Genomic DNA, 72,089 nt, shown 5'->3' with positions numbered 1-72,089 from the left:
ATATCTCTGCGGATTCCCACGGGTGTCCTCTTTTCAGAAATGCATGGGGTTCCCCGTTTTCCTTGGTGGCTTGGACACCCGAGGCCCATATCTGTACATTGTGCCGGTCGGCAGAATGTCTGAGATTTCGCTCTGAAAACGGACTTGGGGTTACTTGTGTTTTAGGCTTTCCCCTTGGTGGCCAGGTAGGTGCACCCACACATGTGGGGTACCGTTTTCATCGGGACACCTGTGGGAACGCAGGACGGTAGGCCATGTGTTGTTGGGGGCGTGTTTCGATGGGTGCATCAAGCGAAATGTGCGGAAAAAGTGTTTTTTTCCACAGATTTCGGACTTTGCGGGGCTGTCTGGGTAATAAATTCTGGGGCGATGTGCGCAAATCATACCTCTGCGTATTACCACTGGTGTCCTCTTTTCGGAAATGCATGGGGTTCCCTGTTTTCCTCGGTGGCTTCGACACCCGAGGCCCATATCTGTAGGTTGTGCCGGTCGGCAGAATGGCTGAGATTCCCGTCTGCAAACAGACTGGGGGTTGCTTGCGTTTTCGGCTTGCCCCTTGCCAGCCAGGTAGGTGCACCGACGCATGTGAGGTACCGTTTTCATCGGGACACCTGTGGGAACGCGGGACGGTAGGCCATGTGTTGTTGGGGGCGTGTTTCGAAGGGTGTATCGAGCAAAATGTGCGGAAAAAGTGTTTTTTTCCACACATTTCGGACTTTGCGGGGCTGTCTGGGTAATAAATTCTGGGGCGATGTGCGCAAATCATACCTCTGCGTATTCCACTGGGTGTCCTCTTTTCGGAAATGCATGGGGTTCCCCGTTTTCCTCGGTGGCTTGGACACCCGAGGCCCATATCTGTATGTTGTGCCGGTCGGCAGAATGGCTGAGATTCCCGTCTGCAAACAGACTGGGGGTTGCTTGCGTTTTCGGCTTGCCCCTTGCCAGCCAGGTAGGTGCACCCACGCATGTGAGGTACCATTTTCATCGGGACACCTGTGGGAATGCGTGACGGTAGGCCATGTGTTGTTGGGGGCGTGTTTCGATGGGTGCGTCGAGTGAAATGTGCGGAAAAAGCATTTTTTCACCACATTTTGGACTTTGCGGGGCTGTCTGGGTAATAAAATCTGGGGCGATGTGCGCAAATCATACCTCTGCGGATTCCCACGGGTGTCCTCTTTTCGGAAATGCATGGGGTTCCCTGTTTTCCTGGTGGCTTGGACACCCGAGGCCCATATCTGTATTTTGTGCCGGTCGGCAGAATGGCTGAGATTCCCCTCTGCAAACAGACTGGGGGTTGCTTGTTTTTTCGGCTTGCCCCTTGCCAGCCAGGTAGGTGCACCCACACATGTGAGGTGCTGTTTTCATCGGGACACCTGTGGGAACGCCTGACGGTAGGCCATGTGTTGTTGGGGGCGTGTTTCAATGGGTGCGCCGAGCGAAATGTCTGGAAAATGTGTTTTTTTCCCCACATTTTGGACTTTGCGGGGGTGTCTGGGTAATAAATTCTGGGGCGATGTGCGCAAATCATACCTCTGCGGATTCCCACGTGTGTCCTCTTTACGGAAATGCATGGGGTTCCCTGTTTTCCTCGGTGGCTTGGACACCCGAGGCCCATATCTGTACGTTGTGCCGGTCGGCAGAATGTCTGAGATTTCCCTCTGAAAACAGACTTGGTGTTACTTGTGTTTTAGGCTTTCCCCTTGGCGGCCAGGTAGGTGCACCCACACATGTGAGGTACCGTTTTCATCAGGACACCTGTGGGAACACGTGACGGTAGGCCATGTGTTGTTGGGGGCGTGTTTCGATGGGTGCATCGAGTGAAATGTGCGGAAAATGTGTTTTTTTCCCCACATTTCAGACTTTGCGGGGGTGTCTGGGTAATAAATTCTGGGGCGATGTGCGCAAATCATACCTCTGCGGATTCCCACGGGTGTCCTCTTTTCGGAAATGCATGGGTTCCCTGTTTTCCTCGGTGGCTTGGACACCCGAGGCCCACATCTGTACGTTGTGCCGGTCGGCAGAATGTCTGAGATTTCCCTCTGAAAACAGACTTGGTGTTACTTGTGTTTTAAGCTTTCCCCTTGGCGGCCAGGTAGGTGCACCCACACATGTGAGGTACCGTTTTCATCGGGACACCTGTGGGAATGCGTGACGGTAGGCCATGTGTTGTTGGGGGCGTGTTTCGATGGGTGCGTCGAGCGAAATGTGCGGAAAAGGTTTTTTTTTCCCCACATTTCGGACTTTGCGGGGGTGTCTGGGTAATAAATTCTGGGGCGATGTGCGCAAATCATACCTCTGCGGATTCCCACGGGTGTCCTCTTTTCGGAAATGCATGGGGTTCCCTGTTTTGCTTGGTGGCTTGGACACCCGAGGCCCATATCTGTACGTTGTGCCGGTCGGCAGAACGTCTGAGATTTCGCTCTGAAAACAGACTTGGGGTTACTTGTGTTTTAGGCTTTCCCCTTGGCGGCCAGGTAGGTGCACCCACACATATGGGGTACCGTTTTCATTGGGACACCTGTGGGAACGCGGGACGGTAGGCCATGTGTTGTTGGGGGCGTGTTTCGATGGGTGCGTCGAGCGAAATGTGCGGAAAAAGCATTTTTTCCCCACATTTTGGACTTTGCGGGGCTGTCTGGGTAATAAAATCTGGGGCGATGTGCGCAAATCATACCTCTGCGGATTCCCACGGGTGTCCTCTTTTCGGAAATGCATGGGGTTCCCTGTTTTCCTGGTGGCTTGGACACCCGAGGCCCATATCTGTATTTTGTGCCGGTCGGCAGAATGGCTGAGATTCCCCTCTGCAAACAGACTGGGGGTTGCTTGTGTTTTCGCTTGCCCCTTGCCAGCCAGGTAGGTGCACCCACACATGTGAGGTACCGTTTTCATCGGGACACCTGTGGGAACGCCTGACGGTAGGCCATGTGTTGTTGGGGGCGTGTTTCAATGGGTGCGCCGAGCGAAATGTCTGGAAAATGTGTTTTTTTCCCCACATTTTGGACTTTGCGGGGGTGTCTGGGTAATAAATTCTGGGGCGATGTGCGCAAATCATACCTCTGCGGATTCCCACGTGTGTCCTCTTTTCGGAAATGCATGGGGTTCCCTGTTTTCCTCAGTGGCTTGGACACCCGAGGCCCATATCTGTACGTTGTGCCGGTCGGCAGAATGTCTGAGATTTCCCTCTGAAAACAGACTTGGGGTTACTTGTGTTTTAGGCTTTCCCCTTGGCGGCCAGGTAGGTGCACCCACACATGTGAGGTACCGTTTTCATCGGGACACCTGTGGGAACACGTGACGGTAGGCCATGTGTTGTTGGGGGCGTGTTTCGATGGGTGCATCGAGTGAAATGTGCGGAAAATGTGTTTTTTTCCCCACATTTCGGACTTTGCGGGGGTGTCTGGGTAATAAATTCTGGGGCGATGTGCGCAAATCATACCTCTGCGGATTCCCACGGGTGTCCTCTTTTCGGAAATGCATGGGGTTCCCTGTTTTCCTCGGTGGCTTGGACACCCGAGGCCCATATCTGTACGTTGTGCCGGTCGGCAGAATGTCTGAGATTTCCCTCTGAAAACAGACTTGGGGTTACTTGTGTTTTAGGCTTTCCCCTTGGCGGCCAGGTAGGTGCACCCACACATGTGAGGTACCGTTTTCATTGTGATACCTGTGGGAACGCGTGACGGTAGGCCATGTGTTGTTGGGGCCGTGTTTCGATGGGTGCGTCGAGCGAAATGTGCGGAAAAAGCGTTTTTTTCCCCACATTTCGGACTTTGCGGGGGTGTCTGGGTAATAAATTCTGGGGCGATGTGCGCAAATCATACCTCTGCGGATTCCCACGGGTGTCCTCTTTTCAGAAATGCATGGGGTTCCCTGTTTTCCTCGGTGGCTTGGACACCCGAGGCCCATATCTGTACATTGTGCCGGTCGGCAGAATGTCTGAGATTTCCCTCTGAAAACAGACTTGGGGTTACTTGTGTTTTAGGCTTTCCCCTTGGCGGCCAGGTAGGTGCACCCACACATGTGGGGTACCGTTTTCATCGGGACACCTGTGGGAACGCAGGACGGTAGGCCATGTGTTGTTGGGGGCGTGTTTCGATGGGTGCATCAAGCGAAATGTGCGGAAAAAGCATTTTTTTCCACAGATTTCGGACTTTGCGGGGCTGTCTGGGTAATAAATTCTGGGGCGATGTGCGCAAATCATACCTCTACGTATTCCACTGGGTGTCCTCTTTTCGGAAATGCATGGGGTTCCCCGTTTTCCTCGGTGGCTTGGACACCTGAGGCCCATATCTGTATGTTGTGCCGGTCGGCAGAATGGCTGAGATTCCCGTCTGCAAACAGACTGGGGGTTGCTTGCGTTTTCGGCTTGCCCCTTGCCAGCCAGGTAGGTGCACCCACGCATGTGAGGTACCGTTTTCATCGGGACACCTGTGGGAATGCGTGACGGTAGGCCATGTGTTGTTGGGGGCGTGTTTCGATGGGTGCGTCGAGTGAAATGTGCGGAAAAAGCATTTTTTCCCCACATTTTGGACTTTGCGGGGCTGTCTGGGTAATAAAATCTGGGGCGATGTGCGCAAATCATACCTCTGCGGATTCCCACGGGTGTCCTCTTTTCGGAAATGCATGGGGTTCCCTGTTTTCCTGGTGGCTTGGACACCCGAGGCCCATATCTGTATTTTGTGCCGGTCGGCAGAATGGCTGAGATTCCCCTCTGCAAACAGACTGGGGGTTGCTTGTTTTTTCGGCTTGCCCCTTGCCAGCCAGGTAGGTGCACCCACACATGTGAGGTACTGTTTTCATCGGGACACCTGTGGGAACGCCTGACGGTAGGCCATGTGTTGTTGGGGGCGTGTTTCAATGGGTGCGCCGAGCGAAATGTCTGGAAAATGTGTTTTTTTCCCCACATTTTGGACTTTGCGGGGGTGTCTGGGTAATAAATTCTGGGGCGATGTGCGCAAATCATACCTCTGCGGATTCCCACGTGTGTCCTCTTTTCGGAAATGCATGGGGTTCCCTGTTTTCCTCGGTGGCTTGGACACCCGAGGCCCATATCTGTACGTTGTGCCGGTCGGCAGAATGTCTGAGATTTCCCTCTGAAAACAGACTTGGTGTTACTTGTGTTTTAGGCTTTCCCCTTGGCGGCCAGGTAGGTGCACCCACACATGTGAGGTACCGTTTTCATCAGGACACGTGTGGGAACACGTGACGGTAGGCCATGTGTTGTTGGGGGCGTGTTTCGATGGGTGCATCGAGTGAAATGTGCGGAAAATGTGTTTTTTTCCCCACATTTCAGACTTTGCGGGGGTGTCTGGGTAATAAATTCTGGGGCGATGTGCGCAAATCATACCTCTGCGGATTCCCACGGGTGTCCTCTTTTCGGAAATGCATGGGTTCCCTGTTTTCCTCGGTGGCTTGGACACCCGAGGCCCACATCTGTACGTTGTGCCGGTCGGCAGAATGTCTGAGATTTCCCTCTGAAAACAGACTTGGTGTTACTTGTGTTTTAAGATTTCCCCTTGGCGGCCAGGTAGGTGCACCCACACATGTGAGGTACCGTTTTCATCGGGACACCTGTGGGAATGCGTGACGGTAGGCCATGTGTTGTTGGGGGCGTGTTTCGATGGGTGCGTCGAGCGAAATGTGCGGAAAAGGTGTTTTTTTCCCCACATTTCGGACTTTGCGCGGGTGTCTGGGTAATAAATTCTGGGGCGATGTGCGCAAATCATACCTCTGCGGATTCCCACGGGTGTCCTCTTTTCGGAAATGCATGGGGTTCCCCGTTTTCCTTGGTGGCTTGGACACCCGAGGCCCATATCTGTACGTTGTGCCGGTCGGCAGAATGTCTGAGATTTTGCTCTGAAAACGGACTTGGGGTTACTTGTGTTTTAGGCTTTCCCCTTGGTGGCCAGGTAGGTGCACCCACACATGTGGGGTACCGTTTTCATCGGGACACCTGTGGGAACGCAGGACGGTAGGCCATGTGTTGTTGGGGGTGTGTTTCGATGGGTGCATCAAGCGAAATGTGCGGAAAAAGTGTTTTTTTCCACAGATTTCGGACTTTGCGGGGCTGTCTGGTTAATAAATTCTGGGGCGATGTGCGCAAATCATACCTCTGCGTATTACCACTGGTGTCCTCTTTTCGGAAATGCATGGGGTTCCCTGTTTTCCTCAGTGGCTTGGACACCCGAGGCCCATATCTGTAGGTTGTGCCGGTCGGCAGAATGGCTGAGATTCCCGTCTGCAAACAGACTGGGGGTTGCTTGCGTTTTTGGCTTGCCCCTTGCCAGCCAGGTAGGTGCACCGACGCATGTGAGGTACCATTTTCATCGGGACACCTATGGGAACGCGGGACGGTAGGCCATGTGTTGTTGGGGGCGTGTTTCGATGGGTGTATCGAGCGAAATGTGCGGAAAAAGTGTTTTTTTCCACACATTTCGGACTTTGCGGGGCTGTCTGGGTAATAAATTCTGGGGCGATGTGCGCAAATCATACCTCTGTGTATTCCACTGGGTGTCCTCTTTTCGGAAATGCATGGGGTTCCCTGTTTTCCTCGGTGGCTTGGACACCCGAGGCCCATATATGTATATTGTGCCGGTCGGCAGAATGGCTGAGATTCCCATCTGCAAACAGACTGGGGGTTGCTTGCGTTTTCGGCTTGCCCCTTGCCAGCCAGGTAGGTGCACCCACGCATGTGAGGTACCGTTTTCATCGGGACACCTGTGGGAATGCGTGACGGTAGGCCATGTGTTGTTGGGGGCGTGTTTCGATGGGTGCGTCGAGTGAAATGTGCGGAAAAAGCATTTTTTCCCCACATTTTGGACTTTGCGGGGCTGTCTGGGTAATAAAATCTGGGGCGATGTGCGCAAATCATACCTCTGCGGATTCCCACGGGTGTCCTCTTTTCAGAAATGCATGGGGTTCCCCGTTTTCCTTGGTGGCTTGGACACCCGAGGCCCATATCTGTACGTTGTGCCGGTCGGCAGAATGTCTGAGATTTCGCTCTGAAAACGGACTTGGGGTTACTTGTGTTTTAGGCTTTCCCCTTGGTGGCCAGGTAGGTGCACCCACACATGTGGGGTACCGTTTTCATCCGGACACCTGTGGGAACGCAGGACGGTAGGCCATGTGTTGTTGGGGATGTGTTTCGATGGGTGCATCAAGCGAAATGTGCGGAAAAAGTGTTTTTTTCCACAGATTTCGGACTTTGCGGGGCTGTCTGGGTAATAAATTCTGGGGCGATGTGCGCAAATCATACCTCTGCGTATTACCACTGGTGTCCTCTTTTCGGAAATGCATGGGGTTCCCTGTTTTCCTCAGTGGCTTGGACACCCGAGGCCCATATCTGTAGGTTGTGCCGGTCGGCAGAATGGCTGAGATTCCCGTCTGCAAACAGACTGGGGGTTGCTTGCATTTTCGGCTTGCCCCTTGTCAGCCAGGTAGGTGCACCGACGCATGTGAGGTACCGTTTTCATCGGGACACCTGTGGGAACGCGGGACGGTAGGCCATGTGTTGTTGGGGGCGTGTTTCGATGGGTGTATCGAGCGAAATGTGCGGAAAAAGTGTTTTTTTCCACACATTTCGGACTTTGCGGGGCTGTCTGGGTAATAAATTCTGGGGCGATGTGCGCAAATCATACCTCTGCGTATTCTACTGGGTGTCCTCTTTTCGGAAATGCATGGGGTTCCCTGTTTTCCTCGGTGGCTTGGACACCCGAGGCCCATATATGTATGTTGTGCCGGTCGGCAGAATGGCTGAGATTCCCGTCTGCAAACAGACTGGGGGTTGCTTGCGTTTTCGGCTTGCCCCTTGCCAGCCAGGTAGGTGCACCCACGCATGTGAGGTACCGTTTTCATCGGGACACCTGTGGGAATGCGTGACGGTAGGCCATGTGTTGTTGGGGGCGTGTTTCGATGGGTGCGTCGAGTGAAATGTGCGGAAAAAGCATTTTTTCCCCACATTTTGGACTTTGCGGGGCTGTCTGGGTAATAAAATCTGGGGCGATGTGCGCAAATCATACCTCTGCGGATTCCCACGGGTGTCCTCTTTTCGGAAATGCATGGGGTTCCCTGTTTTCCTGGTGGCTTGGACACCCGAGGCCCATATCTGTATTTTGTGGTGGTCGGCAGAATGGCTGAGATTCCCCTCTGCAAACAGACTGGGGGTTGCTTGTGTTTTCGCTTGCCCCTTGCCAGCCAGGTAGGTGCACCCACACATGTGAGGTACCGTTTTCATCGGGACACCTGTGGGAACGCCTGACGGTAGGCCATGTGTTGTTGGGGGCGTGTTTCAATGGGTGCGCCGAGCGAAATGTCTGGAAAATGTGTTTTTTTCCCCACATTTTGGACTTTGCGGGGGTGTCTGGGTAATAAATTCTGGGGCGATGTGCGCAAATCATACCTCTGCGGATTCCCACTTGTGTCCTCTTTTCGGAAATGCATGGGGTTCCCTGTTTTCCTCGGTGGCTTGGACACCCGAGGCCCATATCTGTACGTTGTGCCGGTCGGCAGAATGTCTGAGATTTCCCTCTGAAAACAGACTTGGGGTTACTTGTGTTTTAGGCTTTCCCCTTGGCGGCCAGGTAGGTGCACCCACACATGTGAGGTACCATTTTCATCGGGACACCTGTGGGAACACGTGACTGTAGGCCATGTGTTGTTGGGGGCGTGTTTCGATGGGTGCATCGAGTGAAATGTGCGGAAAATGTGTTTTTTTCCCCACATTTCGGACTTTGCGGGGGTGTCTGGGTAATAAATTCTGGGGCGATGTGCGCAAATCATACCTCTGCGGATTCCCACGGGTGTCCTCTTTTCGGAAATGCATGGGGTTCCCTGTTTTCCTCGGTGGCTTGGACACCCGAGGCCCATATCTGTATTTTGTGCCGGTCGGCAGAATGGCTGAGATTCCCCTCTGCAAACAGACTGGGGGTTGCTTGTGTTTTCGGCTTGCCCCTTGCCAGCCAGGTAGGTGCACCCACACATGTGAGGTACCGTTTTCATCGGGACACCTGTGGGAACGCCTGACGGTAGGCCATGTGTTGTTGGGGGCGTGTTTCAATGGGTGCGCCGAGCGAAATGTCTGGAAAATGCGTTTTTTTCCCCACATTTTGGACTTTGCGGGGGTGTCTGGGTAATAAATTCTGGGGCGATGTGCGCAAATCATACCTCTGCGGATTCCCACGTGTGTCCTCTTTTCGGAAATGCATGGGGTTCCCTGTTTTCCTCGGTGGCTTGGACACCCGAGGCCCATATCTGTACGTTGTGCCGGTCGGCAGAATGTCTGAGATTTCCCTCTGAAAACAGACTTGGGGTTACTTGTGTTTTAGGCTTTCCCCTTGGCGGCCAGATAGGTGCACCCACACATGTGAGGTACCGTTTTCATCGGGACACCTGTGGGAACACGTGACGGTAGGCCATGTGTTGTTGGGGGCGTGTTTCGATGGGTGCATAGAGTAAAATGTGCGGAAAATGTGTTTTTTTCCCCACATTTCGGAATTTGCGGGGGTGTCTGGGTAATAAATTCTGGGGCGATGTGTGCAAATCATACCTCTGCGGATTCCCACGGGTGTCCTCTTTTCGGAAATGCATGGGTTCCCTGTTTTCCTCGGTGGCTTGGACACCCGAGGCCCATATCTGTACGTTGTGCCGGTCGGCAGAATGTCTGAGATTTCCCTCTGAAAACAGACTTGGGGTTACTTGTGTTTTAAGCTTTCCCCTTGGCGGCCAGGTAGGTGCACCCACACATGTGAGGTACCGTTTTCATCAGGACACCTGTGGGAACGCTGTGAGAGAACGGATCTCAACGACCGGTGGGGGGTGTCTGTACTTCCGCTCCCTATATGGTGGAGGGGAGGCACAGGAGACCCCAGCCAAGATTCTCTATTCGGTAGCAATGGTCGAGCAATCAAGGCCTAGCTTCTCAGGAGGTGATGCAGGCTGGTTCTTAAGTACAGTGTAACCCCAAGCCCCCACAAAGGAATATCCACACTCTGTATTGGTTAGAACACAGTCTTTATATAATCAATAGTTAAGGTTATGTACATTCATCATGATAACTCACTTTGTACTCTGGCAAAATCTACAATGACAAATATTTACAATCCTAAAGTGGTACCACCCTAGATCCCATTGAAGTGCATGAACAATACTGTACAATGTCACACAGACCAATAGAGTGAAACCAGCAATAGAGAGAGGAGAGAAAATAAGATGGTTGAGCAATAGGCAGAATACTGACCCCTACCACTAGGCACAGTTCTGTGTGGAGATCCCCCCACCTGGGCAACCTGTAAAGAAAGATATAGCACAAGCCCAGTCCATATATTTCTCTGCAAGTCTTATTTTCCCCTATAATGTTTTTACCCCCCCAATGTACCTGGTGGAGTCGAGTTCCTCGAAAAGGCGTCGACAAACGTCGAGGGACTCGCTGTTCGGCGACGGGGAATCGACGGCCCTTCTTGAATGCCTTCCCTTTCAAGCGGGAGGCACGGGGCGTCGAACGTCCGTTGACAAACGAGGTAGAACGATGTCGAAGAGGCGCAGCTTCGTCCGAGCGGTGCTCGTCGGCGTCGGGGCGTCGGCGTCCTGCAAGGCGGAGGTGTGCGGGGCACCTCGATGACAATAGTTCTGGACCGCAAAGATTGTAGAGACGGGAGCCCAGCAAGGGCGTCGAGTCGTCCGAGTCTTTGAGGTCGTCGGGTGGCGGGAAACCCACCGGCAGGTTTCTCCTCGGCGCGTTGGTCGTCCTCGACTTTCTCCGGCAGGATAAGAGGTCGACGAAGCGGTCGAGAGAGTCCTTCGATTGAATGTTCTTAGGCAAAGGAGCGGACGGCTCCGGTCGTCGGCGGCACGGCGTCAAGTGGTTCCCACGGCTGGGCAACACAACTTCGACGGGCCTCCAGCGGTTCCACAAACCTGCGAACCCTGGTCGACGGCAATGGACTTCGACGGCGTCGATGTCCGGGTGCTTCACTTCGATCTCCTCGGCGGTCCCGTCTCGGGTCGGCAGCCTTTCGAGGATCTGTCTTCCAGGGCGCTTCGGCGAAGATGGAGCGGTGCTCGATGGTCCCTCGGAGCACGGGAAGAGGGCGCCTTACCAGGTCCTCTCTCGGGTCAGCCCTCGACGATCTCGTCAGCCTTCGGATCGGTCGAAGCAAATGCCACAGCAAATCTTCTTCTTCCAGCTGGACGTCGAGGATCAGCAGTTCCAGTTACTCGTAGAGTGGAGACTCAGCTCCCTGGCTGCTTTAGGAGCACAATGGTCGCTTCTCAACCAAAGGTCCCTTCTGAACACTTTTCCAGTGGTGAGAGGTCCCCAGATATACTATCCTCTCTCTCATCCACGCTGCTGGCACACACTCAGCAGCCAATCATACTGCAGGCCATTCATGCAGTCAGTCAGCCAATCAGGCACACGGTGCATTCAGGCCACACTCCTCCCTTCCAGACACTCACAACAAGGAATGTGGATTGGGACAAGTACCCAGCCATTCAACACTACACACTGCATTCAGGCCAGTTTCGGGCAGGGCTGTCTCAGTCTTTGTCTCACATGCCAGAAACCAGACAACCACAACAAGGAGTGCATATTGGTCACCCACTCCATTCACCCAGGTCCCACCCACAACATACAGTCAATGGGAAGGCTCCAGTCAGTCTAGCTAGGCCTTCACAACAACACCATATATGGAACTTCCACCCAACAGCCAGTCAGGGGGAAGGGACAGAGTCAGGGCTTCCCAGGACTTTGGGAAAAACAAGACAACAGGCAATAGAAAGCAAGAGGCCACAGGGGCCATCTTGTTTCTATCAGGAATCAACTGATCCCAATGGCAGGGCCTGGGTGTCCCAAAATGGAGGACACTCAGAGCACCTGGCAGATTCAGCATGGAGCTGCCACCAGCCCATACCCTGCTCTGTGGGCCACCCACAGGTGCCCAAAAACATACACTAGGGGCACAGGGTTGTACCCCTACCCATGGGTGCCATAAGGGTATCCCATGGGTCTGTTCACCAAACCAAAAGAGGGAGCTGCACTGCCAGGAGTCCCACATGGACTCCTGGGCAGAAAACATGACAGAACACACGGTAGAAACAGAAAAAGGACAAGGATTCAGAGGCCCTGTCCCTCAGATGCATTTCCAGCATCACAGTCGCCCCCCCCAGACTGAGGTGGAGGGTGTCTAATCTCCCACGGGATAGACACCCTCATCCAGACGGTCAACATACCTTCTGGAAAGGCCATCTGCATTATCGTGACTCTTCCCTGGTCTGTGTTCTATGGTGAAGTCTAGCCCTTGCAGGCTAATGGACCACCTGAGCAATTTCGGGTTCTCACCCTTCATCTGCATAAGCCACTTCAGGGGCTTATGATCTGTTTGGACCTTGAAGGTAGACCCCGTAAGGTAGGGCCTAAAACGCCTAAGGCTCCAAACTATACTAAAACACTCCTTTTCAACAGTAGCCCACCTAAGTTCTCTACCCTTGAGTTGTCTACTGATGAATATGATAGGGTGTTCTCTCCCTTTGTCATCTAACTGGGACAAGACAGCTCCAATTCCGGTGTCGCAGGCATCCGCCTGGACGATAAAGGGTCGGCTGTAGTCAGGCGCACTCAACACAGGTGCCCTACACAGACTTTCTTTCAAGCCATCAAAGGCCCTCTGACAGTCTTCGGTCCAATTAACCTTCCTAGGCTGCTTGGGTGACGTTAGAGCGGTCAGAGGTGCAGCTATGGTTCCATAGTCTGCCATGAAATTGCGATAGTACCCAGTGAGGCCCAAAAAGGCTCTCACCTGGGTTTGAGTAGTGGGAGTCTCCCAGTTCTGTACATCCTGTACTTTACTGGCGAGAGGTTGGATTTGACCCCCTCCTACCTCATGACCAAGATAGGTAACTTTCCCCTGAGCTATCTGGCACTTGGTGGCCTTGATAGTGAGGTTAGCCCTTTTCAAGGCCTGCAACACCCTATCCAGATGTGTCAAATGCTCTTCCCAGGGGGAACTGTAGACGGCAATGTTGTCTAAGTAAGCCACACAAAAGGCTTCCAGCCCACTGAGCGCATGATTGACCAATCTCTGGAAGGTGGCAGGGGCATTCTTCAACCCAAAAGGCATGACCCTAAACTGGTAGAGTCCCTCAGGTGTTGAGAAGGCCGTCTTTTCCTTGGCATGGTCCGTCAGAGCTATTTGCCAATAGCCTGAAGTGAGGTCAAAGGTGCTCACAAACTTGGCAGCACCGATGGTGTCCACGAGCTCATCAGCCCTGAGTAATGGGTGCGCGTCAGTTTTGGTGACGGCATTGACTCCTCGGTAGTCCACACAGAACCTCCAATCCTTGGTACCCGCCTGGGAACTTGCCTTGTGGACAAGGACCACTGGGCTGGACCAGGGACTGGTTGAGGGTTCAATAACACCCAGATCCAACATCTTGGCGACCTCAGCCTGGATGTGGTTCTTGACGGTATCTGACATACGGTAGCACCTGCTTTTGACAGGCACACTGTCACCAGTGTCAATTTCGTGCTTACACCACGGTGTAAGGCCTGGCTTCAGTGAAAACAGAGAGGCATACTGTTGAAGCAAAGCCCTACAGGCCCTCTGTTGCTCTGTTGTCAAATCTGGAGAGAGATGTACTCCCTCCACTGAGCCATCCTGAGGGTTGCTATGCAGCAAGTCAGGAAGGGGCTCACTCTCATCCTCTTCTTGCCCAGAAGCTAGCAAGAGACATGAGACTTCCGCTCGCCTGTGGAAAGGCTTGAGCCTGTTGACATGGAATAGCTGAGGAGCTACCCCAGGGGCTCCCATGTCAACCAGATAGTTGACTTCGCCCATCTTGGAGATGATCCTGAAGGCTCCAGTCCACTTGTCTGCCAAAGCCCTAGGCTTGGTAGGCTCCATCACAAGGATTTCCTGTCCCGGAGTCCAATCCACTTGCGAGGCTTTAAGGTCATGCCAGTACTTATTCAATTCCTGGCTGGCCTTGAGATTTGCTGTTGCCTGACCCATCATCTGTGTCATCCTCCGCCTGAGGCCTAACACGTAGTCCCCCACTTGCTTGGCGGGACCTGGAGGGGTGGCTTCCCAGCCTTCTCGGATCAAGGCGAGGGGCCCCCTCAGGGGATGTCCAAAGAGTAACTCAAAGGGGCTGAAACCAACACCCTCTTGAGGTACCTCTCTGTAAGCAAACAGCAGGCATGGCAGGAGGAGATCCCATTTCCTCCTTAGGGGCTCTTCCAAAGGACCTAGCATGCCCTTGCGAGTTTTGTTAAATCTCTCAACCAGACCATTGGTCTGGGGGTGGTAAGAGGTGGAGAACTTGTAGGTTACCCCGCACTCTTTCCACATGGTTTTCATGTAACTCGACAGGAAGTTGGATCCTCTGTCAGAGACAACTTCCTTGGGGAATCCAACTCGGGTGAAAATGCCCAGGAGAGCCCTGGCAACCACCTTGGCCATAACCGTCCGAAGGGGTATCGCCTCAGGGTACCTGGTGGCATGATCTACCAAGACCAGGATGAACCGATGTCCACCTGAAGTGGGAGGGTCAAGGGGACCGACGATGTCGATGCCCACCCTCTCAAATGGGGTGCCAACCACTGGCAATGGCTGCAGTGGGGCAATGACACTGCCTCCAGTCTTGCCAGACAACTGACAAGTTGGGCAGGTCCTGCAGTGGGAGTCCACTTCTACTCCCATCCGTGGCCAGTAGAAATGGGCAGAGAGCCTCTGCTTAGTCTTCTTGGTCCCAAGATGACCAGCCAAGGGCACCTCATGCGCCAACTGCAGTAGGAAGGGCCTGTAAACCTGGGGTACCACCAACCTCTTGCGGGCACCAGGTTCAGGCTTAGTGGGCTCACTAACAAGGAGCTCACCCTCCCAATAAATCCGGAAATTCCTAGGCACCTCTCCTTGTGCCTGGGCCAGGGCCTGTTTCCTCAGTCCCTCGAGAGAGTGGCACTCTCTCTGCCCCTTACAGAAGTCCGCCCGGGAGTGTCCCCCTTCAGCTAACAAGCATTGAAGGTCGGGATGATCCTCCGGGTTAAGAACCTCTCCCACAGGAGAGTCTTCTGCCTCTTCTCCCAAAGGAGTTGAGTTGGGGTTTTCCACTGGACCCAGCCCGTCCTGAGCATGGATCCCAATGGGTGCAGCAGGAAGAGAAGGTGCTCCCTCCACAGAGGTGGCCTTCTTGGTCTTCCGCCTTCTTGCCTTAGGCCTCGTCTTTGGCTTGGGTATCTGACCCACAGCCGGACCCGATGTCACCTGTGATCTAGTGACGGCAGCAGCAGTCATGGGAAGACCATCCGAGATCAACCCCAACTCTACTAGATCATTCCCTAACAAAATGTTAGCAGGGACATTGTCCTGAACCAGGACAGGAAGCTTCGCTGTCTTGTCGCCAATCATGAGTGTGACTAAGGCTACAGGGGATAATTTGGGAGGCCCACCAGCTAACCTGGTGGTTTGCAGAGGAGCACCTTCATAGTCCTCTGGCCTGAGCAGGGTCCTGTCCACCACTGTCATGCTTGCCCCAGTGTCTCTCAAACCAGTAGAAGGCTGGCCATTCAAGAGGACACTTCTCAAAAATCTACGGGTGTTCTGTGGGATAGTCGCCAGTACTTCTGCGTACTGGTCCCAGGCCCCAAGGGACACTAAGGAAATCTCCACCGGAGCACCAAATGTGATACCGGCAGAGGAGGGGAGGACAGTGGCCTCCACCTCAGACACGGGGTAAGGGTAGGTCAGGCTGACAGCCTGTACTCCAAGTGCCTTACCTTTACACTTGGGGTCACCCCTTTTGTGATCCAGAGCCCCACAGTCCCAACAAGCGCCAGGAGTGCGGGGTACGGTACTGGAACCACTGGGAGCCTGCTTTGCAGCAGGTGGACCACTACTCTTATTCCCACCCCCAGATGACTTATCCCCACTAGATTTTTGGGTCTTAGGAGAGGAAGGTTTTGGTTTACCCGACTGTGATTGCTTGGGGGACTCCTCAGCTTTCCCAGAGGCCCCCTTCTCTTTATCCTTGTCCTTCCCACTGGAGTCCTTAGGGGACACCCGGTGGGAGACCCACTTGTCAGCCAACCTAGCCAGCTTAAAGGGGTCCAAAATGTTCTGGTCAGCCACATACTGACGCAGCTCTGGTGAACAGGCTTCAGAGAAATGCTCAAAAAACAAGAGGTGGGACAATTCAACAAAAGTCTTAACCTTGTATCCATCGATCCACCCCATCATGTTCATGTGCGCAGCACTCACCCAGTCAACCCAAGACATATTCTCCTTTTTCTTAAAATCCCTGAACCTTCTAAGGTATTGGGTAGGTGTCTTGCCGAACTTGGCAATCAAAGCAGACTTCATACACTCGTACTGACCCCTTTCTTCCACACTCAGCTTCAGAATACAGTCATACCCGGTTTGAGGCACTCTGCTTAACAAACACTTCGCCCAATCTCTTTTATCCACATCATGAATCTCACAAGCCATTTCAAACGCTTCAATCCATTGGAGGATATCCGAACCCTCCACAAATACACCAACCAAATCTTTCATAAACTTGGTGGCTGGGGACCTGACACTCTCACTGGATCTAGCTGAAGTCTCCACTCTAGCTTTCTCTAGCTGGATCCTCTGACATTCAGTGTCCTGGCTCTTGAGTTCAAGGTCCTTATTTTTGAGTTCAAGATCCCTATTCTTGAGCTCCACTTGTTGAGCCAATTCCTCTTTCTTAAGCTCAGCATCTATTTCCAACTTGCGGTATTCAAAGGCCAATTTCATCCTTAATAACTCAAGTTCTAAGGAATTGCTGGAGTTTGGAACAGAGGCAGCAGGAATGGTGGCATTCCCAGAAACAGATTCAGCTGAAACCCCAGGGGCAGAGTCCTCATTGGTTGCATTCCCCCCCTCATCAAGAGTTTCACTATCAGTCTGGTAGTCCACCAGGGCAGCTATCAGCTCAGCCCTAGACTTATCCACAAAGTCTAACTCCCTAGCTTCACAAGCACTCTGGAGAGCCTCCAAGCTCATCCGAGTTAATTTGCCATTCGCAATAGACTCCATTGTTTGTAATGCAGTTACCTTGTACACAACTAAACCTTAATTCAATAAAGGGCAAATATCCTTTGTAAGTGGCACGGTTATACACTGATTCTTAAAACCATAAGCATCCCACCGCTGCCACCAGTGTGAGAGAACGGATCTCAACGACCGGTGGGGGGTGTCTGTACTTCCGCTCCCTATATGGTGGAGGGGAGGCACAGGAGACCCCAGCCAAGATTCTCTATTCGGTAGCAATGGTCGAGCAATCAAGGCCTAGCTTCTCAGGAGGTGATGCAGGCTGGTTCTTAAGTACAGTGTAACCACAAGCCCCCACAAAGGAATATCCACACTCTGTATTGGTTAGAACACAGTCTTTATATAATCAATAGTTAAGGTTATGTACATTCATCATGATAACTCACTTTGTACTCTGGCAAAATCTACAATGACAAATATTTACAATCCTAAAGTGGTACCACCCTAGATCCCATTGAAGTGCATGAACAATACTGTACAATGTCACACAGACCAATAGAGTGAAACCAGCAATAGAGAGAGGAGAGAAAATAAGATGGTTGAGCAATAGGCAGAATACTGACCCCTACCACTAGGCACAGTTCTGTGTGGAGATCCCCCCACCTGGGCAACCTGTAAAGAAAGATATAGCACAAGCCCAGTCCATATATTGCTCTGCAAGTCTTATTTTCCCCTATAATGTTTTTACCCCCCCAATGTACCTGGTGGAGTCGAGTTCCTCGAAAAGGCGTCGACAAACGTCGAGGGACTCGCTGTTCGGCGACGGGGAATCGACGGCCCTTCTTGAATGCCTTCCCTTTCAAGCGGGAGGCACGGGGCGTCGAACGTCCGTCGACAAACGAGGTAGAACGATGTCGAAGAGGCGGCAGCTTCGTCCGAGCGGTGCTCGTCGGCGTCGGGGCGTCGGCGTCCTGCAAGGCGGAGGTGTGCGGGGCACCTCGATGACAATAGTTCTGGACCGCAAAGATTGTAGAGACGGGAGCCCAGCAAGGGCGTCGAGTCGTCCGAGTCTTTGAGGTCGTCGGGTGGCGGGAAACCCACCGGCAGGTTTCTCCTCGGCGCGTTGGTCGTCCTCGACTTTCTCCGGCAGGATAAGAGGTCGACGAAGCGGTCGAGAGAGTCCTTCGATTGAATGTTCTTAGGCAAAGGAGCGGACGGCTCCGGTCGTCGGCGGCACGGCGTCAAGTGGTTCCCACGGCTGGGCAACACAACTTCGACGGGCCTCCAGCGGTTCCACAAACCTGCGAACCCTGGTCGACGGCAATGGACTTCGACGGCGTCGATGTCCGGGTGCTTCACTTCGATCTCCTCGGCGGTCCCGTCTCGGGTCGGCAGCCTTTCGAGGATCTGTCTTCCAGGGCGCTTCGGCGAAGATGGAGCGGTGCTCGATGGTCCCTCAGAGCACGGGAAGAGGGCGCCTTACCAGGTCCTCTCTCGGGTCAGCCCTCGACGATCTCGTCAGCCTTCGGATCGGTCGAAGCAAATGCCACAGCAAATCTTCTTCTTCCAGCTGGACGTCGAGGATCAGCAGTTCCAGTTACTCGTAGAGTGGAGACTCAGCTCCCTGGCTGCTTTAGGAGCACAATGGTCGCTTCTCAACCAAAGGTCCCTTCTGAACACTTTTCCAGTGGTGAGAGGTCCCCAGATATACTATCCTCTCTCTCATCCACGCTGCTGGCACACACTCAGCAGCCAATCATACTGCAGGCCATTCATGCAGTCAGTCAGCCAATCAGGCACACGGTGCATTCAGGCCACACTCCTCCCTTCCAGACACTCACAACAAGGAATGTGGATTGGGACAAGTACCCAGCCATTCAACACTACACACTGCATTCAGGCCAGTTTCGGGCAGGGCTGTCTCAGTCTTTGTCTCACATGCCAGAAACCAGACAACCACAACAAGGAGTGCATATTGGTCACCCACTCCATTCACCCAGGTCCCACCCACAGGAGGTACCCACAACATACAGTCAATGGGAAGGCTCCAGTCAGTCTAGCTGGGCCTTCACAACAACACCATATATGGAACTTCCACCCAACAGCCAGTCAGGGGGAAGGGACAGAGTCAGGGCTTCCCAGGACTTTGGGAAAAACAAGACAACAGGCAATAGAAAGCAAGAGGCCACAGGGGCCATCTTGTTTCTATCAGGAATCAACTGATCCCAATGGCAGGGCCTGGGTGTCCCAAAATGGAGGACACTCAGAGCACCTGGCAGATTCAGCATGGAGCTGCCACCAGCCCATACCCTGCTCTGTGGGCCACCCACAGGTGCCCAAAAACATACACTAGGGGCACAGGGTTGTACCCCTACCCATGGGTGCCATAAGGGTATCCCATGGGTCTGTTCACCAAACCAAAAGAGGGAGCTGCACTGCCAGGAGTCCCACATGGACTCCTGGGCAGAAAACATGACAGAACACACGGTAGAAACAGAAAAAGGACAAGGATTCAGAGGCCCTGTCCCTCAGATGCATTTCCAGCATCACAAACGCGTGACGGTAGGCCATGTGTTGTTGGGGGCGTGTTTCGATGGGTGCGTCGAGCGAAATGTGCGGAAAAGGTGTTTTTTTCCCCACATTTCGGACTTTGTGGGGGTGTCTGGGTAATAAATTCTGGGGCGATGTGCGCAAATCATACCTCTGCGGATTCCCACGGGTGTCCTCTTTTCGGAAATGCATGGGGTTCCCTGTTTTGCTCGGTGGCTTGGACACCCGAGGCACATATCTGTACGTTGTGCCGGTCGGCAGAATGTCTGAGATTTCGCTCTGAAAACAGACTTGGGGTTACTTGTGTTTTAGGCTTTCCCCTTGGCGGCCAGGTAGGTGCACCCACACATATGGGGTACCGTTTTCATTGGGACACCTGTGGGAACGCGGGACGGTAGGCCATGTGTTGTTGGGGGCGTGTTTCGATGGGTGCGTCGAGCGAAATGTGTGGAAAAAGCGTTTTTTTCCCCACATTTCGGACTTTGCAGGGCTGTCTGGGTAATAAATTCTGGGGCGATGTGCGCAAATCATACCTCTGCGGATTCCCATGGGTGTCCTCTTTTCGGAAATGCATGGGCTTCCCTGTTTTCCTCGTTTGCTTGGACACCCGAGGCCCAGATCTGTACATTGTGCCGGTCGGCAGAATGTCTGAGATTTCCCTCTGAAAACAGACTTGGGGTTACTTGTGTTTTAGGCTTTCCCCTTGGCGGCCAGGTAGGTGCACCCACACATGTGAGGTACCTTTTTCATCGGGACACCTGTGGGAACGCGTGACGGTAGGCCATGTGTTGTTGGGGGCGTGTTTCGATGGGTGCGTCGAGCAAAATGTGCGGAGAAGGTGTTTTTTTCCCCACATTTCGGACTTTGCGGGGGTGTCTGGGTAATAAATTCTGGGGCGATGTGCGCAAATCATACCTCTGCGGATTCCCACGGGTGTCTTCTTTTCGGAAATGCATGGGGTTCCCTGTTTTCCTCGGTGGCTTGGACACCCGAGGCCCAGATCTGTACATTGTGCCGGTCGGCAGAATGTCTGAGATTTCCCTCTGAAAACAGACTTGGGGTTACTTGTGTTTTAGGCTTTCCCCTTGGCGGCCAGGTAGGTGCACCCACACATGTGAGGTACCTTTTTCATCGGGACACCTGTGGGAACGCGTGACGGTAGGCCATGTGTTGTTGGGGGCGTGTTTCGATCGGTGCGTCGAGCGAAATGTGCGGAAAAAGCGTTTTTTTCCCGACATTTCGGACTTTGCGGGGCTGCCTGGGTAATAAATTCTGGGGCGATGTGCACAAATCATACCTCTGCCTATTCCCACGGGTGTCCTCTTTTCATAAATGCATCTGGTTCCCCATTTTCCTCGGTGGCTTGGACACCCGAGGCCCATATCTGTACGTTGTGCCGGTCGGCAGAATGTCTGAGATTTCGCTCTGAAGCGGCCAGGCAGGTGCACCCACACATGTGGGGTACCATTTTCATCGGGACACCTGTGGGAACACGGGACGGTAGGCCATGTGTTGTGTTTGTGTGGTTTTCATAACGTTTTGACCCATTTGCTGGTGCCCTTTGTCTCACAACCCTTTCTTTTCCCAAATGTGACCTACATTTAGTCGCTGCTTTAGCCACCATACACTTTTGTAACCTACACAAGTCACCTACCCTTGAAAAGGTCTGCCTGTGCTCTTTCAAAAAATGTATGGCTGCCATTCCTCACCACATTGGTTTTCACAATTTACACATGCTAAGTGCGTCTGGTCAGGCCGTGAGCGTAAAACTCCTGTGTACCATGGCTCAGTGTTTGGCTTGTGGTATTGCTTGTTTTGCAAAAACACTACAAAAATGGTATGCTCTCCTAACTGCAAGAGTCGGGGGAATGTAGCGGAGCATTGATTTTCTCAAAATTCATAGAAGCCATTGCCGTACCAAGCCAACCATGTCCAACACATACCTTTTTTTTCAGTCATTTTCCCGCATTTCCACCATTCGATGGCAGTTTCCCCTACCTAGTTGTTGACTGACCTATGCAAATCACCCCTTCCTAAACTTGAAATTTTGTCTACTTTTCAGAAATATATGCCTTTCTGGCCTCCAATTTGGCTTTCCTGCCCTTTTCTTCCATTCCGTCCATGCATGTCCAATCGGCAAAAATGGCAAAAATCGCCTACCTCTCACAAAACGGTTGATAACCACATCAAAATATTTTTTTTCCATTTCCACTCAACCTGTTCCTGAAAGCCACGACATTGGGGAACTCAGCACAGCAAACCATTTGTTCCTAGCTCTTACAAGGAAAAAAACACAGGCTTCTTTGTACATCATTTTATTGGCATTTTTTGAAAAAACCCAAAATTTTCGCACTTTTTTCTTATTTTCTCTCACCCCCCTACAGCAACCTGGGATTCCTGGGTGGTGTTACAACCGCCTACATGTGGGAAAAAAAGGAGCCAAATTTGGCCGAGATATCTCATGTAACAAAAAAGTTACAAGCCATTGAATGGCCACATACCAAAATCACCAAAAAAGGCTATGGCACTTAAAGGGTTAAACGGCACCTGCCACATGGTTGAACAAAAATCTGACCAAGTAGAATTTCACTTCCAGAACAACCAAATTCCAGTCATGACAGTAATAGCAGTAGGACAACAGACTGGTGATGGGGGGTCCTCTCTATTTCTGAAAATCAACCTTCCTTCCAGTTTAAGGTGGCATTCCACACTGGAGGGAAACACCCTGAAATTATTTACTAATTCACAATCAGACATTCCCACTCCAATAGTCCAGAAAGATGTGAAATCAGCTCAGAGCCTGGCTGATGTTCAGCAAATTGGGAGAGCAGTTGTTCATCCCTGTTCAGTTAAATGATGGGAAGGACTCTGTTCTCGGCCGAGTGTGTGTGAACAACGGTAAGAGCTTCATCAGCGAAGCCATGTTCCGCCAACTCCCAAAAGATCCAGCCATTCCCACATTAAAACTGATAGACAAATGGGAAATGGATCTGGAAACACCCAATTCGAAACATCTCCTGCCAAGCAGGTGTATGCTCAAAATCTCCATTGGCAACAAGAGCATAGTCCATAATTGTTGGGTCGTGCGAGACGTCACTGCCGCCTTCACTTTGCCATTAGTTTGGACCTAATAAACTTCAAAGCTTGGTCCCGATTAGCGGATAATCCCATGGGCTTTGATGACCCAGAAAAAGCATTTAGGTCAGCTCAATTGCTACCTTATGCAGTTGAAATTCAGATTAAAGAGGAAATCACCATCCCAGAAAGGACCCGACAATTCTCCCTGGAAGTGAAAGTTAAAAGAGGACAATAATTGAAAAACCCTGATGCTTATATTCATCTAAATGCTTTGCTCCAACAGCAAGGGTTAGGGGTAAACCCAACACCATTAGTCAACATAGAACATGATGCCATTCCAATAGAGGTGGATAACAGCGACTTAAAGAGCATTACTGTAGCCGCAGGCACCATTATTGGAATGGCGGTTGATGACCGACATTTCTCCATTGATTTAGGAAATGAACTGTTAGGACCAATCCCCAAGGACTGTTTTGACAGTGACAGTGATGACAATACAACACCAGACAGGATCTTTACCCGGCATGGGGGGAACTTCCTGGTGTACACTTCTTGCCCTTATGGTAAGGAAGACGTGACTTGTGACTTCAGAAGGGATGAGGTGATTTTCCAGGTCCATGAGGGCTGCCTTTCCCACATGAAGCCTCAGGTCCAAATCAGCACTCTGACCAGGGATTTCTCCACCCAGCTGGAGGAGGCCGCTGAGATAGCAAAACCAGAAGTCTTTCCAGGCTTCAGGCAGATGGTGGAAGAGAGAGTCAACCTAGCTGATGCCTGTGTGACTCTGGAACAGAAGCAAAAGTCGAAACAAGTTTTCTTGGATTTCCAAGATCTCTTTGCGGTAGACTCATATGACTGTGGTCGCAACGACATCCACTCAACAACAATTCCCACGGACCCTGGCATGACTCCAGTGTTTGTGAAGCCATATCGCTTGCCTCTCGCATCAATGGAGTCCCTTACTGAAATAATTAAGAACCTTGAGTCCCGGGGAATAATCCGTCCAGTACACAGCACCTTCAATAATCCGGTGCTGGGAATATTGAAGCCAAACGGCCAGTGGAGACTCTGCGCCGACCTTAGGGAGCTCAACAAACGGGTCCAAACTTCCCGATGGCCTCTGCCCTACATTGACCAAGGGCTGGCCCAGATTCAGGGGTCACAGGTATTCACTGCAATAGACCTGACCAATGGATACTGGACCGCGCCTGTCAGTAGGGAGGACCAATACAAACTGGCTTTAACCTTTGGGGGCCAGCAGTACACAGGGACCCGGACTTCCTTCAGATACCTCAACTCCGTCAATGAATTCAACATTTTCCTACACAAGGTCATGCCCGACCTGGGTGCGAGGGGTAACCTGGCTTATGTAGATGATGTCCTCATTAAAAGCTCAACTGTTGAGGAACACATAGCGGAGATCTGTTATGTCCTGACCCAGTTGAGGGCCGCGGAGCAAAACTTTCCTTCCAAAAAGCACAGTGGTGTAGAACACGTGTTAATTTCTTGGGGCATGAGATTACTCCTCAGGATCTCTGTCCCCAGGAAAAGAAAGTGGAAGCACTCCAGAAACTAAAGGATCCCACAACTCTGCAGGAACTAAGGAGCCTCCTTGGACTGACCAATTACAGCAGAAAGTTCATTGAGGGCTACGCAGAGATCACCAGACCCCTGATTCATCTCTTGAAGGGGGGGTCAAGTGGGAAGGGGGTCCAGAACAATCCGAGGCAGTAAGACAACTCAAAAGAAGCTTCTCACAAGCGCCTTGCCTAGCTTACCCTGTCAGAAACAAGGAGTTCTTCCTGGAGACAGGGTTCTCTAATACGTGCTTGACGGCAGTATTATACCAAAAGCATGACAAGGTCAATAAAGTAATCTCCTATGCGAGCAAAACTTTATCCCCGTGGAGGAAAGATTCAACGATTGTGAGAAGGCACTCCTGGCAACGGTGTGGGCATTAAAGAATTACTGCTCGTTCATCCAGGGGGAACACATCATAGTGGAGACTCCACACCAGCTCTGCAATACCTCCAAAGTGACAGAATCCGGGCCGGAAATGTGAGTAATTCCCAAATTACTTCCTGGATTATGTCAATGCAAGGCTTTCCTGTGGAGGTCAGATATGGCCAAAACAAGAAGAGTCCCCTCGCGCAAGGTCTGGCTGACTTGCATGATAGTGCCAGAGAAAACTGTCTCGAGGACGAAAGTCTAAAAATCAAGGACAACATGGAGTCATACATTAATTCCCCACACAAAGTCTTTGAAGAAGACAAGTGTGAGGGAATGCCCACTGTCTATGTGGATGGATGCTCGTAGCATGTTGACAACAACGGGGAAAAAGAACTGGTGGCCGGCGTAGGGAATGCATGGGTGAATGAGTCCCCAGAACCCTCCGCTGGGTACAAAATTGGTACCCGAAGTAGTCAGGTAGCAGAGTTGATGGCTGTGCATCAAGCCATCCTCACTGCTGTCCAACATCAACTCCACGAACTGGTCATAATCACAGATTTGGATTATGTCCGGAACGGGTTCGTGGAGCACCTGGTTAATTGGAAAACCAGAGGCATGTTATGTGCTAATAACAAACCCCTGAAACATGGGAAGTTAATCCAAAATATTGATGATCTGGTCACATCGAATGGGATGACCATCTACTTGAAGAAGATCAAGGGTCATTCCAAAGTAGAGAGACCAGACAAAACTGGAAATGACTTAGCTGATCAGCTGGCCAAAACTGGGGCCATCCAAGGGGATCTAATAGAAATAGAGTCCCTGTTGGGGGAAATCCAGGTCACTGCTATCATTAGGTCCCAGACAAATGCTCACAACGATCTTTCAACTGCACAATGGAGTAAGGAGACCCCTGATGCTGATTTAATTACGGCTCAGAAGGGGGATCCAATAATTGGTAAGTTTTACCAACACATTGAGGACCCTGAGAACTTTCCCCTGACAGATACCGACTATGTTGGGAAAGAGGACCTAAGAGTGTTGATGAAATGTCCAAAGATGTTCCGAATCCAAGACGGTTTGTTGGTAAGGAAATCCCAAGCTGGCCATGATCAGTGGGTGGTTCCTACCTCATTCCGAAGCCTGATGTTAAGTCACGCCCATGATGCGGCCACCGACGGTCATAGGGGGTATCACACAACACTGGAAATCTTAAGAGAGGTTGCATACTGGCCACACATGGGGCAGGACCTCGACCAATACTTGAAGGGGTGTCTTGTGTGTGCACAATTTCAGCCAACATCCTTCACACACCGGGTGCCTCTCCAAAAGAGGGGGATGACACTGCCATGGTTAGATTTGCAAATCGACTTCGTAGGCCCTGTGATTCACTCGTCTAGAGGAAACAAGTACATGTTGACGGTCACATGCTTGTTTATCAAGTGGGTGGAATGTCTCCCGGCCCCAAACTGCAAGGCAGAAACAGCAGCTGCCCTGATGATTAACCACATCTTTTCCCGTTTGGTCTACCTTAAAGGATTGAGTCAGACAGAGGTAGCCATTTCGCCAGCGAGGTAATGACAAAGATGTGGGAGATACTGGGGGTGAAAAGGAAGCTACATATTGCTTACCGGCCAGCCTCTTCTGGTGCAGTGGAGAGATACAACAGAACCATTGTGAGCATATTAAAAAAGTTTGTGGCAGATTATGGGCCAAGTTGGGATATCCGATTACCTCTGGTCCTAATGGCCATCAGATCTACCCCTTCATCTGCAACCACAATGTCACCATTTGAGTTGATGACTGAACGCAAGATGGTGCTTCCCCAGCATTTGCTCTACAGGACCCAAGAGCAGACATTGATAAATGCCTCCACAACTCATGAGTATGTGGAGAATTTAAGGAAACACCTTCAACATGCTTTGCCTATGCTCAAGGAATCTAGAAAGATCAGCTGATAGCATGAAGACCCATTACGACCTGAAGACAACCAGGAAGGAATATAATGTGGGAAACCGGGTCTATCTATACAATTTCCAAAGGAACCAGGCCAAACAGCAAAATTTTTGCCTACATGGAAGGGACCGTTGGAAATTATAGACAAGATCTCCCCAGTAGCTTATAAGATCCGCATCCCCAAAGGTAGTCTGGCGGAAGGGGAAGACAAGTGGGTACATATAAATCAGCTAAAGTGTTGCCATCCCAGGCATACTCTGCAACAACTGGAGGAGTCCTCTGCAATACCAGAGGGGACCGCTCCAGATTAATTCAGTTCCACCCTAAAATATACCACATATAGCCTATAAAATTCTACGATTCTTGAATATGTTCTTGCCTCCTGATTTAAAAAAATGTATATGTTCATGTTTTTGACTATAAAATGTATATGCCGCCCCACTATATCAATAGTGGGGATGAAATGTCTAGGAATGTGTATTGCTGCTTTGCTTTATCATCCTAGGAGAGATGAAACCCGGAGACTGACTACGGAAGACGACCTGGAGACCGGGAGCAAAGATCCGAGGGGCCCGGGGTACCGCCCAATATTCCCATCAGGACAGGCGAGGAGAACCGATCGATCCAACCGGATGGAGGAAAAGATGCTGAACTGTGCCATCTGCGGAATTGGAAGAAGAGGATGCGGACATACCAACGCGTGGATCAAAACATCCTTTGCACCCGACTCCCCCTCAACTCGAAATCAAAGCGAAGTCGGGTGGGGGGGCTTGTTGGGTGTCATGACCCACGTTTGGACTATTATGCTGCAACATTTGGTGCTGTGGGCTTAGGAAATCCAAGAGGGCGGAAAAGCTCACATTTGTGCCAGAATCCTGGAGAACCGCGCAGTCTTTGCGCACAACAAAATGGTCGCCTGACCTGCCACCCACCAGTGTGAGCGTGAGGGGCCAGGAGTGCCATGAGTGAAATGTGTGCCAAAGGAAAAACAGCAGTGCCGGTTGGCTCAAAAAGCGCTTTGAAATCACCTTTGTTTCTTTGAAATGCAAGCTAAAAATGCCTATTTTTAACATTGCAAGATATTCAAAAATCTCACTGAACACCAGCAGACATTTGGCAGAATGTATTCTTGTGTGCATACAAAATCTGGAAAGATGAAGAGCCCAAAACAATGTTTATAACAAAACTGGCTGAGCTGTGGATGTCAGCAGCTCAAGTGAAATTGGACTGAAAGACATTAAAATCTAAATGTTTAAAATAAATGAGTGACCTACTGTTGAGTGTCACATAGTTTGCAAATGTTAAATGTCATAGTTTTGAACTTAGAATCAGCGTTCTAGCTACATGTTTAAAAATGCAAGTTTGGTTTGAATGTATAAAACTGGGAACCAAAGTGACATTTGGCTGAAGCCTGGCTTGAAGAGAGTGAATTCTGCCCGGCAACTACCCCCGACAGGAGTTGAAACTTGATCAGCAGCTGTGTTCCCAGGCCTGGCTGCATTCTGCTGCCCCTGCCAAAAGGAGATGATACCTCTCTGATTGAATTAGGGGAGGGGCACCTGGGGACTGCAGGAAACTAAACAAAGCAGTGTCCTTGGCCCAGGAAAATGTTAAATTAGGGGGGTCGTAAATGGCTTCCTCTTGGAAGGAAACGGGGAGGGGCACTGCATCTGTGAGCAAGCTGAGCTTGGGGGAAGTGGATAAACCAGAAATTCCACCATGTGCTTTGGAAAACCACACTCTCGGGGCCAGAGCATAATTTTACAAAGATGGATAATTCATAGTGCGGACTTGTAAAAATTATATAAATAACATCATCATTCTTTTGATTTTTCTGTGCACATTTTAAGAGGTGTTAGGACTCTGTGGTATGTTCTTGGGGATAGTAGCGGAAAAAAGGTTGGTACTCCAAATGTATGCATGTTAAAAATCTGACACTTTATCATATTAAACCCATATCCCTGGTGCACATTTGTGTAAAATCTGGAATGGTTTAGAGGTCGTTATTTGATGAAAAGGGGAGAATTCTGTCATAAGTGGACACAACATCTTACAAAGACAGGGATCGGATGGTTTGGTGCTACAGAAAATATGTTAACTGGACATATAATATTAGAAAAATGGTACATAGATAAATATGTATTTGGATCAGAAATAGATTTGTGTGCAATTTGACAAGGGGAGGAACCTCTGATCATAAACCTACCTCATCACTCTGACTCACAACCCAGTTCCCCCAATCAAGGGAGAGAGGAGGAACTGGCCAATGATAAGTTGAGAGGGTTGGGCATGCAGAATGAACCGACCCACCCACTTTCTAAACACATAAAAGGAGACTGTGCAGGACAGGTAGGGACATTCAATTTCCATTTCCTTGCGGAGCACGCTGACAGACGGCTTCACATCCAGAGTACACAAACTGGACATAAAAATATATAAATAAGGGCTTCCCTTGGGCATCCCAGACCAGGCACTAACTTAGTGGGATTGCTTGATTGGAGTCATTTAACAGGATAGAGAGAGTGAGGAATGGTGGGAGTAGGGTAGGTTGGTGGGGGTAGAGCAACTGGAGGTAGGATGGTGAATGGGTAGAGATAAAGGGGGTAGGGTGGGTGTAGAGAGAGAGGCAAAAGGGTGGGTGGGGATAGAGAGGGTTTAGGTAGGGTTCCTTGGTGGAGGTTGAGCGAGTGATGGTAAGGTGGATGGGGGTAGAGATTGTGGAGGTTAGGTAGGTGTAGAGAGTGGATGTAGGATGGGGTGAGAGAGCGGGGATACAGTGGGGGTAGAGAGAGTGGAGGTTGGGAGGGTGGGGGTAGCGGGAGTGGGGGTAGGTTGGGTGAAGGTAGGGTTGGTGGGTGGCAGTAGATAGAGTGGGTGTAGAGTGGGTGGGGTAGAGAGTGGGGGTTAGGTGGGTGACAGTAAAGAGAGAGGAGGTATGGTGTGTGGGTGGGGGTAGAAAGAGTGGAGGTAGGGTGAGTGGGGGTAGAGAGAGTAGGGTTAGGATGGGGGTTTAGTGAGAGTGGGGGTAGGTGGGTGGGGTTAGGAAGAGTGGGGGTAGGATGGAGTAGAGAGAGATATAGTAGGGTGTGTGGATGAGGGAAGAGATAGTGGAGGTAGGGTGTGTGGGGGGGTGTAGAGTGAGAGTGGAGGTATGGTGGGTGGGGGCAGAGAGAGTAGGGTTTGGGTGGTTGAGTGCAGTGAACATGGGGGGTAGGTGGGTGGATTTAGAGTGGGTGTAGGGGGGTTAGAGAGAGTGGGAGTAGGGTGGGGGTAGATAGAGTGGGGGAAGAGGGGGTAGGGTAAGAGAGGAGGTAGGGTAGGTGGGCAGAGTCGAGAGTGGGGGTATGATGGGTGGTCATGGGAGAGATAGTTTGGTAGATTAGGGGTGGGTGGAAGGTTATCGACCTGGTGGGGTTAGGGTGGCTGGGGGGTACGGTGGGCGGTATAGAGAGAGTGGATTGGCTGGGTAGGAGTAGAAAGAGTGGAGGTAGGGTGGGTGGGGTTAGAGAGAGTGGAGATAGGGTGGGTGGGGGTAGAGATTGTTGAGGTTGGTGGGTGTAGAGATAGTGGATGTAGGGTGGTGGGAGGTATGCTAGAGGGAGAGTGGAGGTAGGGTGGGTGTGGATAGAGAGTGCAAGTAGAGAGGGTGGGGTAGGGAGAGTGGAGGTAAGGTGGACAGTAGAGGGAGTGGACTTAGGGTGGCTGTGGCTAGAGAGAGTAGCAGAAGGATGGGGGTAGAGAAAGTTGAGGTAGGGTTGCCAGGTGGGGTAGAGAGACTGGTGGTTGGGTGTGTGGGTAGGGGTAGAGAGTGGAGGTAGGGTGAGTGAGTGGGGGTAGAGGGAGTGGAAGTAGGGTGGGTAGGGTGGGGATAGAGAGAGTGGGGATAGAGATAGTGGGGGTAGGGTGGGTATAGAGAGTGTGGGGGTAAGGTGGGTGGTGATAGAGAGAGTGGGGTAGAGAGAGTGGGGGTTGGGTGGGGATAGAAATTGGAGGTAGGGTGGGCAGGGGGCCAAAATGGCAAAAGAGAAGAACATGTTTACATATACACATATTATGCACACAGGTGCATGCATTATAATGGAGACAAAGATATGCAGCAAGGAGTTAATAGCCATAGACCAGTGACTGCCTGCAAGGTGGTAGTTGCTGGAGTCCGCCGTGAGGCTCTGGGCCCCTTCCAACTGAAAAAAGTGTACAGGTCCTGATGCTGACCCTGCAATATGCCATGAATTCTGAACCCCTTGCGCTGTCTGCCCACAGGATGGAGTCAATAATGAGTCTGAGACGCACACCGCCAACAATACCGGCCAAGAAGTGCTTAAAAAATACAATGTTCTGTTTTTGGCCGCCTTTTGAAGATGTCGCTGTGAAATGTGGTTGAGAAATACGCCATTTGCCTCTATTTTTAGATATCATTTGAGGGGCATCGCCCTAGTGCTGCCACATGCATTGCATCAGGAATGGGTATAGTTCATACTTCGAGGTTCAGGGGGAGTCAGTGCAGAGGGAGATGATGATTCTAAAATGTGTATTTGCAGGGATGTCATTTCGGGGTCACCAAGGGTTGCAGCTGAGGTCTCCCTTGCTATCCCTGTGCTCTCCCCTGCTACCTCTTTTTCTTATTATTTTTTAAATGTAAGCTACTGGGCTGTGGCCAGCTCCATGTGGCTCTTTGTTTCTAGAGTGGCTGGCTTTTTTTTTTCAGGCCTTTTAAAAAATAAACAGGGGGTTCCACAAGTGTAGCACTTTGAGCAGTGACCCTAAATAGGAAAGAGTAGAAATAACAAATAATTTGTCTTTCTGGAATTCTATACAATAATTGCTAGACTCATTAAATGTTTATTTCAGGCACACTTCAGGGGGTGAGTCACTGATTTGGTCTGTTCTTAAACACCTCAACTCGGCCTTTCATCCTTCTGAGGTCAATAAATGAGTACCAACAAAGGCTGGGTGTATATTTGTTCTATATAAAGCTCTTAGGCGTAAGTGCTATATAATAGCACATCCTTATCATTTGGCCTTGGATGTCTGCTTGCGTTCACAGTAATTTGGTAATATGGGCCTATACACACTGATATTAACGATGCATATGGTGATCCATTCTAGTGATATCGACCATATGTTCATAGAGTACTTAGGAAAAATGCTATGCCACTTGCTGTTTTGTTAAGGCAGTGAAAGGTTGTGTCCCATCACTTCCTGTGATGTCACTTCGGGGTGGGGTCAAATGCCATCACTTCCCGTGATGTCACACAGATACCCCCGGGTAGGGTGCGCCATGTAAATAATAAACAAACAAACAAACAAACCTCTGCGACCCCTGGCATTTTAGTGAAATTACGTCCCTGTCTATTCATCTTTGCAGAAGCCTGACTGGTCTATGAAAACCTGAAATGAAAATACGAGTTAGCCGGCGTGGATAACATGGAAAGTAGCCTCATAGGGTTCAGCAATAACAAACCTTTACACGTTTCCAAAGTGCGCCCAGATGTTTCTGTCCCGATTCCTTTCACTGACTAATTAAAGTGTAAATAAAAATGTTATTTTGTAATATTTGGGGAAAGGGGCTGCATACCGCTATAACAGCAGCCCAATGATGCGCGCACCCTGTTCCGAGGACACCCAAGGAGCGGAGTGCTGCAAACACACACAACTAAGCGAATGGTGGACTGGTTGTCTGGAGAGCTAAGCTCTGCAAGAACTGCTGACTAGGCCCAGGCTTGAGAGCTTGGCAGAGGCACGTAGACAGGGTAGGGCCTGAGTGGGTAAGGCCCACACAAAATCTGTAAGTGCCCACTCGGCAGCACTGTTTGGGCATTTACAGATGCTAAAGTCACTGGGTAGGCCCCACTTGTTAAACAATCCTGGCTACGCCTCTGTAGCTTGGTTCCTTTTATCCATAAGTGCGTCGATGGCGGGAATGTTTCAACAACGTGCCATAAGGTAATGCACCATGTGTTGTTTCCAGACCTGCCTCCCACCTACAAGCATTCCCCCAGTGGTGAAGTATTCAAAGGAGGAGACGTGGCTCCGAAGCACTTCCCGAATAAGGCCAAGGAGGGGAGCCCCTCGAGGCTCGGTGGAGAAGTATTCAAAGGAGACACTTTCCGAGGAAGGCCAGGGAGGGGAGCCGCCAGGGCCTGCCCCCCAGACCAGAACCAGATGGCGGCCCGGCTGCTCCTGTGTGGGATTCCCTCTTTAGGATCGTGTTGGTTGCTTGTCCACGATTTCTTTGTGAGGCAATGTAAAATTGCAAGCTGTGGGTGAAATAATAAAAAAGAAAACACAGGATGGCCCACGGTACAGATCCTTCTGTGCCCTCACAGATGCCTCCAGTCTCATGAGCCAAGACAGAATGGCATGCCCCGGGTGCTCTTCAGGCTCAGGAACCGTGTCCTCAGTATGTCATGATTCGGTGAAAGAAAATGGCTACCTTGCAGAAAAAAGCACACACTGCAGACATTTTAGATCAACACATAATTATAAAAGTAACCTGGTCATTCTGGTTACAAAATAAACTGTGTCATGCTGGACAAGTGTGAGGTGGGAGACTGGGCTTGCAACAGCTGCAGGAATCAACATTGTTATGATTGGATATGCAGCTCCAGCACAGTTGTCAGGCACTCCTGAACCCTATTGTTGGCCTCCATACAGTGGACCACGTTCTGGTACATGACCCACTAGAAAATGGCAACAGCCAATACAGCACGGGTGATTCCTCAGTTTGAGGAAGCAAGCAATGCATTCTGTCACTGCAACATCTTCATTCCTTTCAGGGACTGCTGCTGGGTGTTGGGCTAAGCGTTCTGGTCATCGAGTACATGTACATCATCAAATGGATTGTGACAGTCTCCCTCCTCTAAAGGCCCTTGAACCACAAGGTCTAATAATGGCTCCCTTTCCTCCTGATTCACGGCCCTTAGCTGTAGGGTGTGTTCTGCATCAGCAGTGGGGCTGTTGGTGTTGGACGGTTGGTGCCACTTCAAGATGCCAATCTCCTCTGCTGTGCGGGCGTCTGAGCATTTACTTGTTCTCCACTCGTGTCACTTGCTGTGCCACCGGTGTGGTATGTGACACTACTGGCATTGTGGTTTCTCATTTGAGCCTGCTGTTTCTTTGTCTTAAATCTCTGCTGTTTTTGATATTTATCTGCAGCATCAGGCCTCACGTATTGTTGCGAAGTGTTATGGAGGAAGGCAGATGCCCTTTTCACATGTGGGCTATTAATGTCTCTGTACGTGCCTACATTTTACACCACATGTACACATCTCAGGGTGTATCCAAAAGCTGTGCAATGTGGTTTATACAACGCAGTCATGATTCCTGCATGTTTTTAATGTATGACATGTCCTGTAAGTGGTTTCAACCCAGCACTCCACCTAAGTTAATGCCTAGCTGGAACCCTTATGTATATATTTTTATGTCAAAAGTTCTTTTATTTCTGGATGATGTACCCTTATATAACGCCCCTCTCTTTGAATCCCACTGCCCCCGGTCTCACTGAACCAAGAAGTAGGTTTGTTTTGCAAAGTTAAGAAATGTATTTGATGAATTAAACAATATACATATCACACTTTTATGAATATGAACAATATCTAGATATCACACTTATTAATATTTATACACTGATCAGCAATGGGGAATATCACAACAATCAACAATCTCTTTAATCAATAGGAGTATGGGTGAGAACAATAATGTAGCAGAGAATAAAACTTTGTGTGAGTTTAATGAAATGCAATGATATGAAATTAATGCAGCACAGAAATGAAACTTGATATGAATTCAATCAAAGACAATGTAATCACTCTTTCCCTCTGTTATTACTCAATCCCCTCTAATATGCAGTATGAAGAGATGGAATGAGGACACACAGGTTTCAGGAATATACAATCAACAATGCAGTTCAATCCCAATTCCCCCAGCAAGCTTAGAGAACAGGAATGATTTTACACAGGTCAAATGCATTTGAATGTGGTTTGAAATTAATGGGAAAATGTTAAAAATGGATTTTAATTCACTAAATGGGATTCAAAACTAGTGGGAGCCGCTTTGGATAGGTTCAGGTAGACACTAGCAATGATGTGGGAATGACTAATAGATAGGAAGCTGAATTCAGAGATTGCATGCAAGAAATATCAATTTTATATGGAGTGAAATTGAGGCAAATGCAGAATCGCGGCAAACTTTCCAGCGCGTGAGAAATGCGATTACAGAAAAACTATAAGGAGTTGGAGTTGGTAGCTTCAATTTGACATTCACATTTCGTTCCTAACATGTACGGTTAAAAAGTTACAGAGGTTTTAGTAAAGGTCGATTTTTCAGAAAAGAGTCAAGATTTGAAATGGGAGATGCGCTTTTTGAAGATTACAAACAAGGATTTCTTAACACTAAGGGAGGGTATGAAGATGCAAGATACCAACGGTACAGCCACCAGTCAGAGGTGCCTCTGTCTGATCTTTGTCCGCTGTGACACTTGCCTTCTTCAGCAAAAATATTAGCGCAAAGATGATTATCACTACAATTATCACAGGATTATATGGATGAGAGAAGGAGTCAGGATAGACAAAAGAGATTCTACAGTGCAGTCTGGATATGTTGGAATGGGTTGGATAGGATTCCTTAAGGTTAAGAGATTTGCTATGGAAAGTTCTATGCTCAATACTCACAACTATGGGTTGGGAATGGGCCCGTCAAAGATCTGGTCAAAGATTTGGCTGGAATTCGCTCGCCACCGGACAGGTCTCAGGCGCTTGGTTCTGCTCTCAGCAAGGCACTCTGGTCTGCGCGGCCTCCTGGACTGGATCTGATGGGTTGGTTCTGGATACAGCTCTGCTCTACTGGGTTGGATCTCTGGGTTCTGGCAAGGCTTCTTGGCAAGAAGCAGCCAAAACAGCACAGCCAGGCTGTTGAATTGGTTAGGCCTCGTGGAAGTTTGGGGTTAAAATCAGGTTGCAAGATTTTAAAGGCCAGCTAAGAAGGGTTCAGCTTTTTGGGTTGGGCCTTCTGCTTCAGGGTTCTGGAGTCTGGATAGTTCTGGAGTCTGGATAGTTCTGGAGTCTGGATTCTCCTTCACAGCGCTTCGCAAGTAGATCAGTGATGGGTGAATGTGTGTGTGTGTCTGTGCCTCCACAGTCCCTATTTATGTATTTCCCAAGGGGGTTGGGAGGCTGATTATACTAAGCCCACCCTCTAGGAAACTGATTGGTCTAAGTATTCCCTCTCTCCTGATTCGAGAAGGGAACAGTGTGTCATGATGTGTCATGATGACACTGTGTTTATGGTCCAGAGAAAAGCCTCCCCTTTGTTTCAGTACAGTATATCTTATTTTTCATAAAAAACATATTCACAATATCACAAACTTGCTAATATTACATATTTACATTACAGATTACTTAAGGCACATGTCTGTCAAAGTGTCATTTTTCTAAGAGTTTCGGTTCACAAATGACAGTTTTTCATGCTTTTGGTTGGTTACTCAGTGTCAGTTCTTTACCAGTTTTTTTTACATACATGCACATACCATCTGGGCATATTCGTGTGAAGTTTCATATTTTTAACATTATCACAACTGCTACAAAGTCCACATTTTGATAGTTCTGTCTCTAAATATCGCACTAATTCCAGAGTAGTTTCTACTTGTGAGCAACCTTTTCATTTTAATAACCTCTAAATTCCATATTTTTACGAATTTGGCACAATTAGCTATAAGTCTTTTTCTCAAACATATTTTCTGTGCTTTCTGAATAAACAAAACGGTTTGTCTCTGCCCCCAAGGTCTTTTCTGGCTAGAGAGCAGTCCCAAGCCTCTCTGCTTTTGGCATCTGGTTTCAGCCTACACCTGAATTAGCATTTCCTTTCAGTTCAAGGGAGTCCTTTGTCTCCACTCAGAGCAACAGGCCAAAGTGCTCCTCCCTTTTCCTTTCACACCTGTCTGCCAGATCCTCAGAAGAGCACAGGGGAAAAGATTCCTTTGTTTGGGAGAAGGTGTAGAATATCTTTAAAGCTTAGTGTGGCTAACTTTACTCACTTTGAAAACAGTGTTTAAAATCGCATGTTCCTAAAATACAAATTACATTTTTACAAATACATCCACCAATCTCTTAATTCCAGCCTTATTAAAATATAGTTCTACATTGTATCCACCTTTAATGCTTCTGATAGCAAGCCTTTCCTTTTCATACTTTGATTCAATGTACCAGTTTCAATTACAGGTTTAAGTAAAATCACCAGCATCTGACACAGGCGAGTAGTGGTACTGCGCCCATTTTGACATATTCTTCCAAGAAAGCATCTTTCAATTTGGATTTTCTTCTGATCAAATATGTTTCTGCTGGCATAGTGCTTAGGTGAATTCTTTATATCCAGTGATGTTTAACACCTAACAGGGATGTTGGGTCTTTTGTGATGTTTGAGAACCATGATTTTTGTACTTTCCACAGTCAAGGAAAAACGGATTTTTAAACAGCTCTGTGTTTCTCTTGTAATGCAGGACTGCTTTTTGAAATAGTTTTATTTTCCTCTGTGGGCAGCCACATGATGGGTTTTGGCAGTGGTCTCCTGTGTTACCACTGACATAGGCAAATGTGGATTGGCGGCCTATTTTTCAGGTTTTTCTTGCGCACTTCTGGTTGATTTTAGCGTGCATAATGCTTTCCAGCGGCCATTCTGAGGTTTCTGATGCAAGCAGTGCACAGTAATGTTGCAGGGCATAGACTAGTGGGTTAAAACATCCCACAGTCCAATGTTGCAATGTGATCATATGTGTACTCATGTGATGGATTTACACAGTGTGGGAGTCTGTTCATTGTGAACTTGCTTGTGGGTGACTCTGCGGTGAATGTGGGGGAGACATTGATTGACAAGTGCCTATGTTTTGGCTGCATAGGTTTGGCTGATGTGTATGTGTGCATTGTTTGTTGGTGTTGGTTCTATTGGGCATGTCAGGTTGATTGAAGGTCTCTCACCCATATGTGTCATGTTCCTCCTATAGGCTGATGACAGATTCCTGCTCTATAAGTGGGAGGACATTTTGCTCCCAGGTGGTCCGTGTTATGGTCTCTGGTCCAACTTGATTGTGCTGTCCTTTTCTCGTGGGCTTCAGAAATGTTCTTCCAGATGGCATGGTGGAAGTTGTTCCACCTCTTCTGAAGGCCCTCTTTTGTGCATGGCACAGTGGACATAGTATTCACAGCATTCGCTAGTATTGCCAATATATCCCTCTTCTCAGTGACAATGGATGTATGCCTCTCAGAACCCGCGAGGAGCACCTCCACTGACATTATGTTGTCAGCTAACATCTGCAGTTTAGTGCCAGTAAAATGTGGGGCCCTGGCACTCGACATGATTATTTGCCTTGGCATTTATTTTGTTATCTGGCCACTGGTACTTTTACTGGCTGTACTCCTGCTGTTTAGAGGGCGTCTGTCAGTGGCCTCAAGTGCAGATGAAAGTGTATATGTGGTGCTTGTGGTGGTTTCTCAAAATGTAATTTCCGCAGTCAGTCCCGGGGCGAAAGATGGCCACGTCACTTCTGACAGTGGTGACAAAGAAACCGTCAGACTGCTCTGTTCTCGTAACACGTGCCACTGTTATGCCGCTGTGGAGCATTGGCTTGATCCGGTCGTTGACTGGCATGCATGGTTAGCGGATGGTGGAACCAATCAATGGCAGTCCTCGGGCATTGGGAACTGGAAACACCAAAGAAGCTGCACAAAACTGAGACACAATCAAAACATTATAAATAACCCATCATATCATATCATGTAAAAAGTACATACATGTGCATCTAGGAAGTCATAAGGCCGTTGGCCTACACATTCTTCCATAACATGGTTAGGAGACTCTGGAAGCAAACATGTATATTTAAGTCTAATCTTGAAATTGGCAAAAGAAGAGCTTTCCTTAAAGTATTAAGGGAGAGCATTCACTCTAAGAGATCTTCCATCTAGTGTGTCATTTTCATATCTGCCCACTTTTAGTTTTGCTCCTGATCTTAAATGCAGTAACATAGCTTTATTTGCTTTAATGTATTTATTCATAACGTGCCATAGCCCACAGGCATCAGGGTGCACAAATACACAAGTACGTTACAGCTCAAGACAGGACAGAGAGAAATAAGGCAAGACAATTTATTCAAAGAGTAGCCTAATAAAGTTTTTTTGAAAGGTAGTGGATTTTTCTTCAGAGCGCATACACATGGGAAGATTATTCCATGCACTGGCCGCTCTAAGAGGGAAGAATCTACCCTTTCCTCTGACCCGTTTAGCACGTGGGATGGTAAGAAGGTGTGCTGAAGGACCTACAAGGGTTATGTCGTGTCAGAATGCGCTTAAGATAGTCAGGGGCATTACCATATACGCACTTATGAGTCAAAGTTAGATATTTACATTGTATTCTCTTTTCCACAGGGAACTAGTGGAGCTCTTTCTGGAATTTAGTAAAGTGTTCTTTCTTATAGATGTTGTATATTTTCTAGACAGCATTATTCTGAATAATCTGTAGAGTCTGAACATTTTCCTTGCTAGCTTCACTAAGTAGGGCGTTGCAGTAATCCAGTAGGGGCATTATTATAGCTCTGACCAAGGTTTTACAGTTCTTTCATTAAATAAGCAAGTAAATTTGATGCAGGATTCTCAGGTGATAGTGAGCATTTGTAGCAACATTATTGACCTGAGCGTCAGAGCTACAGGATGCCTCTAATACCGTGACATGTGTTTTTACTTTTTCAACCACATGGATGGAACAATCATCCAATTTGAAAGTAGCATATGTCTAATTTAACTTACTCCTTGCCCGTTTGGTACCAAAAATCATGAGCTCTGTTTTTGAGCAATTGAGGCGTTCCAGTTACTAACCATCCATTCCTGATGGATGCATGCATGTCATTAAGGTTTGCTGAGTCGGTCATATAGTCTCCACTTAGGTCCATTATAAGTTGGAAGTCATCTGGGTAGTTGGTAAAGTGGATACCCTTGACCTCCGATTTCTCGCATTAAAGATTTTATGTATATGTTAAAAAGGACTGGAGAAATACACGCCCTCCGAGGCACTCCACATTTAATGGGAGCTGAGTCAGAACAGGCAGTACCCCAGCAGATTCTGGGGCTTCTTTCACTTAAGAATGATTGTATCTATTCGATGGTGTGGTTTGAGCAGTTTCCTGTATTAGCTAGTGTTTTTAGCGGCGTGAAGGATCAAGTAGATCGAATGCCTGTGAGAGGTGTAGAAGGATCAGCAGCCCTATCCTGCCTTCATCCAATCTCTCCAACATTTGGGCCTCTCTGTCCCATAGTTACTTCTAAACCCAGATTATTTTGTGTAAAAAGGCTGATGATATCTCGAAGTGCAACTGTAGTTGCAAAGTGGCAGCCTTATCCAGGATTCTTAGCAGAAAAGGAGTATTAATGATGGGCCTTAGGTTTGCTGGGTCATTTGTGCTGAGACCAGGTTTCTTCAAGATTGGGGTAATTGCTGCTTCCTTAATAGCTGTTGTCAGTGCTTTAAGTGGGGTAAGAAATTGAGGGGGGGGCCCTCGTTTGGGGGCGTGGCATACGCTGTGGGCGTGGCCTAAAAGTGCACAAATCATAGTAGGGTGCGCAAACAAATATATAGATGTAGTAGAGCATTTATATATTTGTATGCGCACTACTATGGTTTGTGTATTTTTCAAGCCTTCTTTTATAAACATAGCAATGTTACATATTTCTATGTTTATAAAAGGTGGCTTGAAAGTGTACAAACCATAGTAAGTTACGCACACTTGTGTGCTTCCCTTACTATGGTTTGTGTACTTTTCAAGCCACCTTTTATAAACATAGACATTTGTAACATATTTCTATGTTCATAAAAGATGGCTTGAAACGTACAAGCCATCTTTTATAAAGCGTTGAGGACGGACAAAACCCAAGGTGGTTTTGTCCGTCGACAAAGCTTTATAAAAGATGCCTTGAATTGCGCACGTTTCAAGCCGTCTGTTATAAACGTAGAAATATTTCTACGTTTATAAAAGATGGCTTGAAACTTACACATTTCAAGGCATCTTTTATAAAGATTTGCCAAAGGAGACAGGCACCTCGGGCTCAGTGATCGCTGCTCTGAGCAGATAGATCACAGAGCCCAAGGCGTCTTTCACCCTCTGGGAACCCGCGGGCTCCGTGATGTAATCTACGTATTAGATCATGGAGCCTGCAGGTTCACAGAGGGTCAGTGACCTGGCGAGGGCAAACGAAGGAACTGTAACTTCCCTGATGACCCCTCAGATGGGGGGTCATCGGGGAAGTTACAGTGACTGACAGAAGTGCCAGCCAGCCTCAGCGACGCTGTGGCTGGCTGGCACTTCTGTACACATGCCTAACGTTACACTGGCGCGCGCATCTCCCGTCGCGGCTGCGGCCGTGGCGGGATAATGCGTCCTGCCATGGCGTGGTGGGACCGGGGGGCCCCGGCAGGGCCCCGGCTCAGCCCCACTTTTTGGAGACTGGCGGGGCCCGGCCCCGGCAGGCCCCGGCCCACTTAAAGCACTGGCTGTTATTATGTAAGCTAGAATATAATAGTCAATAAAGATAGAAAGGAAGACATGTGTGTCCCTATGCAGAATTTTTCTAAATGCAAGATAAAACTCACAAATTAATTTGGTCCACTAAAATCAGCCAGTTTAACAATATCTGAGATGGTGAAACATGATCCTGTTTTCCTAAAAGAAAGATAGTACGAATACATCTATTTTGGGCAATTGTAAGGTTATCCAGGGATTTCTTAAAACTGCCAGTCTTCCTCTGTCTTATTTCACATGGTCAGAGACCTGACCCTGTCAGAAAGGGATTGCCCCCACCCTCTCAGGTTATCACTGTTTTTCCACAGAGGTAATTCTGCCCCAGAAGCAAGGTGTAGGAATTGGGAGGGTTCCAGTCTCTGCCGCTTTTTCCTGTACCTCCATGACAGACCTAAGTACCACATTGTCATGCCACATACCTGTTGAGCACTTTGCTGGCTAGTCTTTTTTTTGTTTTCCCCACAGAACTATATCTCTCAAAAGACCTTGTGGTGGCAAAGGGAAGGAGCAGCCCACCGAAAGAGAGCTTGCAAAGTATTGCGAGACCACAGAGTGATCCGCACATTGAAGCGGCAGACCAAAAATCTATGTGGCATGAACTGTAAACATAGCTGTCCCTTCACCAGGACCATTGAGCAGCCCACATTTGAAACCTGCAATCCCAATGCTCTGGATAATCCTGAGACAAACCATGGAATGGACAATATTTGCACAAGCCACCCCTATATATCGCCGGCAGACAAATGAGATCTAAAATATTTTGAGTGGGCAGCCATTTTCAAATGCTTGTGTATCTGCAGCAAAAAAGGGGCAGGGCTTAAATCATGTTATATATGCTTGCATATCTGTAGCCCAACCACTGGGGCTAAAGAAGCCATCAGATCACCTAGGGAACCATTTGAGGGATGGAACCAATATAAGGGCAGGGGGAGGATACAAAAGTGAACAGGAAACATGATGGTGTCGGTTGTTCAGGTGAGGTGAAGGGAGATATGGAGGAACAGACGACCAAGTTGTGGAAGGGCAGTGCAGAAGATCATAGAGAAGGATTACTGAAAGAGTATGCAAGGTGAGGAATTGGTTTCTGGGAGAAAATGAAATGGAACTTGTGTGTGCTACAAGGTGGGTGAGTGAAACTATCTGAGGGAGAGTAGAAGGTGAGTGAATAGGATGGTGACTGGGAGAGAGAAAGAGGGTGACTGTAGGAGATTGTGTGAGTGGAGTGTAGGATAGTAGTAGTAGAGAGGAGAGGGAGAGAAGTAGTGTGGAGAGGGAGATTAGTAGAGTGGAGAGGGGAGAAAATTAGTGGAAGAAGGGAGAGTAGTATGGCAGACACAGGAGAGTAGTAGAGAGTGGTGAAGAGTAGAAGCAAGAGATAACCAACCAGGGACAGAGGGGCAGAGAGGGAAAGAGGAAGCAGTTGGGAGGAAGAGAAGGAAGGAGAGTAGTTTGTTCCAAGAGGAAGAGAGAGAGAGAAAGAGTCTTTGCCTCAGACCACCATGACCAGCCAGTCAGTTGTTAGATTGTAGGGATTACCAATGTCTAGTGACCCTCCTGGTGTTGAGGGATGCCAGGGTTATGGAGGGAACTACCCAGGGTAAACGAGAGGTAGAGGGATTGGTCCTAGTGGCCACCTTTTCCAGTATTTGTAGTATGTTCTTGAGGTGATATGTGACACTTAAATATGCTAAAAAAACAACATACACAGCAATTTAGATTCTCTGAGTCTGGCTACAGGCTATCTAAACATGGGATATGAGTGGCCCACAGCATAATACCTAACATGTTTTTAATTTGCATCCTGCTAACTGTGGTGTGTTCATATTTGCTCAAAGCTCATGCAAAATGTCAGTTGTCAGGGAGGAAGACATTTGGTTTTCTCCTCCCTTCTGGGAAAAGATGGAAGAAAACGTAGCAATTGGCTCTGTAAAAGTGGCAATCTAGATCTAGACACAGGAAGCCAAGGGGGCAGCACCACGGGAGTGATTGAAGAAGAATAGACATACTATAATGAAGTTTAAAGTTGCCACAGGTGGCAGTTTCTTTTTGACTATGGTACAATGTGCGTAAGTATTTACATTCCTGGTTCAAGTCTTTTGAAAGTTTGTCTCCCTGTTTCTGGACTTAGAGACATGCAAAAGGTCTCACCCAAAGCCTTGACTGTTCAGGTTCGATGTCCAGTAGAGCATATTGCGTTGTGAGTACAGGATCACAGGGGGCTTAACTCATATTCTGTGGATTTGTCTGAGAATGACACAGTTGTGGATGGACTTACGTGGAAGACCCGAGTTTATGTTGGGTTTCTACCTCTCCCTTCATTCTGTTCTACTATGCACTTTAAAGGTGAACCGTGCTTCCGGAATGCTGGCATGGGGAGAAGGTCTTTTTGGCTTTGGATGTTAGGTATTGTGAAAGCACTGCCTAAAGCTTGAAACTACTGTTGTGGGAAGTGAAGATAGGAGAGAGAGATGACATTTAAGGAGGAAAACACAGCCTGTCTGGTGGGTTTGTTTATAAGCCTACCCATTGGCGGCCATGGACATGTTAATCCCTTGGGGCCATTCCCTCCCACAACTTGCCCCTCCCTGCCTAAAACACGCCCCCCTAGGATCTTTTTGAGCTTAGTCTATCATGCAATGATATGATATGATGTGATCGTTTATTTATATAGCGCCTATACACAATGTGTTTCAAAGCGCTTCAAGGCAAGGGAGGGAACAAGGGAAAATACAACCACATTCTTACAGGCCATGAACAGTAAGGATGTGAAATTAACTATCGTACTCGGCCTGACGACATTTCAGATAGTGCAAGAGCTAAGACATAGATATGGAAGGGAGGGGGAGAGTGGAAAGGAAATGGAAACAGACAGGCGATTACCATACTAGGCCTGACGACATTTCTGGTAGAGCCAGAGAAAAACAAAAGGTGAGGGAGAGGGGTGCAGAAAGGGAGGAGAGGAACAAAACAAGCGACTATTATACTAGGCCTGTCGACATTTCAGATAGTGCTGGAGGCGTGGTGGGGAGGAAAAAAACAGTAATGGGAGGGTGGAGGAAACAGACAAGGTTGCTATCATATTAGGTTCAGGGACAATTCTGATAGAGTAAGTGCATAGAAGAAAGTAAGGGGAGGAGACAGGAAAAGGGAGAAGGGAAAGGAGGCGAGAAAAGAGAGTAAGCAGTCAAAAAGAGTGGAGAAGCAAGAGTGGAAAGCGAATACAGTTGCAGAAGTCAGTAGTAACACATAATGTTACAAGCCAGGATACAAGATGAAGATGGGAACAGCATGATTCAGGGCCACCATGAGTACAAGAGGCAAAGGAAGTCCAGCATGAGAGTTGAGAAAGAGTGACGCACCGTGAATGATTGAAGTCCATAAAAGTCAAATCCAGCATTGGCCTCAAGACAGTGATGGTGAAGGAAGGCACCAGGTGGGTGGGGCTTGCTAAGTGGTGAAAAAGAGCAGCAGGCAGGAAGGTACCAGGTGGGCGGGGCTTAGGCCAGGTGACCTAGATCCACTTGCACCTGCTCCCCATCTGCAAAGGAAAAGAAGCTGGAGGGCTCCTTGAGTAGGGAAACAGAGCGGCAAGCAGGAAGGCACCAGGTGGGCGTGGCTTCCTAAGTGGTGAAAAAGAGCGGGAAGCAGGAAGGCACCAGGTGGGCGGGGCTTGCTAAGTGGTGAAAAAGAGCGGCAAGCAGGAAGGCACCAATTAGGCAGGGCTTGCTAAGTGGTGAAAAAGAGCAGCAGGCAGGAAGGCACCAGGTGGGCGGGGCTTAGGCTAGGTGACCTAGATCCACTTGCACCTGCTCCCCAATGACATACACCTTTTTCTGTGAAGTGACTGCCAGTGTTATTTCACAGCAGGCTTGTGATCTTAATTGCAGCTTTGAATGTACTACCTGTGTAATAAAAATGCCTTCATCAAGTGTGTCTCTAGCCACTTGATTTTTAAGCATTGTGTGTACTCACATTTGAAGTCGTGTTAAAAACAAGCATTGACAAAGCTTTGACAACCGTTTTTGTTTGTGCTATGTTTAAATAGCTATTTGCCAGGAATTGCTATCATGTGCCCATGTAAATCCGCCATTTTCCAGCTGTTGCCATTTTGTGGCTAAGTAGTTCTTCCTGACACATGCCTATCCCATACCGAAACAAAAGCCACAGCGGTTGGCGTTGCCACTTCGTGTTAATGTTTGTTCTTTCTCCTCTTTCCCTGCGTCTTGTTAACCACTCTGTTTACATCTTTACCGCATTGCCTTGCATATCCCACATGCCACAATGGAGGTTCTCTGTAAACATGTACTCCCCTCCCTGCTCAATTGATGTACACTTCCACCCTATCTCTGTTATGGCATGCATGTTCTTGCAAGCATGGTTTCAAGGCATTAGGACAGACACCTCGACGAGCCCTGAGAAGGAAGCGCACTGCTGGTCTCTGGAGGCTGAGAAAGCAATCAAAATACAATGTGACAACATAAGGAATACTTTTTGACCCCACTTTCTTGCTTACTGCTTTGCAAGAATTGCTACTATAGCCATATTTCTGTGAAGTGACTACTAGTGTTGCTGGTAAGCACTGAGAGTAGAGCGCTCGCTTTGACGTCTGTGCAAATCGAATCCGAGGTCGATAAATGAGCACAACACACCGTGCGTAATAATAAGCAGCGCTCAGATGCCTGAGGGTTCGTAGCACTATATAAATGCCAAATCATTATTAAATCCCTGTGTGACGAGAGCAAATCAGTGATTGGAGATCAGAAAGAAATCAGATTAGCAGCGTGAACTCATACTTTCACCCCCTGAACGTGATGAAATGGGTGACACCTGTTATGTACAGGGCAATTTATGTGCACGTTGTTAGTAAATATGATAAACTAAGCCGCCCTCGTGTATTTGGTACATGCTCTCCCGAAGGAGTGGCTCATTCCTGCCCTTCTTCAAATGAAATCCTGAAATAACCGGTAGTAGCATGAGGTGGCTCAGCGGTTCAATGCGCGCGCTGCAGACCACTAATGAGACAGATGGCACCAGTTCATTTTTTCATCCTCAATATTGACAATGAAAGGCTGTGGTTTTCGCTGGATCATACAGTGCTGTCATGTGGAGCAGCTGTGATAGGGTGTCACTACCTGGTTACATAAGCTTCCACTTTCGTTTGAGGAGCTATAGAAGTAGTAGCTTGTTAGTGGAGCAACATCTCCCTTCTGGCGATCTTCCATCAGTGCTGATATGGGTAAGGTGAGGTATCTCAGTGGACTAATGCATCCACTACAGAGATTTGTCTAGCCAGAATTGTAAAGTTCTAATGTTTACTGCTACGCTTATATCTATTCATTATGAGGGCAATAGGGATCAGTGACTTTGGCAATAATAACAAGCAAGCATCTAGAAGCTAGTCAAATTTTAAAGTGTCCTAAGTGTTGTGATTATTATTATTACAGGGCCTGCAGTAGTGGCCATGTAGTTATGGTTAAGTTGCTGAACTCATAGAAAGAACACTATTAGGGTGGTTTACAACTTTGCACACCCCTGGACAAATCCTCACCAACATTTGCAAGAAAAGTACATGGCCCCATCAGAATGATATTGTGATGTTTGGTACAGTTTCGTCTGGGGGGCAAAGTGGTAAACCGCCCAAAGAATGTTCTTTCTGTGGTCCCCAAATTTGTGGAAATGTTCATAGACACAATGGGAAAAAAATATGCTTGCGCCTACATCCCAAACCGCTGGATGGAATTTTGCCAAATTTGAGCCAGAAGTGGTGGGTTGGTCCTGAAACAAGCTTTTGTAAATTTGGTGTAAATCCATTTAGTGTTTTTGGAAAAGAAAAATGTAATGGCCAAAAATTAGGTCAAAATATTTAGTGATATCTGGGTCTGGTCCGCTGTCTAATTTCCAGGACCAATCAGAAAGCAACATGATGTTCGCAGACATTGTATGCGCCCATCGATGGGTGAATTAAAAAGGTGAGGTGCATCAAAACATTTGAAATGGATGCCATGTTGGATTCACGAACAGCGACAGTTGTCCGCAGACATTGCAGTAAAATTATATTAAAAAACACAACATTGCACTTGTCAAACTAATGAAACTATCTCTGGGGAGGTGAGGAGTATTAAGGATGGTATGGGATATGGCCATAAAGAGCCATAAATATGGTGTTTTTCTTCTACGCTGGGACATCCGTGCATATTTCTGCATTACAGGGTCAGTGAAAAGCAGTTTTTAGATGGCTTATAACTTTGTCGGCACTCAATGAAACTGCACAACATTTTGCAGTATCATTTTAGACCTGACCCTGATTGGTCCTGCAAGGTTTGGTGCTGTTGTGGCAAGAGGGGGCAAAATTAGAGGGAGGTCCCAAAATATTTGAAACGCTTATACATTTGGTGCTGTTTGATGAATCTCCACAAATGTTTGCAAAAAGATTATAGACTCACATTTGAGTGGTTTTGCAAAGTTTGGTGGGACTTTGTCACCAGAAGCTCCAAGAGGCCACAGATAAAGCAGGCAACTACTCCCAGGAAACCATCAAGTGGATCTCCATTTCTTAGAAATAGGAGTCCCAAGATTCAATGGGCCAATCACTTAGCCTCCCAGTCGGTAGACTGTGAAGTGCCACAAGGAGCCAGTTGTTCACCACTTTTATTTAACATCTAAATGTGCTGTCTATGCACCCTCCTTACCAACCTGGAAATATTATTTACTAACTTTGCAGATAACACACAGTTGGTCATAGAATTAACTGGCTGTCATACAAGTGACAACAACAAGCTCAACTCCATCTACAATTCCATTGAGGCATGGATGACGACTAACTGGATGTGCCTCAATTGAGGGAAAACCGAGCTCATGATCTTTCGTTCCCCTCAAACCAGAGCCAAACTTGATCCAGCCTATTCAGCGTTTAAAATCAAAAACACAACGGTGAAGGTCTCAGACAAAGTAAGGACTCTAGGCGTATACTTACAAGCCTCTCTAGGAGCAGATGCGCACGTTGCATACCTCAAACAAACCTGCCAGTACCACCAAAAACTGCTGAAACAAATCAGACCCCACTTAATTCTGCAAAGCAGCTCTACCATTGCTAGAGCCATCATTCTATCTAGGCTAGATTATGGGAACTCTCTTATGATAGGAGCCAGCAACAAAGGCATCAATCAATGTCAAATTGTCCAAAACAATGCTGTAAGGACAATCATGGGCAAATCAAACAGGGATAACATTACCAACGAGAGAAAAGCCCTTCATTGGCTATCGATTGATGATCGAATCACCTTCAAGTCTATGTCCCTGGTTCACCAATGTATACATGGAGCGGCGCCTGAATATCTGAACAAGCAAATCAGCCCATACGTGCCTGGTCATACCTTAAGGTCCGAAAAGTAAGGGCTTGTCAAAGCAGGACGCACAAAAAAAGCAAACAGACTGGGGCGAGCGTTCCCTACTAGAGCTACCGCAAGATGGAATGAACTTCCTCCCCATCTCAGACTTGAACCAAACTACCTCAAGTTTATAAAGAACCTGAAAACGGTTATCTTTAGGTGAGCCAGCAACTACCCTACCTTTACCCACTCCGGACTATTGTACCCGTGCGTCACGTCTTCTATCGCTTGTCCAGATCTCCCTGTTAAGTGCCCTGATGCCTGCGGGCTGCAGTGCTCAATAAACATATAAATAAATAAAAATAAAATAAATAAATAAGAGGGTGCACATTTAGAGAGGGGGTCTCAGCATTGTTAGACGGCCTATATCTTTGTTGCTGTTTAACAAACCTGTACATTTTTCAGAAAAATTATAGACCCAACTTTCAATGTTTGTGCAAAGTCTGAATGGCTTTTGTCAAGTGGGGGCTAAGTTATATGACTATTTTTTCTACACACATTTTGACACTTTTCAAAAAATAAAACATGGATGGACTTGCAGCAATCGCATGCAAGGAGGAGTGCGGAGCAGCAGCAAAGACCTGAAAGCATGGTTTTGCAAATGCGTCAGTGTTTTTATTTTTTGAAAATGTAGGTACATAAATAGTGATATACCTTTGGAGACTGAGGTATAGCCTATGGCCATCTGGCTACTGGCCATGACCATGAGCGACCGACAATGGGCTTAAAGTGGGCATGGCCACCTGGGACCGGCTATCTGGTAAAGTATTTCCAAATCTAGATAGGTTTGAATGGGAAAAAAAAAATCTGCTTGTGGCTACAGCCCTAAGTGCTGGACGGGATTGCAGCAAACATTTGCGAGGAGCATCAGCAAAGACCTCAAAACATGGTTTTGCCAATCTGTCCTTTGTTTTATTTTTTGTAAAGTGTCAAAAATTGTATATAACGTTGGTGTTTGGGCAATGGGCCTCACCCTGAGCAAGGACAAATGTGTATTCTGATTTGCTTATTGGGGCATATGGCATGGCCGAAGCCCTATGGTTGAATGGGAACAAATATTCTGCTTCCGGCTACGGCTTAAAGTGCTGGACTGGATTACAACAAACCTGCGTGAGGAGCATCAGCAAAGACCTGAAAGCATGGTTCTGCAAATCTATCTTGTGTTTTATTTTTCCAAAGTGTCAAAATTTAAGTACAAAAAATAGTGATATAACTTTGGTACATGGACAGTGGACCTGGCCCTCGGCAATGATAAATGCCTACTCTGATTTACTTATTGAGGCATGCAGCATGCAGCATGGCCGTGGCCCTAGGTTTAAATGGGGAAAAAAATTCTGCTTGCGGGTGCAGCCCAAAGCGCTGGACGGGATTGCAACAAACTTGTGTGAGGAGCAGCAGCAAAGACCTGAAAGTATGCTTTTGCAACTCTGTCCTGTGTTTTACTTTTTTCAGTGTCAAAAAGTAAGAACAAAAAATAGTGATATAACTTTGCTGCCTGGTCCACGGCACAGAAAAATATTTACTCCGATTTGCCTATTGGGAATTGCAGCATGCCCAAGCCCATTCCCCATGGATTGTGGAAACCTGCCATGGTTGCAAGCCATGAGCACTGTCCATTGGTCACATTATGAGGGCATAGTGGACACTACAATAGGATGCAGGTTAAGTCCAGTCGGCAACGGGGGTAGTTAAGTGGTGCCGGGACATGGTCGAGCCTCATGCCCTGGACAATTCAACCATGACTTGCATCCCCACCATGTGCTGCTGATAACGACACACAGCAGTATGCGTTGCAAAAAATATGTTTGTTAAAGGAGGTTTACAGTTCTTTCATGAGAGGAATTATTAATAACTTGTATACAGTGAAACATTTTCACTCATAAAAACATATAGAATTCACTGAAAAAACATTGTTAAAGGGATGTTATGGTTACAAGTAAAACTGAAAAACCCTCAGAAATTCACCAGTCATGGTAAGCTAAGCAACCATTGGCTATGTGTATGTATGATTAGGTTCCTGTATTAATAACACTCCTATATAATGTTTTGCTTAGATGAGTACATTCATTAATACATGAAGTAGTTCATAATAGGTCTTCTGATCTCCCCTGACATCTCGTTACGAACATTATAAACACAACCCCTTGTAGGGACTTTTCATGAAAATGTATTTCAAATGTGTCATCATCAATGACATTTGTGATGTCATCTGTGATTTCCTTGGTTTTAGTCTTAGCAGTGCACGGTGGTTGCACGAGCTTTGGTTGCTTAGCTTACCATAACTGGCAAATTTCAGTGTTTTACTTGTTACCATAACCTCCCTTTAACAACGTTTTTTCACTGAATCTCATAGGTTTTTATTAGTGCCACTTAACCATAACGTCCCTTTAACAAAGTTTTTCCTGTGAATGATACATATATGTCTGTGTTGGTACTATTTCCAGAGAAGCCCTGGTCAGTTTGCTCTACTTGACTGAGACACCAAGAGGGCTGCCCTTAACATTAACAGTCATTGGGGTGAGGTGCTTAAAGCCACATTTATCACCAGAAGTTCACTAATTCTACAACTCCCAGAATGCATTAATTTGACAAATGAAAGCCTGGGAGTAAGAACATTGTGAACATTGCGTCTGTTGTCCTGGCATCATCTTGCCGTCCTATACATTAGGGGAAGTTGTTTTGCGAGGTGCTAGTGCTCATCAGGGGTCGACTGGAAACCAAAAGAGTCTCTGGCAACCATTTTAAAAGTAACCCATATTAAAAATGTTCAGCAATCCTATCCCTTTTCCTATGAGAACATTTGGAAATGAAATAGGTAACCACACAAAATAGGCCCAGGGTGCAGAGGCCTACTCGCACATCGCCAGAGTTCTCTATAGGCTGGTTCACCCTGGTGCTCATTATTAAATGTTGAACTGCATGTGGCCTGTAAATGAAAGCCATCCAATGATGTCCTGTCATCATGTAATTTAACAAAACAAAGGAGGTGATGGCTGGATGGTTTAGCGTTAATCTTAACCTCTGGCATTGCTCTGGGCAACCCTCCAGACCATTGTTCTCCAGATGCCAAGCCATTACAAAAGGGGAAAGATCATATGCAAATCAGACTTGGTCCCACCCCAAAAGGGACAGTCCAGCTTGAACTGCTTGGTCACATTCCTTCTGCATGAGACCACAAGGCATGTTTTGGGCTCATTTAACTTCAGAAAGTTGTTAATTGCCTGCATGTCTCAGAGAACTCACGGTATCATTTCCCACACTACCCATCTTTTAAATGGAAGCAATTAATAGAACAACCCGCTCCTCCCCAGCAAGAAAAAGTACAATTTTTAATGACACATGAGTAAATATTTCACACAATAATTATATGCAGATGGGGCACTCTTAGTTATTCAAATGTAGTTTTCCCCCAAGCACTTTCCTTAGCATCTGCGTTCCAAATATTATCAAACCTTACCTGTACACTCACTGCTTTTCAGACAAAGGAGCGAGCGTGGGTACAGGGTACTAAGGTGAGTTGCTCCAGCTTAGTCACTTTCAAATGGCAGCTGGGATTCAGACCTAGACCTGCTGGTTCCGCAGTTGACAACCCCATTTCCTTAACGACTGATCAAAAACAAAGGAAACTGAAAAGATCACTACAAGCTTTAAAAACAATCATATTTACTTATGTAGTTTTTTGACACTTATTTCATGTGGAGATTATAGATATTGTGGTAACATTAAAATCAGACTACCCCAATAATGCATAAATGTAAATTGGGTGATTCTATTAGTTAATGAAATACCGTTTTAGAAATGAGCCTCTCAAGACATTATAACAATATCTTGATGCGTTATAAATGTTCTTCACTAAGTGCCAATCCCCGAAAAAGCACCACCTGGTATACAATCCCACCCCACAATTCTGAGAAACAGGCTGCATTAGAAATCAATATTTCATTTTATGTAAATAAAATCAATTCAATGTTGGTCCCTTAACTTTATGCTGGGGGCGTCATGACTATATATGATATATACATACATTATGGCAGCTAGTCTACAGGATAAAATCAACCTGCAGATGAAATTCTCACTAACGTCCAATACACACACAGCAATTCCAGGAATCAACCAATTGCATTTCTAAACATCTAATTCTAATGAGACAATACCATTTTTAAGCAATAGTGTCTAATTCAATCCTAACAACACCACTTATCAGACAGTGTTCCTAGATACCTTTTACAGCATATACATAAAACACACATTCTTTCATGAATTACAGATTTTAAGACATTATTGCATCCATTATCAATAACAAGTATTTAAACCAGTGAAAGATTGCATGAACATCAACATTACCATGCCTCATTTGCAATGAATTGCCCTACCATGTAGATGGGGTGCTCTGGGTTCAAATCATATGCACCTAAAGGAAATATAAGCAAGTGAGAGTTGCATCACAATCTGCAGGTTTGTGTTTAGGGAAGCTGTGCTATCAATTTATAATGCACAGCATATTGATTTAGCTTCACTTTGTATCTATCTCAGATTTAGATTTTCTGAAAAGGACACCAATGATTCCCCCAATTCCTCCACGACAAAATTACCCATTACCACTCCCCAAGGACACTCAGATCTGGCACAGCATCTCTCCTCGTTGTCCCACATTACAACTTGTAAGAGGATTCAATTCAACACTACAGCTAAGTCAACGCCTAGTCTATAATACTGAATGAAAACCCTTATTGATATAACTTTATGTCCAGTTCATGCGTTCTGGATGACTACCCCTATATAACACCCCTCCCTTGGAATCCCCCTGACCCCACTGAGCCAAGAAGTAGTTCTGTTTTGCAAGTTAAAAGGTATATTTGAGAATTTAAACAATATAGATATATATCACACTTTATAATAAATTAATAATTGAATAGCACACTTAATCTGATATGATAAAGATTAACAACGGAGAATCTGGCACTAGCACACTTCTTGATAATCACTAAGGAGTTGACATGAAATGGATAAGATAGCAACAATACTTTTATGGTTTCAAATGGATGCAATGTGGAATGAAATGCAGTAAAGAAAATAACTTGATAGGATTTCAGCAAAGACAATGTAATCACTTTCTTGGACAATTCACCCCCCCTTTTATGCAATGCAAGGAAATGGAAGGAAGCACACAGTTCTCAGAAATGCAATTCAAATGTAATTCAGTTCACCCAGCAACTTAGACTACAGAAGTTTAAAACACAGGCAAAATGCTTTTATATGTGCTGGCAATAAAGGGAAAAATATGCTAAAATGCTTTTAATTCCCTCTAGAGGTTCAGGGTGAGTGAAATCAAGTTAATATTAGTCCAGGCTCACTTTAGCAAGGATCTAGGGTGTAACTAGCAGGTTAAACAAATTTTTGGCAAGTGAAAGGCAAGCAGCAGCAGATTTTTACACGTGAAGAAATTTGCAAATCGCGGTAAAATATCAAATCTCGGCTAAATTTGCGAATGCGCCGAGCGCGATTACAGAGGAACTACAAGGACTATCTAGCACAAACGGTCGCAGAGATATGAGCGATTGAATAAAGGTCGTTTTTCAGATTGAAATTTTAAAGTTCACAAAGACAAGTGCAGCTTGCAACTAGCAAATCACAGGTGACAGTTAGGAGGCAGTTCTACTTAGATTAAAATAGGATTGAATTATATTATTTTAACTAAGAGATTGGTTCTGCACAGTTTTCTAGGTACTCACACTATATTCTTGAGTGAAATGGATCTCGCCACGGATCTGGTCAGGTTTTAAACTGGACTCTGGTCTCTGCACTTCACAGTGATCTGGGTCTGCTCTCTCTCTGGATTCTGAAGATTGAGGGATTTAAAGTCTGGATCTTTCTGCACAGCTTTCTCTGGAGATTGATGGAGGTAAAGTATGGATTTTCCCGGCAGAGCTTCCAGCTGCAAATGGATTTGAAAGTCCCTATCTGTCCTGTCTCTCTGCTTTTATGTGTTTTGAAAATGGGTGTGTGTGAGCAGCATCACTAGCCAGCCCCTCTCCACTTATCATTGGCCAAGCTTTCATTTCTCCCCTGATTGGGGGAGCTAAGTTGGTCAGAGTGATGTCATTTTACAGCCTGCAGAAAGTCCACTCCTCCTGTCAACTTACACACAAATCTAGATTTGAACCAAATACATATTTGCAGAGGTACATATTGTTTTAAAATTACACGCACCCCTCACATATCACAGGAGGTATCCGCTGTTCAAACTCTGCTCTTCCTGGGAGCTTGCATTCAGAAATGGCAATATTTTGCACTTTTTAACTGGTTTGCGATACCGTACATTACCCCAAATTTACACACATGTGCGCAAGGAGTATGGACATTAGTTGATGAAGTGTCAGATTTTTCACATGCACACATTTTGAGTAATACCCTCTTTTCCGCTAAAACCCCCCTGAACATGCCACCGGTTCGAAAAACCTCTTAAAATGTGGGCAGAAAAATCACAAGAATTATGGTATCATTTAAATAATTTTCACAAGTCCGTACTATGAGTTATTCATCTTTTTCTAAAACCATATTCTGGCTATAGAGGTGTGTCTTTTCAGGTCACATGGTACAGAAACCAGTCTTTCCAGTTTCTGCCAAGCTCAGAGACCCTGCCACTCCCAGCTTCTGCCAAGAGGAAGCTGTTTTACGACATCTGCAATAAAACATTTGCCTGAGTCAGGACAGGGCTTTGTTCAGAGCTCCTGTATTCTGTGGGGCTCCCCTTAATTCAATTATCAGAGAGATGGCATATCCTTAGTGTGGCCAGCAAAAGGCAGATAGGCCTGGGAACACAGCTGTGACTCAAGTTTCACTCCTGATGGGGGTAGTTGCCAGGCAGAATTGGAATCTCTTTAAGCCAGTTTTTAGCTACATGTCATTTCTGTTCCCCAGTTTAAGTCAAGACATTTTTTTTACATATGCAGCTAGGTTGCTGATTCTAAGTTTAAAACTATGACATTTAAACAATTGCAACCTATGTGACACTCAAAGTAGGTCACTCATTTCTTTTAAACATTTAGATTGGTAGTGTCTTTCAGTCCAAATTTACTTAAACTGCTGAAATCCACAGCTCAGCCAGTCTTGTTATAAACCTTCAAGTCACTTCAGAATATAACTTTACATTGGATCCACCTCTCAGTAAGTCTTTCTTTGGCATGTTTTGGGTTCATTTATTCAGTTTTCTACAAAAAAAGTAAAATCTGGTGGTTTTAAAACGCCGGCTTTTGGATAGTGGTGAGTACTGGTACTGCACCCCTTTTTGGGATTTAAGAAAATGAATTCCCAACAGTTATGGGTTTGCTTTTGGCAATCAGCATTGCCATTCCCAATGGTTTCAGACTACTGTATGGGTAGTCCAATGGTGGTTTTAGGCAGTGTCCTTCTGTGCCCATAACATCGGCAAAAATGGGTGGCAGCCTATTCTTCATGCACTTCCCTGGGCATTTTCTGGGAAGCTCTGGCCATCATGATGTTTTCATGTCAGTACTGCACAGTTTTGAGGTAGGGCTCGGATGCATGGGTAAATACATCCCACAAGCCCCCCTCTTGCGATGGCCATTCGGTTTCACTGATGGGACTCGCAAGATCTGGGATGTTTCCTCATCTTCTTCCAATAGATGGCACAGTTCAGCATCTTTTCCTCCATCCGGTACTGGTCGATCGGTTCTCCTCGCCGGTCCTGATAGGAATATTGGGCGGTACCCCGGGCCCGTTGCGTCTCTGCTCCCGGTCTCCGGATCGTCCTCCTTGGCCCGTCTCCCGGTTTTCTTTCTCCTAGGACGACAAAGGAAGAGCGGCAATACCTATTCATGGACATTTCTTCCACCACTGTTGAGATAGTGGGGCAGCATATGCATTTCATCATAACGAAACATTACATTCTTATTTTGAAAAAAAAAACAGTATAACGAAGAGACAGTTTCGTGCAAATCACAATATTTAGAGACTAGATGTGGTATGTTTTATGATTGGAACTGAATTAATCTGAGACAGTACCCGCTAGGATTCCAGAGGATTCCTCCAGTTGTTGCAGAGTGTGCCTGGGATGGCAACATTTCAACTGGTTTATCTGGACCCACTTGTCTTCCCCCGCTGCCAAAGGACCTTTGGGGATGTGGATTTTGTAGGCCACAGGGGAGATCTTGTCGATGATCTCATAGGGTCCCTTCCATGTAGGCAAAAATTTGAGCTGCGTGGCCTGGTTCCTTTGGAAGTTGTATAGATAGACCCGGTCGCCCACCTGATATTCCTTCCTGGAAGTCTTCAGGTCATAGTGGGTCTTCATGCTATCAGCTGATCTTTCTAGATTCCGCTGAGCGTAAGCAAAAGCATGTTGGAGGTGTTTCCTTAAATTCTCCACATACTCATGAGTAGTGGAGGCATTTATCAGTGTCTGCTCTTGGGTCCTGTAGAGCAAATGCTGAGGAAGCACCATCTTGCGCCCAGTCATCAACTCAAATGGTGACATTTTGGTTGCAGATGAAGGGGTAGATCTGATGGCCATTAGGACCAGAGGTAATCGGATATCCCAACTTGGCCCAGAATCTGCCACAAACTTCTTTAACATGCTCACAATGGTTCGGTTATATCTCTCTACTGCCCCAGAAGAAGCTGGCCTGTAAGCAATATGCAACTTCCTTTTGACCCCCAGTATCTCCCACATCTTTGTCATTACTTCACTGGTGAAGTGGCTACCCCTGTCTGACTCAATCCTTTGAGGTAGACCAAAACGAGAAAAGATGTGGTTAATCATCAAGTCAGCTGCCGTTTCTGCCTTGCAATTTGGGGCTGGGAGACATTCCACCCACTTGGTAAACAAGCATGTCACAGTCAACATGTACTTATTCCCCCTAGCAGAGTGAATCACAGGGCCTACAAAGTCGATTTGTAAATCTGACCATGGCAGTGTCATCCCCCTCTTTTGGAGAGGCGCACGGTGCGTGAGGGAGGATGGCTGAAATTGTGCACACACAAGACACCCCTTCAAGTATTGGTCGAGGTCCTGCCCCATGTGTGGCCAGTATGCAACCTCTCTTAAGATTTCCAATGTTGTGTGAAACCCCCTATGACCGGCGGTGGCCGCATCATGGGCGTGACTTAACATCAGGCTTCGGAATGAGGTAGGAACCACCCACTGATCGTGGCCAGCTTTGGATTTCCTTACCAACAAACCGTCTTGGATCGGAACATTGTTGGACACTTCATCAACACTCTTAGGTCCTCTTTCCCAATGTAATCGGTATCCGTCAGGGGAAAGTTCTCAGGGTCCTCAAGGTGCTGGTAAAATTGACCAATTATTGGATCCCCCTTCTGAGCGGTAATCAAATCAGCATCAGGGGTCTCCTTACTCCATTGTGCAATTGAAAGGTCGTTGTGAGCATTTGTCTGGGACCTAGTGATAGCAGTGACCTGGATTTCCCCCAGCAGGGACTCAATCTCAATTAGATCCCCTTGGATGGCCCCGGTTTTGGCCAGCTGATCAGCTAAGTCATTTCCAGTTTTGTCTGGTCCCTCTACTTTGGAATGACCCTTGATCTTTTTCCAATAGATGGTCATCTCATTCGAGGTGACCAGATCATCAATGTTTTGGATCAACTTCCCATGTTTCAAGGGTTTGTTGTTAGCACATAACATGCCTCTGGTTTTCCAATTAACCAGGTGCTCCACGAACCCGTTCCGTACATAATCCGAATCTGTGATTATGACCAGTTCGCGGAGTTGATGCTGGACAGCAGTGAGGATGGCTTGATGCACAGCCATCAATTCTGCCACCTGACTACTTCGGGGACCAATTTTGTATCCAGCAGAGGATTGCGGGGACTCATTCACCCATGCATTCCCTACGCCAGCCACCAGTTCTTTTTCGCCGTTGTTGTCAACATGGTAAGAGCATCCATCCACATAGACAGTGGGCATTCCCTCACACTTGTCCTCTTCAAAGACTTTGTGTGGGGAATTAAGGTATGCCTCCATGTTGTCCTTTATTTTTAGACTTTCGTCCTCGAGACAGTTTTCTCTGGCACAATCATGCAAGTCAGCCAGACCTTGCGTGAGGTGACTCTTCTTGTTTTGGCCATATCTGACCTCCACAGGAAAGCCTTGCATTGACAGAATCCAGGAAGTAATTCGGGAATTACTCACATTTCCGGCCCGGATTCTGTCACTTTGGAGATATTGCAGAGGCTGGTGTGGAGTCTCCACTATGATGTGTTCCCCCTGGATAAACGGGCGGTAATTCTTCAATGCCCACACCGTTGCCAGGAGTGCCTTCTCACAATCGTTGAATTTTTCCTCCACAGAGGATAAAGTTTTGCTCGCATAGGAGATTACTTTATTGACCTTGTCATGCTTTTGGTATAATACTGCCGTCAAGCACGTATTAGAGAACCCCGTCTCCAGGAAAAACTCCTTGTTTCTGACAGGGTAAGCTAGGCAGGGCGCTGTGAGAGGCTTCTTTTGAGTTGTCTTACTGCCTCGGCTTGTTCTGGACCCCATTCCCACTTGACCCCCCCCTTCAGGAGATGAATCAGGGGTCTGGTAATCTCTGCGTAGCCCTCAATGAACTTTCTGCTGTAATTAGTCAGTCCAAGGAGGCTCCTTAGTTCTCGCAGAGTTGTGGGGTCTTTCAGTTTCTGAAGTGCTTCCACTTTCTTTTCCTGGGGACAGAGACCCTGAGGAGTAATCTCATGCCCCAAGAAATTAACACGGGTTCTACACCACTGTGCTTTCTGAAAGGAAAGTTTTGCTCCGGCGGCCCTCAACTGCGTCAGAACATAACGTATCTCCGCTATGTGTTCCTCCACAGATGAACTTTTGATGAGGACATCATCTACATAAGCCAGGTTACCCCTCGCACCCAGGTCGGGCATGGCCTTATGTAGGAAAATGTTGAATTCATTGCCGGAGTTGAGGTATCCGAAGGGAGTCCGGGTCCATGTATACTGCTGGCCCCCAAAGGTAAAAGCCAGCTTGTATTGGTCCTCCCTACTGACAGGCACGGTCCAGTATCCATTGGTCAGGTCTATTGCTGTGAATACCTGTGACCCCTGGATCTGGGCCAGCCCTTGGTCAATGTAGGGCAGAGGCCATCGGGAAGTATGGACCCGTTTGTTGAGCTCCCTGAGGTCAGCACAGAGTCTCCACTGGCCGTTTGGCTTCAATATTCCCAGCACCGGATTATTGAAGGTGCTGTGGACTGGACGGATTATTCCCCTGGACTCAAGGTTCTTAATTATTTCAGTAAGGGACTCCATGGATGCGAGAGGCAAACGATATTGCTTCACAAACACTGGAGTCATGCCAGGGTCCGTGGGGATTGTTGTTGTGTGGATGTCGGTGCGACCACAGTCATATGAGTCTACCGCAAAGAGATCTTGGAAATCCAAGGAAACTTGTTTCAACTTTTGCTTCTGTTCCAGAGTCACACAGGCATCAGCTAGGTTGACTCTCTCTTCCACCATCTGCCTGAAGCCTGGAAAGACTTCTCGTTTGGCTATCTCCGCGGCCTCCTCCAGCTGGGTGGAGAAGTCCCTGGTCAGAGTGCTGATTTGGACTGGAGGCTTCAGGTGGGAAAGGCAGCCCTCATGGACCTGGAAAATCACCTCATCCCTCCTGAAGTCACAGGTCACATCTTCCTTACCATAGGGGCAGGAAGTGTACACCAGGAAGTTCCCCCCATGCCGGGTAAAAATCCTGTCTGGTGTTGTATTGTCATCACTGTCACTGTCAAATCAGTCCTTGGGGAGTGGTCCTAACAGTTCATTTACTAAGTCGATGGAAAAATGTCGGTCATCAACCGCCATTCCAATAATGGTGCCTGCGGCTAGAGTAATACTCTTTAAGTCGCTGTTATCCACCTCTATTAGAATGGTGTCATGTTCTATGTTGACTAATGGAGTTGGGTTTACCCCCAACCCTTGCTGTTGGAGAGAAGCATTTAGATGTATGTAAGCATCAGGGTTTTTCAACTCTTGTCCCCTTTTAACTTTCACTTCCAGGGAGAATTGTCGGGTCCTTTCTGGGATGGTGACTTCCTCTTTGATCTGAATCTCAACTGCATAAGGTAGCAATTGAGCTGACCTAAATGCTTTTTCTGGATCATCAAAGCCCATGGGATTATCCGCTAATCGGGACCAAGCTTTGAAGTTTATTAGGTCCAAACTAATGACAAAGTGATTGAGAATGTCACTGCCTAAGTAAAAGGCGGCAGGGACGTCTCGCACGACCCAACAATTGTGGACTATGCTCTTGTTGCCAATGGAGATTTTGAGCATACACCTGCTTGGCAGGAGATGTTTGGAATTAGGCGCTTCCAGGTCCATTTCCCATTTGTCTATCAGTTTGAATGTGGGAATGGCTGGATCTTTTGGGAGTTGGCGGAACATGGCTTCGCTGATGAAGCTCTTACCGTTGTTCACACACACTCTAGCGAGAACAGAGTCCTTCCCATCATTTAACTGAACAGGGATGAACAACTGCTCTCCAATTTGCTGAAGATCAGCCAGGCTCTGAGCTGATTTCACATCTTTCTGGAATATAGGAGTGGGAGTTTCTGATTGTGGATTAGTATAGAATTTCAGAGTGTTTCCTTCCAGCGTGGAATACCACTTTAGACTGGAAGGAAGGTTGATTTTCAGAAATAGAGAGGACCCCCCATCACCAGTCTGTTGTCCTACTGCAATTACTGTCACGTCTGGAATTTGGTTGTTCTGGAAGTGAAATTCTACTTGGTCAGACTTTTGTTCAACCATGTGGCAGGTGCCATTTAAACTAACATGGTTGACACTCTGTTTTAATTTTATTGGTCGGCTAGTCTGGGTCCAGAGGACCTTGTTTACGCAATCTATTAGGGTGACAACCTTCTCAGGAGGTCATTCCCTAGTAAACAAGGGGTGCCCTCTGGGGTCACAACTATGACCGGGTGTTTCAACTTGTGTCGCCCAATTTTAATGTCCAAATCTGCCGTCCCCTCGACGGGAATTTCCTTCCCGTCAAAGTTCTGCAGTTGTCCAGGAAGAGAGGTGAGAGGAATTTGGTAATTCTCTCCCCTTCCTGCATTCAGTTCATCAAAGGCCCTTCTGGACAGAAGGGTAGCTTGAGATCCCGTGTCCACCAGTGCCAAAATTGTACCCTGCCCCTGTACTTGTACCGGGGCATAGTATCTTCCCTCCTTCTCCTCAAGGGGGCACAGATAATGCACATTTTTGGACAACTGGTGGGCTAACTTTCTAGTTTTGGACATCGCTAGCGAAGAGATTTGGGCAGAATTCTGTGGAGAGCCTTGGGAATCTGAAAGAAAAAGTTGGCAACTGGAGATCAGAGCCATTGTGGGTTCCCCTGGCTCCGGTTCCGGGCCGCCCCCCCTTTTTGGAGGCAGTCACCAGGATGGGTTTGAACCAGGGGATTTTCTTGCTGTTGGTTCTGGGATGAGATGGTGGGCGGCGGTAGCTCAGTCTCCACATCTCCCCAGTCTGGATTTGCATCCCTAGGGACCCATTTTTCTTTGGGAGGAGTTCCCCCCTCTCTGAAGGAGAAGATCCTTTTCCCAGGATCCTCTGAGGATCCCTCTCCCTCAAATTGGAAGACCTGTACCTCCTCCTCAAACTGAGTCTGTTTGGGTCTTTTGTTTCTCCTACCCCCCCCTCTGCTCCTTAGGAGGCAGACTTTCAGGGGCAAGAGATTTTGTTTCCGGTTCCTGGGTTTCCAGGGGCTGTTTACAAGTGAGGAAGGAAGCTTCCTCCAAGGCTTTACACCCCCCTTCCCTTTGTGCCTCCTCCCTGGGAACCGGTGAGTTATCGGGGTGCTGCCCCCGTCATTGTTCTGGGGCACCAGGTCCAGAATTGGGTGCATTCTGCGCCGGCATGCCGATCTGAGGGTTCTGCTGAGCCCTCAGTATGTGACCCAGATCCCGTGCCATGTTTTGAACCTGGTGCTCTAACTGGGAAACCCACTCAGGCTGATACGGGGCCCTGTTTTCTCCCCTGGGCTGATCCCGGGAAGGGTAGCTGTCCCTCCTCTGGTAATACCCCGGGTTGGGAAGATTTGGGTACCCCTCCACCATTGGCCTCCCCTCTCCCGGATTAGGTTGTCTGGGCTCAGGGAATTGGGGAAAGAAGGGTGGAGGATTTTGGGGTTGGAAATTGGATGGATACCTGGGGAAAAAGTTCTGCCCAGGATTCGGAGAATTTCTGCCCTCCGGTGGGAAGTTAGGAGGAAAGTTCCCTGGGTTAGGTTCTTGGCTGGATCTCCCCCCTTGGGCTGGAGGAGTCCACACATAACCCAGGATGGGTCTGTTTCCCTTGTAACGGGGGCTTACATAATCAGGAGAGCGAGGGACCCCATTTGTGGGGCTGCCTCCCTGGCTCCCTGTCTGTGACTGGCCCGAGGACCTTCTGGGCCTAGCATTATTAGGTGCAGGTAGGTTTTTAGGCCCCCCCATCTCCAAATCCAAAACGGGGGTGACCTTTACCTCTGCCACCTTGGCAGCAGCAGGGGTGCTGTTGGCTTTGGGGTTTTTCTGGGCATTACTTTTGCTATCTACCGGTTTCTGCACCTCATAGATCCGGGTAGCCTGTTCAATGACCCAGTCTAAAGATCTTTTCTCGTGAAAATCCCTCACGAGCTGGGTCATTATGTATTTGGGCAAGGCATGAAAAATGTATTGATGAATTCTCTACTGTCTGTGCGCACCCTTCTGGTGGTCTGCGCAAAAGCACGTTTCAGTTCTTGCACAAATTCTTGTGGGGCCTGATCCTCCCCACATTGCAAATTGTAGGCTGCCTTGCGAGCCTCTTGAGGATTTCTGTGAACAGAAAAGTGTTTCAAGATGGCCGCCTTATAGGTGGACCATCTTAAATGATTTTGGTCCTCCAGCCCCGCAAAGAAACTGGAGTATTCCTGGGAGAAGGTCCACTTTACATATTGAATACAGCTTTGGCTGTCCTTCAAATGGAAAGTCTCCATCATTTGCTCAAACAACTCTAAGTGCTCCCAAACAGAATACTTAGCGTTCTCGTGGTAAGGCGTGATGACGCTCCTGATCGCCTTAATCTGCTTTAAGGGGTCCTTAAGCAAGGCCCTTTTTGCCTTATTGGCCTTTTTGGTTCGGGTAACCCTTGTCCATTCATCCTCTGACTCAGAGGCACTGCTCCCAGAGGTTCCTGTCTGTTCTTCCAGGTTTTCCCGGATTCTGCGAGCCTGGGAATGGCTGGCAGAATGTGGGGACCTGGTCTCCTGTGTCCTGCGCAGTTCAGAGGAGTCTTCAGATTCCTCCTTGCTGCCAGGATTTGATGGGTACCCCCTCCACTGACCTAACTGGGCAGAGGTTTTCAGGATGCCCTTAATGGGCCTACTCTCCTGGGGTTCCCCAGTAAATTGCACTGCGCTTGGGTGCCCATACCCGGATGCCCGCCCCTCTATACCTGGGTGGTACTGGCCTATGAGCCCCATACTTCTGGCTGGATAGTAATCTGCCATCCCTGTGGCCCTGTGCTCATGTGCGCCAGGGGACATGGGGGTGGCAGAGTCCAGGGACCGAGAGAGATAAAGGCCTCTGGTACTAGGGCTCCTGGGGTTATGCTCAGGAGTTTCTCTTTCCCAGCGAACCTCATCTCTATCCGCCCCTGCTCCCTGTTGCAATGCAAGAGCCTGCGCCTTCAGTTCCTCAGTTAAGGCCTTACTAGACTCTATCAGTCTCTCCTGCATCGCTACCTGTTGTTGGAGCCTATCATTGTGCTGGCAGAGAGCCTCATTCTTTCTCTGTGTTTCCTGATTGGTCCTGGAGCACTGGGCCAGTCTTTGCTGCAGGAGGGTTACCTCCTGAGCTGTGTCCCTATTGGCCTGCTCCTTTTTTGCTAGAGCATCCTCCGCCCTCCTGGTGTGCTCTAACAAGTTCTGGTGTTCTTTTTGGAGGTCACCCAGTCCCTGGTGGGCCAGGTGATTTTCTTCCATTTTTCTTTTTAAATGGCAGACTTCCTGGCCTAAGGCGTCTCTTTCCTGACTAAGAGCCTGCATTTGTGCCGCCAGGTCGTCCCTCTGCCTTTGAAAGGCACCAGCTTTCTGGCGTTCTTCATCAAACTCTGCCTGGGTATCCAGGTCTTTCAGAATCAGCTTGTTGCTCTCTGCCTTCACTCTATCTAGATGACTTTGCAGGGTGGCTACCTGCTCCATGCATGCCCTGTTAAAGTCTAATTGTTGCTCCAGCTTTTTCTGGCTCTGCAGTAAGGAGTCCAAACTGTCTTGGTGCTCCTTCTGCAGGGCCAGAAATCTAGTATCCTGGTCTGTCTTTTCCTGTTGTAGGATGCCCATATCCTCTTTTATTTTAATGATATATTGCCTACTATCATTTTCTGACTCCTGGCTCCTCTGCAGCCTCTGCTCAGAAGAGGCCAGATCAGATCGGGCCTTCTCTAATGCCAGCAGTTGCCTACTCGCCAGATCTTGGCCTTCAGCACATTTGTCCTGCATGGCTCCCATATGTAAATATAAATATGCCGCTACCCTGGCAATCTTATTGTGTTCATCTTTGGCTTTAGGAGCCATATATAGTTCACTCAGGGCCACATGTAATGGACCCTGATCTCTCCATAGGTCTGACCCTGTTTCAGTGACCTGTCGCGTGATGGCCTGCAACCAGGCATCCTGGCCCTGTTCAGTCCATTCACCTCTCACAAATAGTTTATGTAAGAGGTGCTCTCTGGCTATTTTCATGTCTACTAAGGTCGTCATTCTAGAGATTGGTCTCTGTCCTGACTTACAGAAATTTGTATTTTATTTTTGCAAAACAGACCTTTTTCTTAGAGCGTTCCTATGAGGAGTGCTTTACAGCGTAACACAGCGTGGTGACCCGACCGGATATGTGTATCTGGTCAGCTGGCACGCTGTATTAATCTGCACAAATGGTAGATCTAACCCAAACGTCCGGCACGAGCCCCCAATTTGTAAGAGGATTCAATTCAACACTACAGCTAAGTCAACGCCTAGTCTATAATACTGAATGAAAACCCTTATTGATATAACTTTATGTCCAGTTCATGCGTTCTGGATGACTACCCCTATATAACACCCCTCCCTTGGAATCCCCCTGACCCCACTGAGCCAAGAAGTAGTTCTGTTTTGCAAGTTAAAAGGTATATTTGAGAATTTAAACAATATAGATATATATCACACTTTATAATAAATTAATAATTGAATAGCACACTTAATCTGATATGATAAAGATTAACAACGGAGAATCTGGCACTAGCACACTTCTTGATAATCACTAAGGAGTTGACATGAAATGGATAAGATAGCAACAATACTTTTATGGTTTCAAATGGATGCAATGTGGAATGAAATGCAGTAAAGAAAATAACTTGATAGGATTTCAGCAAAGACAATGTAATCACTTTCTTGGACAATTCACCCCCCCTTTTATGCAATGCAAGGAAATGGAAGGAAGCACACAGTTCTCAGAAATGCAATTCAAATGTAATTCAGTTCACCCAGCAACTTAGACTACAGAAGTTTAAAACACAGGCAAAATGCTTTTATATGTGCTGGCAATAAAGGGAAAAATATGCTAAAATGCTTTTAATTCCCTCTAGAGGTTCAGGGTGAGTGAAATCAAGTTAATATTAGTCCAGGCTCACTTTAGCAAGGATCTAGGGTGTAACTAGCAGGTTAAACGAATTTTTGGCAAGTGAAAGGCAAGCAGCAGCAGATTTTTACACGTGAAGAAATTTGCAAATCGCGGTAAAATATCAAATCGCGGCTAAATTTGCGAATGCGCCGAGCGCGATTACAGAGGAACTACAAGGACTATCACTATTTTGGGGTCCTATGAAAGCCTAGGATCTCAGGTTCCAGATGAAAGTAACTGCAAGTCTCTAGCACAAACGGTCGCGGAGATATGAGCGATTGAATAAAGGTCGTTTTTCAGATTGAAATTTTAAAGTTCACAAAGACAAGTGCAGCTTGCAACTAGCAAATCACAGGTGACAGTTAGGAGGCAGTTCTACTTAGATTAAAATAGGATTGCATTATATTATTTTAACTAAGAGATTGGTTCTGCACAGTTTTCTAGGTACTCACACTATATTCTTGAGTGAAATGGATCTCGCCACGGATCTGGTCAGGTTTTAAACTGGACTCTGGTCTCTGCACTTCACAGTGATCTGGGTCTGCTCTCTCTCTGGATTCTGAAGATTGAGGGATTTAAAGTCTGGATCTTTCTGCACAGCTTTCTCTGGAGATTGATGGAGGTAAAGTATGGATTTTCCCGGCAGAGCTTCCAGCTGCAAATGGATTTGAAAGTCCCTATCTGTCCTGTCTCTCTGCTTTTATGTGTTTTGAAAATGGGTGTGTGTGAGCAGCATCACTAGCCAGCCCCTCTCCACTTATCATTGGCCAAGCTTTCATTTCTCTCCTGATTGGGGGAGCTAAGTTGTGTCAGAGTGATGTCATTTTACAGCCTGCAGAAAGTCCACTCCTCCTGTCAACTTACACACAAATCTAGATTTGAACCAAATACATATTTGCAGGGGTACATATTGTTTTAAAATTACACGCACCCCTCACATATCACAGGAGGTATCCGCTGTTCAAACTCTGCTCTTCCTGGGAGCTTGCATTCAGAAATGGCAATATTTTGCACTTTTTAACTGGTTTGCGATACCGTACATTACCCCAAATTTACACACATGTGCGCAAGGAGTATGGACATTAGTTGATGAAGTGTCAGATTTTTCACATGCACACATTTTGAGTAATATCCTCTTTTCCGCTAAAACCCCCCTGAACATGCCACCGGTTCGAAAAACCTCTTAAAATGTGGGCAGTAAAATCACAAGAATTATGGTATCATTTAAATAATTTTCACAAGTCCGTACTATGAGTTATTCATCTTTTTCTAAAACCATATTCTGGCTATAGAGGTGTGTCTTTTCAGGTCACATGGTACAGAAACCAGTCTTTCCAGTTTCTGCCAAGCTCAGAGACCCTGCCACTCCCAGCTTCTGCCAAGAGGAAGCTGTTTTACGACATCTGCAATAAAACATTTGCCTGAGTCAGGACAGGGCTTTGTTCAGAGCTCCTGTATTCTGTGGGGCTCCCCTTAATTCAATTATCAGAGAGATGGCATATCCTTAGTGTGGCCAGCAAAAGGCAGATAGGCCTGGGAACACAGCTGTGACTCAAGTTTCACTCCTGATGGGGGTAGTTGCCAGGCAGAATTGGAATCTCTTTAAGCCAGTTTTTAGCTACATGTCATTTCTGTTCCCCAGTTTAAGTCAAGACATTTTTTTTAGATATGCAGCTAGGTTGCTGATTCTAAGTTTAAAACTATGACATTTAAACAATTGCAACCTATGTGACACTCAAAGTAGGTCACTCATTTCTTTTAAACATTTAGATTGGTAGTGTCTTTCAGTCCAAATTTACTTAAACTGCTGAAATCCACAGCTCAGCCAGTCTTGTTATAAACCTTCAAGTCACTTCAGAATATAACTTTACATTGGATCCCCCTCTCAGTAAGTCTTTCTTTGGCATGTTTTGGGTTCATTTATTCAGTTTTCTACAAAAAAAGTAAAATCTGGTGGTTTTAAAACGCCGGCTTTTGGATAGTGGTGAGTACTGGTACTGCACCCCTTTTTGGGATTTAAGAAAATGAATTCCCAACAGTTATGGGTTTGCTTTTGGCAATCAGCATTGCCATTCCCAATGGTTTCAGACTACTGTATGGGTAGTCCAATGGTGGTTTTAGGCAGTGTCCTTCTGTGCCCATAACATCGGCAAAAATGGGTGGCAGCCTATTCTTCATGCACTTCCCTGGGCATTTTCTGGGAAGCTCCCTGCCATCATGATGTTTTCATGTCAGTACTGCACAGTTTTGAGGTAGGGCTCGGATGCATGGGTAAATACATCCCACAAACTCCACCAGACTGAGTGGATCCTCCTTCTCCGTCCAAACGCAGATCATCTGGAACTCATACAGATGGGGAAAGGGCGATATAGAAATGATGAATACAATACAATACAATACAATACAATACAATTCCCTATGGTAAATTGGGTTCCTCTCACTTTAACTGAAGGTCACTGATGAAATTGTACTATTCATTTGAAATTGCATATTTTGTAAGGTAATCGAATTGGCCCAGCTATGCCCCCTTCCATCCAATTGGTTTTTTTGAAAATCTATGGCTATCACAGGTCACAAATGATCAATCAAACATGAAAAAGTGGAATGTTGTTCACAATTCTACAAATCCATCGTCAGACTACACCTGTGAAAACATGCCAGTTCCAATTTTTTGGCAGAGATTTTTGCACTCTGCCCTGGGAAATGCTATCTGTTCTACACTGCACACAGCATGGAGAAACATAGAAACATGTTATTTGCTCTTATTTAAATTTAATCTCACTTGTCTTTCATATATAGTGAGAAGGCAAATTGTATTTCCTACTAATATGCTACACAATTCGGTTGACATTCTATTGGTGATAGATTATCAATCACGCTGTGTGCAGTAAAATGCTATTTGTTGTACAATAAATCATGATGGCTTTAAATAAAAAGTGAAAAACAATGTTTCAATGTAAAATGTTAAATCATTCCGTGTTCGATCAGTTTTCTCAAGTGACACACGTGTTGGGATTGTTTCCTGGTTTGCCAGATGTCGTCTGGGGGTCCGTTCAACTCACTAGGGCCCAACTCCCTTCCCCAGAATAAACAGAGGACTCAGCCAATGGCAAGTTGGAACTGTGGTCCCCTGTTTTGTTGTGATATTGCGTCATCACCTGGGCCCTTCCCCAAAAACCTATCCCCATTGCTGATTGGGTACCGAGTGTGGTAGCCCATATAGTAAACCCGTATAGAGGTTATTCTACTGGTCCTCGCATGCCAGGTGGCAGACCTGCCCTGTCCCCAAGAAACTATCTATTACATTGTTGCAAAGTAGTGGGTTTACCATTGGCTCTTGCCCCTTGCCATCCATCCCTGGGTTTCTGTCTCATGATTGGCTGGAGTTGGTCTGCCCAGGCCTGGGACCCGACTCAGTTCTCAGCTCTCTGTGCACCTCTTCAAGGTGATGTGAAACAACTATGTGTCTGAATTGTATCTGGTAGTATTCCACCTTTGCCAATGAGAGTGCATCTCCACGTTGCAACACTTGTTTCACCTTCCGTCTGGGCTGCTGGGATCAGCATGCTTTTCGCACCACATGTGAATGCCCATTGTCTAGTTCGGCAGCATCACATGCTTGTGGACCACAAAATGGATCTCTTGGGTTGGCATTTATGAGGATTTATTCAATTTCTCTGCAGCTGGCCCCTTGTCGTCGAGATTTTGGGTATGTGGCTCGGCTATCTGTGAACCTTTCTGTAAGCTTAGTCTGCGCCCCATACAGCCTGAGCCTGCTCCTTCAGTCATCGTTCTGTGGCTTGTAATTTTCCGCAGGCTTGTAATGTGATTTTTACCTGTTTGTGGTATGCTAGGTTTCCTATAGATAAGTCACAAGCGGTCCGATCAGGCTACATAAATCCACTTGTAGTCCCATAGGGTTAATTTCCATAAGCATCTGCAAGCTTGCTCAGGATCTCTTGTTGCCTTGCGTTTCTGCGCTACTACATTTGGCTAATGAGAAAAATAATAAAATCTTTGACAGTATGTATATGTATAGGTCCAATATATATAGAACTGTGTAAGCATGTTCTTCATGTATGCAAATTTGTGTTTGTGTAATGCGGTGCAGGACTGCGAGTGTGATTCATGACTAATGTTGCTATGTGTTGGTGTCACTAGTGATGTCAGCATAATGGCTTCTTGGTGCTTAATAAAGGCTGTCCATTATGGTATTCCTACCCCCAATCTCCATTGTGTCCCCTGTTCCTAAAAGGATGTGCACTGGATTGGGTCTGTATGGTTAACTGAGGGGATACCTTTCTGTGTACGTGTCAGCCAGTGGTGCATTTGGTGCTCGTCCAAAATAAGATGGGGGACTTGGAGCGTTCCTGGCTCTTTGTCCTGTCATGCTCATGGGGGTGAGGAGGGGCCCTCTCTTCCGTCCCCCCTCTGGCTGACCTGTTGACTATTCCACTATATGTTATTACCTTTATCCTTGGTACCCATATTTTAGTCAGTCCTCAGAGAAGCCTGTGGAAATTGGAGATCGTAAAATTCCTGGTCATTTAACTGCACACTCCTTCTGGTTTTCACCATACTCATCTTCCTCCATAATTCTTAGTGTCAAATGGATTATCTAACTTCATTGTCTCCTCTAGGAATAGTGGACATTCCTTTAGTCTTGCTCTCAGTTTATCCCTTTTTTCCACTATCTTCTCCTCCCTTTCGTCTCATATGTTCACATCCATCATCACCTCCATTCCTATCGATTTCTGTCTTGCAGCATTGGGTGATGCAGATCTTGATCACACACAGTCCCAATAGTACCAATATTAGAACCCCCAGTAATACCCTCAATCCGTCTGTCAGCAATGACGGCGTCCATGACCAGAGGTAGGCTTTCCAGCTCTGATCCTTTCCAGTCCCTTTGGTTTCTTCCTCCATTAAGGCATGCATCTACAACAATTGGGTTACTGCTTCCGTCAATGCACCATTCTCTCTGTCATTGGCAGGTACGAATGTGCAACAGGAACTCACAATTTCTGTGCACACTCCTCCTTCCATTGCTGTGAGAACATCCAGAACATATCTATTCTGGAGCACCATCAACCTTACTGCTTGGAACTCTTCTTTTATTGCATTGAAGCCATTCACCATAGAGTTTATTATCAACATCAGCTCCCACCTGGTAATCTGCAGCCATTTTGCATTTGCATATGTCTGTACTGCTGGAACTGCTGACGCAAAGAACATTTATATCATGCTGAATAAACTATGATCTGGTGGCACATCTTCTTTCTTTTTTTTTTATTCTTATGAAGGAGGCAGACCGCCCAGCGGCCTCAAAGCACACACAAAAAAAGAAAGAAAAACAAACACATACCATCAACAAAGGAAAGAACAGGAATTAAGAACTAAGATATACCAGGAAACATGAACTAAGGAGCTGTGAAAAGGAGGGTTTGCATGATAGCCAGACTGATGAGGCCCAAGAATGGAGTTATCCTCAATGAATTTCTGAAGTTGAAGATTTAGCAACCAGATCCATTACCTTCAATAAAAAGGGAACGTTTGTGATGGGACAATAGTGCTTTGACTGACCAGGATCAAGGTTATCCCTTTTAAGCAATGGAGTAATCCATGCCTCTTTTAGATCGATTGGCACCTGCCCCTCAGAGAAGGATTTGTTGATGAGCTTATTGACCCAAGGGCAGACGGTATCAAGTGACTCAAGAAGGGCCGATGGTATCAAGTGACTCAACCAGCAATCGAGAGGGACAGGCCTCACCCTTGCAGGCAGTAGGTTTCATCCCAAAGATGATCTTGTTGACTTCTGCTACTGTGCAGGGTGTTAAGGAGCTTGGTTTGGACATAGATTGCTGCTTAACAGGATTTATTCCAGATGTAGGTGCCGAGACTGAGGAATCATGAAGAACAGACTCCGGAGGGAATCTTAACTTCAGATGGGAGTCAATGTT

Source organism: Ambystoma mexicanum, chromosome 6p (genome assembly GCF_040938575.1).
Source record: "Ambystoma mexicanum isolate Mex_15411 chromosome 6p, UKY_AmexF1_1, whole genome shotgun sequence".
Lineage (NCBI taxonomy): Eukaryota > Metazoa > Chordata > Amphibia > Caudata > Ambystomatidae > Ambystoma > Ambystoma mexicanum.
This window is presented reverse-complemented; position numbering follows the sequence as displayed.